General features: G+C 41.9%; 1 protein-coding gene across 2 annotated transcripts; it reads left to right on the top strand.

Moving 5' to 3' along the window:
* The first annotated feature begins 14,057 nt into the window (after positions 1 to 14,057).
* On the top strand, positions 14,058 to 49,504 carry HMGN3 (high mobility group nucleosomal binding domain 3). 2 transcript variants are annotated; one of them, XM_055433361.2, is made up of 6 exons: positions 14,058 to 14,325; positions 36,841 to 36,891; positions 42,877 to 42,906; positions 46,152 to 46,202; positions 48,367 to 48,483; positions 49,022 to 49,504. In XM_055433361.2, exons 1-6 carry the CDS (start codon positions 14,095 to 14,097, stop codon positions 49,058 to 49,060), a joined length of 519 nt encoding a protein of 172 aa, XP_055289336.2. In that variant the 5' UTR covers positions 14,058 to 14,094; the 3' UTR covers positions 49,061 to 49,504. The 2 variants fall into 2 exon arrangements, with proteins under 2 accessions (XP_055289336.2, XP_055289332.2); XM_055433357.2 differs by lacking the exon at positions 49,022 to 49,504 and adding an exon at positions 48,604 to 49,008.
* The last annotated feature ends 22,585 nt before the right edge of the window (positions 49,505 to 72,089 follow it).

The following is a 72,089-nucleotide window of genomic DNA, read 5'->3' as shown; positions in this document are numbered from 1 at the left end:
CTAGGATGTGGGTATCTTTGGGGGATAATTATTCTGCCTACCACAGGCATATTCCTCAATATCTATTTTCCACTTCTTCAGAAGTAAGACCTCCATGTTATTTACCAAAAGCAGGGAATATCATTGCCCAGAGCAGAGATCATGTTGCCCAGTTTCCTCTGATATGTTTGACATGACTGAATTCTACCATGTGATTGAAGTGGAAGTGATATGTGCAACTTCTGGAAGCTGCCTTAAAGAGAGAGGACTTGTCTTTCCTTTCTTTTTATCCTTTCTGCTGGCCAGAGCACACACATGAGGAATGAAGCTGGATCAGGCATTGTGGAATACGACAGAGAAGGTGCATAAAGAGGATGGCAGAGTCATGGGAGACTGCATCCCAGTGGATTGTGAGCTATCACATTGACCCTATGTCATTCATGCAAGTGGGGACGGGGGGAATTAACATCTGTCTTCTTAGCTTCTGTTATCAGGGGGTTTGGATGCTCAATCAAACCTGCTCCTATCAAATACACAGGCTGCAAAGATGCTTCCAATCCAAAGTATAGGAAACGAGATAAATGAAATGAGAAAAAGGGATTTGAAATTTCTCCAGGCTTCGGCCAGCTGAAGAAACAGTCATGAGTATGACAAAAACAAGACAAAACCTCAAGAGGAAAGTGTAACTGAAGCGACGCCACAGTAGAACAGGGTTCAAGTGAAGCTACACTGGGGGGACCTCTGATCAATGTCTCTCTCTGCAAACTTTGCAGGAGTTTTCATTTTAAAAGTTAAAACCTTACCAGTTTTCACTGGGGGAATAAGGACCCCAAGACCTTAGTGCCTTAAAACAACAAAGGCTTATTTCTTGTTCAGTGCACATGTTCAATGTGGGCCAGCATGGAGCACCACTCATTTTAATAATTCAGGGACTCAGGCTGAGAAACACTCATCTTAACATGTGCCTTTTTGCTTGTTACAGCAGAAAAAGGGGCTCTTAAAAATGGTGCTCGGCAAATCAGCACTATTCACAATAGTCAAGAGGTGGAAGCAACCCAAACACCCATTGATGGATAAATGAATAAACAAAATGCGAGATACACACATAGTGGAATACTATTCAGCCTTTACAAGGAAGGCTATCTTGTCACATGCAACGACGTGGATGAACTGTGAGGACACCATGCTAAGTAAAAGAAGCAGTCACAAAGGACAAATACTGTACACTTGATTCCAGTTACATGAGTTAGCTAGAGCAGTCACATTTATAGAGATGAAAACCAGAATGCTGGCTATATGGGGCTGGGGGCAGGGGAGGATGAAGAGTCGCTATTTAATGGGCATAGAGTTTCAGTTTTGCAAGATGGAAAAGTTCTGGAGACCTGTTTTACAGACATTCCCATGAGTATGCTTCACACCACAGAAGTGTACACTTCAAAACGGCTATGATGGTAAACTGTACACTACCAGGTTTTTAACCACAGCTTAAAAAATGTTGCTTAGGAAAGGTGTGGCTTCTGTTCATAGTTAATTAGCAAAGTAAGTTACAGTTAAAGCTTCTGCCTCCAATGCGGGAGACCCGGGTTCGATCCCTGGGTCGGGAAGATCCCCTGGAGAAGGAAACGGTAACCCACTCCAGTATTCTTGCCTGGAGAATCCCATGGACAGAGAAGCCTGGTAGGCTACAGTCCACGGGGTCGCATAGAGTCGGACATGACTGAGCGACGGAACGGAACGGAACGGAACGGAACGGAAGGGAAGTTACAGTAGCTGTGCCTGACTTTAACAGTAGGGGGAGGGGAAGTATAAACCTAGGATGGGCCCATTAGCAGTAACGCAAATCCATTTGGTGAACAGCTATTTTTTAAATAATTTTATTTATTTTCGGCTGGGCTGGGTCTTCGTTGCTTCACAGGCTCTTCTCTAGTTACAGCAAGCGGGGGCTATTCTGGTTGTGTGCACGGCTTCTCCTGTGGCACAGGCTCTAGGGTGCTGAGCCTTGGCAGCTGCCCCTCCAGTTTTCTACAGTACAGGCTCAATAGTTGTGGCACATGGGTTTAATTGCTCCGAAGCATGTGGGATCTTCCCAGATCAGGGATCGAACCTTTATCTCCTGCATGAGCAGGCAGATTGTTTACTACTGAGCCACCAGGGAAGCACTGGTGAACAGTATTAATTATTATCACAAGCTCTTCTTCTGGGTGTGAAATAATTCTTCTACCCTCCTTCCTGCATGTAAAATGCATTCATTCACTTGCTTTCCAGGAAGTCCCAGTGATGGCATCAAGCTCAAAGCCCAGGGTCTCTGGGTGATGCCTGGGAGTTTTTGTATCAGAGGGGAATGGGCAACCAGCCTCTCTCACAGGGCCAAGCGCAGCTCCTCTTGATCCACAGACCCAAGCCTCCCCTAACACACACACACACACACACACACACACACACTCCAGTGGTAGAGCAGGATCAGGATAACGTTAATAAACGTTACTGACACTCCCCTGGTGGTCCAGAGGCTAAGAGAACTAGATCCTATGTGCCACGACTAAGGCCTGGTCCAGCCAGGTAAACAAACAAGATTTCAAAAACTAAAAGTAAAAATAAGAAAGATGGAAAACACACGGCAGTCATTGGCCTATTACAATCCTGGTATTAGTCTGCACCGAAGGTGTAGGACCCCCCCGGCAGGGAGAACTTTCCCTGAATAGGCTTCGTTTGAGTTTCCTAGGAGCGAGTCCCCTGTCTGTTGATCTCCATGGGGCCTTGGATTTTCCTTTTGGGAAATTCTTCTTGGCCTTGTCTGAAGTAGGTATTGAAAAATACAGTCAGCCCTCCATACCTGGGGGTTCTGCATCCGAGGGCTACAGGTACCACACCATGTTATACAAGGGATTCGATCACCGTGGAATTTGGTATCCACGGGAATTGTGGAACCAGTCGCCCAGGGATACCCAGGGACGGCGATTTTATCTATTGTAGAGGTTGAGTTGTCTTGTCAGCATACTTCTTGCCCATTCTGATAGGAATAGAGGATCATTTTAAGTTTCAAGTAGCCCCAACTGTCTTTAATCCAAGTTGGTACCTCTTTTACCAGTAAAACTTTTTTCAGATTAAACCTTGTTTGACTTCTTGCTTAGCCCCATGTTTCCTTTCAGGACATATTTCTTTGCCACATTTCCCTGCTCTCTCTCCCTCTTTCTCCGCCTCCCTCCCTAATTGTGGGTTCCTTGAGCTCAGCAAAGTAATGTCTCTGGTTTTTAATATGCTATCAAGGTTGGTCCTAACTTTCCTTCCAAGGAGTAAGCGTCTTTTAATTTCATGGCTGCAATCAGCATCCACAGAGATTTTGGAGCCCAAAAAAATAAAGTCTGACACTGTTTCCACTGTTTCCCCATCTATTTCCCATGAAGTGATGGGACCAGATGCCATGATCTTTGTTTTCTCAATGTTGAGCTTCAAGCCAATCTTTTCACTCTCCTCTTTCACTTTCATCAAGAGGCTTTTTAGTTCCTCTTCACTTTCTACCATAAGGGTGGTGTCATCTGCATATCTGAGGTTATTGATATTTCTCCCGGCAATCTTGATTCTAGCTTGTGCTTCTTCCAGCCCAGTGTTCCTCATGATGTACTCTGCACATAAGTTAAATAAGCAGGGTGACAATATACAGCCTTGATGTACTCCTTTTCCTATTTGGAACCAGTCTGTTGTTCCTTGTACAGTTCTGACTGTTGCTTCCTGACCTGCATACAGGTTTCTCAAGAGGTAGGTCAGGTGGTCTGGTATTCCCATCTCTTTCAGAATGTTCCACAGTTTATTGTGATCCATACAGTCAAAGGCTTTGGCATAGTCAATGAAGCAGAAATAGATGTTTTTCTGGAACTCTCTTGCTTTCTCCATGATCCAGCAGATGTTGCCCATTTGATCTCTGGTGCCTCTGCCTTTTCTAAAACCTGCTTGAACATCTGGGAGCAGAGACATTACTTTGCCAACAAAGGTCCGTCTAGTCAAGGCTATGGTTTTTCCAGTGGTCATGTATGGATGTGAGAGTTGGACTGTGAAGAAGGCTGATTGCCGAAGAATTGATGCTTTTGAACTGTGGTGTTGGAGAAGACTCTTGAGAGTCCCTTGGACTGCAAGGAGATCCAACCAGTCCATTCTAAAGGAGATCAATCCTGGGTGTTCATTGGAAGGACTGATGCTAAAGCTGAAACTACAATACTTTGGCCACCTCATGAGACGAGTTGACACACTGGAAAAGATTCTGATGCTGGGAAAGGTTGGGGGCTGGAGGAGAAGGGGACGACAGAGAATGGGATGGCTGGATGGCATCACCGACTCTGTAGAGTCTGAGTGAACTCCGGGAGTTGGTGATGGACAGGGAGGCCTGGCGTGCTGTGATTCATGGGGTCGCGGAGAGTTGGACACGACTGAGCGACTGAACTGAACTGAACTGAGCTCAGCAGTGAGAGCAATATCTCTTCCCCTGACCCGTGTTTAAGTCATTTTGAGCTATTTGGTCCAACTGAAGGGGATATCAGCCACCACACCCTAATCCATGTTCACTTTTCTGATCCCACTGCACTGTTGGGTTTTAATAGACTTCATGGCTCAAAGTATCAGTTTTATCTTTTATTGTTTGGGTTGAGGAGCCGTTGCCTTTCCAACCTTTTAAGTCCTCCAATTTAAAAACTCTCGTCTCTTTTATGCATGTTACCAAAACTGACCAATCTTCTTCTCATATGTCTTTCTTGCAATATCTTGTCTAATGCAGTCAATAGCAGGCAAGTAAACAGTAATGATAATAATTTGCTTTCAGTCTCTTCCCTAAAGTTAGGTGTGCCTTTTACTTTCCAGTTTACCACTGGCAACACTTTCCTGACTGTTTTCCCACTAGAAAGCATGGATTTCCGGGGATTTCCATGGTGGTCCAGTGGTTAGGACTCCACATATTCACTGCAGGGAGGCATGGTTAAAAATTTATTTTAAAAAACACAACAAACATGGATAGATTTTCAGTCCTTCAGAAGTTTCCTTGATTCCTTTGACCAGCGGTTAAGCCTTATGCCACATATTTCAGGGTTTATTATTAAAGCAGTAGCTCACTCTTCCAAATTCTATATCATTTCAGGATAAGATAATCCCATGGTGACAAACTTCCCCACCAATAGCAACAGCTTAAAGAAGAGGTTTCTTTTCCATTGTGTCCCATGTCCACTGGAGGAGTCTTGAGATGATTCTGTTCAAGGTGGTCACTCAGGAAAACACATGGCCAGTTTCCGTCTCAACAACTGCTCCCTTAAGCAGAGCTCTGGGGGAAGAGAGGGTGCCTCTTAAAGCTGGAAATATTTGGTAAGCAGCAATCTGCCTGCCAGTGCAGGAGGTGCAAGTGACACAGGTTCAATTCCTGAGTCAGTAAGATCCCTTGGAGTGGGAAATGGCAACCCACTCCATTATTCTTGCCTGGGAAATCCCATGGACAGAGGAGCCTGGAGGGCTACAGTCCATGGAGTCACAAAAAAATCAGATGCGACTGAGCACACATACACAAGAATAGAAGCTCTATAGCTCTGAGTTCAGGTGCAGGGAACAGAACCCACTGTATCTAATTCAAGGAGGAAGAGAGAGATTCGAAGATTCAATGGTTCATGCACAATTGGAGGAATAGAGATTGTAGGCTGAGCTTTCAGAAAATTCTCCCAAAGACACACCCCAGAACCAGGTCATCAACGGAGCTGTGTCTCCCCTGCAATCAGGATCCACTAGCATCAGGACTCTTTGAGGATGAAAACTCTCTCTCCATCAGGAAACTAGCATTGCCACTAGTTCCAGACTACACCACACCTGGCACCGTCTAGGTCCACGGGCTGGGTGCCAGGAGGCCTGCCTCTCAGAACCCACAGAGCTGGTGCCTGGGATCTCTGCTAATACTGTCACAGGACAAGACAAAGCAGCAGACAGGACAGACAGACGCAAGTGTGGCCTTCTAGTCTCGACTTTCTAAATCCATGCCAGTGCATCTGATTGGCCAGATTCAAAGCACACCCAGAACCTGAGCTGCAGTGGGCTCTGGGATCTGGTTTTTAGACTCTAGCATATACACACATGGAGGCCCACCACAGCGAAGATGAGGTTGTTAGGCAACACAGCCATCCTTTACCACTCGGCAGCAGGCCACAGGTAGGGCAGCAGGTGCTATAGCAACAATAAAGCTTGTTTATAATTTTCACATACCCCAGGCCCCACCTACTTTAAGAGGTTTACACTGAACATCCAAAGTCAGGCCCTTAGGGAATCCGGAAAAATTAAAATTATTTTGTGTTATCTTTTAAAATCTATGGGGGAAGATATATATACTCAAAAAAAATATTTTGTTTTGACGTAATGTCTTTATTGAATTTGCTACAATATTGCTTCTATTTTTGTTCTGGCTTCTTGGGCATGTGGGATCTTATCTCTCCAACCGAAGATCAAACTGCTGCCTTCCCCTCACCATTGGAAGACGAAGTCCTAACCACTGGGCCAGAGAAGACCTGATAATACAGTTTCATCAAACACAATATGTTAAGGACTGTGCTTCAGGCTTTTATGCATTCTCATAGTTTAGTCTCCAATTCTGACACCAATTCTATGAGGTCGTGTATCAGTGAGGGATTGTGTTTCGCTGTATGTCACAGGCACCCAGCTACAGCAGCTTGAACAAGCAAAGTGTTAATTTTCCGTATGTAATAAGCAGTCTCCATGTGTGTATGCTCAGTCATGTCTGACTCTTTGCCACCCTGTGGACTATACAGCCCACCAGGCTCCTCTGTCCACGGGATTATCCCAGGCAAGAATACTGGAGTGGGTTGCCATTTCCTATCCAGGGGATCCTCCTGACGCAGAGATTGAACCCTCATCTCCCATGTCTCCTGAATTGGTGGATTCTTTATCACTGAACCACTTGGGAAGTCCCAGTAAGCAGTCAGGAGGGGAGCAAGCCAGGACTAATATACAGAGCTAGCTGCCTGTCTTTCTTTTCTTTAGTCCTAATCTTCTGGCCCTGATCCTCATGGACATAAGACCACCTCCAGACATTACTAGCAACTTCCAGAATGGAAAGGGGAGGTTCAGAGGCAGAAGGCAGCTGTGGGGCTAGGTCCGCCCAGTTACAGGTGGTGTTTACACTACAACCTCTTGACTTTCTCACACATCTCATTTCCAAAACACTGTTACATAGCAACCTCTCTCTTCTGGGGAACTGGGGGACTAAAGGTTTTGTTTTGGTGACAGCTATTACCAAAATCAGAATCCTGTTAGTAAGAAAGAAAACCAGTTTGAAGCCCCTCCAGTACTCTTGCCTAGAAAATCCCATGGATGGAGCAGCCTGGTAGGCTGCAGTCCATGGGGTCGCTAAGGGTCGGACACGACTGAGCGACTTCACTTTCACTTTCACACATTGGAGAAGGAAATGGCAAGCCACTCCAGTGTTCTTGCCTGGAGAATCCCAGGGACAGGGGAGCCTGGTGGGCTTTCATCTATGGGGTCACACAGAGTCGGACACGACTGAAGCGACTTAGCAGCAGCAGCAGCAACTGGTAGTGTCTGGCTCAGATAAACATTATTTTCATTCTACAACAAGGAAACCAGGGTTCAAAGAGGTTGAATAACGTGATCATAGCTCAATGACTTGGGAATTCAAGCTCTGTAAGTGCAAATTCAGGGCTTTCTGATAAGAATTTATTTATTTGGCAGGAGGGCTTTTTTTTTTTTTATTGAAGTATAGTAAATCTGATGGACAGAGAAGCCTGGTAGGCTACAGTCCATGGGATCGAAAAAGAGTTGGAGACGACTTAATGACTGAACAATTAACATAGTTAATTTACAATGTTGTGTTAGTTTCAAGTGTACAGCAAAGTGATTCAGTTGTACATATACATACATATTTTCTTTTTCAGATTATTTTCCATTATGCTTTATTACAAGATACTGAGAATAGTTCCCTGTGCTGTACAATGGGACCTTGTTTATTTATTTTATATTTAGTAGGATATATCTGTTAATCTCAAACTCCTGATTTATCTATCCCCTCCCCCACAATTTATTTGGTAACTATAGGTTTGTTTTCCATGTCTGTGAAAGTATTTACTTTTAAAATAGTTAAATCAAAAATATTTTGATCTATAAAAGGATAAACTGAATTATTCAGAAAACAAACAAAAAAGAAACCATTTGCTAAATATTCTGGAGAAGTGGAAGTAGGAATGAGAAAGGGAGAAAAGATGAGATTTTTGGTGGGAATAGCACAGTCTCATGCTTAAACAATAAAAACAACAACGATAAAAACCCTCCATGCTTAAAAGCAACCTTAAAGATTATGGCACATTTTCAGGCTAGTTTCCCACTATAGGTAAAAAATTCATTGCCTTGTGGCTAGAACTCATTCTGACCTGGCAAAGTCATTTTATTGCCTCTATTAACTCTAACCTAATGCCTGAGAATTAGAGCAGCTCTTAACCAAGCTAACGTGAAGACCATCTCCAGTTGCTATATGGTGTTTCCAGAATGATTCATTTGATTCTAATTTCCTTAAATCTAGATATTTTTATTTCTTGGTTTGTGTTTTTTGTTCTGTTTTTGCTACCATTGAGGAAAGGAAATGGTTTGATCTGCCGTGAAAGACAGGAGCCCAGTGAGTAGTGACGGGGGTGGAGCTATTGGATGTTTTGTACAAGCTTGAAAGGATATTGAGGTTTGAAGAAAATGCAGAAGACATCAGAAATGGGTACCAAGATCCCAGCTGGGACGGCAGGGGGGTCTGCTTGAGAGTGCATTGCCCTGGCCATAGTTGGCAAGAATGTGCAACTCAGGGGACTTCCCTGGCAGCCCAGGGGGTAAGACTGCAATCACAATGCAGGGGGACCCGGGCTAGATCCTTGGTCGGAAACCAAGATCCTGCACGCTTCACAATGAGGCCAAAACAGTAAATAAATAAAAATTTTAAAAAAAATAAAAAGGTACAACTCTGCCTGGGAGCCTGACAACAACCCCTAGCTGGCCTTGGACACCTGGCAGGCTGTGGCTTCTGCCTTAAAGGGATAGGATGTGTCCTTACTTGGCTGTGTCCTTGCCCTGAACCTTGGGGATTCCCCCACTTTCACCACCTTGAACTTGGCTGGCTCCTGGCACAGGACACGTGGACCATCAAAGCCGAAAGAGACGGCTGAAAAAATGCAGCCCAGTCCCTGGTTCTAGTTACAGAGCATGGCTAATTTCTGACCAAATAGTCTTTGGAGAACTATAAAAAGCAAATTAATTACACTCCTGTGAGTTTAAGCAGCAGCAAGAAGAAGAAGAAGAGGTAAATAACACAGAGATTGAACCTGAAAAGGACCGGTGGCGGGGGGGAGGGGCAGGTTGGAAAAACTGTGTAAACCACATTTGTTGAAGGTTGGGAAAACAAAAATGGGTTACTGTTGGAAGATCACAGAACACCCTGGGCCTCCTCGTAAATGTAATGCAGTTACAAGGTGTGCTTGTCCAATTGCTGAAATAATAGAGCCTTGGAGGCATGGCTTGAGGGGTTTTGCTCAGGTTGGATACCCTTTGAGGATGCAAGGTCACAGAATTTAACCTTGCCAGAGACTGAGGAGCTGCCTGGGAAGCTGGGATGAGACGCTTATCTAAGATCTCAAGGTGGGACATTTTTACTCTCCTTGCAACTAGAGAAGAAGGCAGGTAGTGCCTGGCAAAACTGGAACTGAGCAGGGATGAAGCCCAAGCACAAGATGAGGTCTGGGGGGGAAAGTTCCACCCACAGAATGGAGGTCCTACTTTGGAAGTGTGTTAATTTTAGAGGCTTTCACAGATACACAATCTAAGTACCAGCATTCAGGTCCAGACTAGAATTCTCAAATTCTAGTATAAAAAACACACGAGAAGCTTATTTGAAACGTACATTCCCAAATCCAGTCATAAAAGATACTGAGTCAGTAAACTGGGGTTAGAGTGATGGAACCCTACAAACAAACGTCACAAAGAACTCTGACTCTTTGTGACCCAGGAACTGTTGCCCACCAGGCTCCTCTGTCCATGGAATTTTCCAGGCAAGAATATTGGAGCTGGTTGCCCTTTCCTACTCCAGGGGATCCTCCTGACCGAGGGATCAAGTTTTACCTCCTGCACTGGCAGGCGGGTTCTTCACCACTCTGCCACCTGGGAAGCCATGAACTGTTCTAGTTACTTTGTAAAAACTATGGTCTCTTCAAAAAAAAGCACTCAGTCCAATTAGAGACTTGACTGATAACAATAGCAATGACAACAACAAAGGAGTATTTGCCACCTCCTGTTCATTTACTTCTGGAGTTCTTTGGCCTATTCACTGAAGAATAGTAAATTATCCAGGAATTACAGATCGATCAGGAGCAACAAAACGATTCTACTTCTGATTTCTCCACAGCTGCCATTACTTCGAGCAAAACCTGCCTGTGCCTGCCTGAAAGAGGGAAGGAGGGACAGAAAAAGGAGGTGACCCCTTCCTTTCAAATTTTCTTTCCAAAACTTGAAAACAAAGCATCTTTCCTCCAGAGGAAGAAATTGCTGGAGCCCCCAAATCCACAAGATTCATTAGGGCTATTATTGTTCAGTCGCTCAGCTGTGCCCAGCTCTTTGCGACCCCATGGACTGCAGCACACCAGGCTTTCCTGTCCTTCACCACCTCCCAGAGTTTGCTCAAACTCATGTCCATTGAGTCGGTGATGCCATCCAACCATCTCATCCTCTGTCGTCCCCTTCTCCTTCTCCCTTTAATCCTTCCCAGCATCAAGGTCTTTTCCAGTGAGTTGGCTCTTCACATCACATGGCCAAAGTATTGGAGCTTCAGCTTCAGAATCAGTCCTTCCAATGAATATTTATTAGGGCTGTGCAGTAGCTTTAAGGTTTTTCACCAAGACCCTTCCTAAAAATATATTTCAAGTCATAACCTAGAACACACACACACAGACACTCTCCACGTATGTGTATCTAAGTGTGGAATGTGTTTACGTGAAAACATATGGAAAATGGAAACACTTTCTAAAACATGACTTGCCTTTATCATGTGAAGTGCACTCTAGTATTTTCTGCCCTCTGCCCTTTTTTCTTTTCCCTTCTCCCTCCCCTACCTTCTTTAATGACAGTCATGGTACCACACATGGTTTCACCTTGGTGTTTGAAAAGTGCTGGGGTCCATAGAAGATTCCAACCATTATGGGAAGGAAAGAAGTGGAGAGGAGCTGGAATTGGAAAGGAGGTCTGTTCACTCATTTTTCCTTCTTCCTTCCTCAGGCAGTAACCCTCCTCATTTATCCTTTGTCTATCTTGGCTAAAACAGCATCCACAACCGACAGAGAAGACTTTACAGTCTTAGAGGTTGATCGGTCAAAGTAAGTGAAACACTCAGAGGAATTTACTGATAAACCAAGGAGTCTCTTCTTACCAGGTTAGCCTTCTCGCTGTCTTGCAGAGGGCACGCTCACTTCTGCTTGGCTGTCTTTACCTCCTAATCTGGAATCGCAGCTACCTGCAAAATCATCCTCCTTGCCTGCCTCCTCACCCCCAGGGCTGCCAGTGAAGGCTATTGAAGGCACAGGGCGAGCCCTCCCTTCCCTAACATCCTGCTCAGGCAGGTACAAGTGCCTTCAAAGTAAAAAGAATCAATGCTGTTATTTATTTTTACAACTAAAGCCATAATTCTCATCACTTGTAAATGAATTCTGGGGCTCAAAGGACCCAAGGTCCCCACAATCAACCCTCTTTATCCAATTAGCAATGCTCATTTTCATTGAATGGCTATCCACTCCAGTATTCGGGCTTGGAGAATTCCATAAACCAGTGCCACTATTTAATTGAATGCAGTAAAAACAGTCACAATTGTGTTTGCTCTTGTTGGTTGAGTGGTTAGTCTTGACAAACATCAGCTAAAGCAGCCAACTTCATGAATCATTTTTCATCACAGAGGGGAAAAAAATCACTCCAATCCCACCTTTGTTGTGACATCATTTTATCTCCATAAAGAAAAACAATTCAACACAGATTTCAAGTGCTACTCAGCATCCTTCTCACACATACCTTATTTTAAAAATGTTTTCATTGGTTTAAAAAGCACTTTGCAAGGATTTCCCTGACAGTACAGTGGTAAGACTCTGTGCTTCCAATGCAGAGTTTGATCCCTGGTCAGGGAACTGAGACCCTACATGCTGTGCGGTTCGGCCAAAACAAAATTTTTTAACTGAAAAAATAAAAAGCACTTTGCAAGTTGACTCTCTTTCAAAACAATTTCATTATAAATTAATTACCATGGTAAACTTATAAACAAATTCTATCCAGTGCTGAAGCAAAAAACTGGTTTTATCCCAGTTCTTTCGAGTGTATTGTGATCCACTGAACACCTGAAAATAAGGAGTCTATCAAAAACAATTGGGACCATGTCAAAAGTATACAAGGACTAATTTGAAAAATGTCTCTCCCATTGGAGCAATAGGAGTATCAAAAAAAGTAATAATGGCAACAGATTGAAGCATGCCAAAAAAAATCCATGCGTTCCTAAAGATATTACAAAAAAGAAAGTCATTGATCACTTCTGCAGTTTTCTAGGATACTAATTCATTATTGTGAAAATTAACAAAGAAAAATGTCAAGCATTAAAATTAAGTAATAATGTAAAATTAAGTAAATTAACTTGATAATGCTATTTAATACATATTTGTAGCCTTTGTGTAACTAAAGTGAATTTGGCCATATTTGTAGTGTAAGGTCTCATTAGTGTTTTCCTATAATGTGAACTTTTTGCCTTCCAACATGATTATAAAACTAACTGTGTGTAATTTTGCTTTAAAAATTTTCATGTAAGTGGAATTATTCAGTATGGTCTTTATACTTGCCTTCTTTCACAAAGCATCTTGTTTTTGACATTCATCCAGGTAGGAATATTTTGTTCCTCTTCATCGAGTTGAGTAGTATTCTACTGTATATAGTTGCTAAAGTTTGTTTAACCATTCACTAGTGCTTTTCCTTTATCTGTTGAAAAACTTTTTTTTTCCTTTATTCTATTAATATGTTGAATTACTTTGATTGACTTTCAGATGTTAAACCAATTTTGCATTCCCAGGATAAACTTCACTGGTCATGAAGTCTTATCCTCTTAAATGTTGCTGGATTTGACTTACTAAAAAGAACTTTTTTTTATTGAGGTAGAGCTGATGTAGAATATTATATAGATTCCAAGTATTCAACATAAAGGTGATTCACCATTTTTAAAATTTACATTTCACTTACAGTAATTTACTAAAATATTATTCAAGATTTCATGTCTGTGTTTATGAAGGAAATTGGTCTCTAGCTCTCTTTACTTTTGAGGTTGATCGCTGGTATGGTAACAGGGTAAGAATGATTTCATAAAATCCAGACTGTTTATTTTCTATTAAAATACTTTATCTTTTATTTTATATATTTTATATTTATATTTAATCCAGGCATCCAATGCCTATTGAATGCCTTGCAGAACTTTGAGAAGCATTAAATTGTGTATATTTGAATTGTCATTTAAATATGTTCCAAAAAATAAAATAATCTTCTCTGACCTTGTTCAGTCTTTTCTAATTTCCATAGTAAACACCCTATTCACCTTCAAGCCTAGTTTGCTGGTGACTGAATTAGTAAGCGATATGAAATCAGATTTTAGGAAATTATTCCTAAGCAGTTTGAGGGTTTACTGTCACTAGAAATCTAGAAGGGGGAAACTGAGGTCCTTAGAGACTGCCAGACTGTTTCAGAGCAGAGTTACCTTCCCACTTTCAAAGCTCTGCACTCATTACAAGCTTTTACAGGAAACATAAAATGCTTGCTGCGTATAAGGATAAAGTTAATGTGTCCATCCTTACTCTTTTTCCTTCTTACGAAGGCCCACACTTCCTACTGATAACAATCCAAATAGGGAGCAACAAAACAATGAAACTCTAGGATCCCGTGGCTTGTGGGGGCTACTAGTTGAACTGGGCATGCTCAGTCGCCAGGCAGATTTTTCGGTGAAGTGGAAACTACAACGGCGCGTACCGTGCGCTCGGAGGTGGGCGTACCCTCGTGGAATTTAGAACGTTGCCGCAGCCAATGGGGCCTCGCGGCCGGCTGCCGGGGCTCCTCATTGGAGGAGCGGGGAGACCAGCGAGTAGAGGGCCCCTGGAGGGAGCCGCCGAGGTTGAGGTCCCGGAGGCCGGGCTACGCCAAGACCTGCGCGTGAGCAGCGGCGGCGGCGGCAGCATCCAGCGGCGGTGCCAGCAGTTCCAGTCCGTTGCTTTACTTTTCAGCTGCACGAATACAGCCATTATGCCGAAGAGAAAGGTAAGTCTTACCCAAAAAGATTTCAAAGGCCTTCAGACTGTGAGAAGAGCAGATCTTGCCATTGCTGTGGATGGCGCGGAATGCACTCGGTAGTAACTCGGGGGCGGCGATTCTCTTTGCTCCTTCACGCTTGTTTTCAGGTGCCTGTTGCAGAGCTTGCTCCCTCCCTCTGTCCTTATCGATCTCTGGATGTTACTTTCTTTCCGGCGACGCGACTTCCCTTCTTTTCGAACTCATTCTAGCCGGAATGGTTTCTACCTCGAACAAGAAGCAAAAGCGCTTTGCACCTACCCCCCTACCCCGCTTCCAGAAGGGGAGTTTTCTCTTTCCAAAACTGCCAGATTGAGGTTAGTGTGCAGGAAAAAGCAGCAAGACGGGGGGGCGGAGGGGAGGGGTAACAAGTAACACGCACCGGGAGATCGAAAATGAATCCAGCAAGTTGGGCAGATGTCGGGGCTATTCCCTTGTGGGCCGTGCCCACGCCGGTGCGCCGCGGAGGCGCTCAGGCCACGGGAGAGGGAAAGCCATGTTTTAACACAGCGCTCGCCCGGCTGCCGCCCCCGCTGCAGACCCGTATGTTCCCACTCCAGCGTGGGGCAGGGCCGGGCGGCTGGACCTGCGTGCGGTTGGCGGCGGGGACTCGCGGAGTCGGACCTGCGCAGGAACCCGTCGCCGCCGGGGGCGCGCGCAACTGTGGTTGCAAAGGGCAGGGGTCACCGGGTCCGACTCGGCGACCCGAACCCACACTCGGTCTGGGAAGGCGGGCTCCGCGTGCTCTCGCGCCCCTGGGTGCGGAGGGGGGATCTGGGGTCCGTCCTGGAGGACTGTTCTGTGTCCCCTTCCGCACAGGCCCCGTACACCCAAGTGACTCGCAGCGGGGACGCACGTTTCCCTCGGAGTCCGGCTGCGACTTGTCATTGTCCCAGGGAGGGAAGGAAGGCTTTCTTCCACCCCGAGGAGAAACTGCAGTGTGGCGGCTGTTGCTGAGAAAATACTTTGCACCCTCTCACCGCCTGGCCTCGCATGTCTAACAGTGTTAAGCAGTGAGGGTATTAAATTGGAAGCAAAAGGGCAAATAGTGTGTTGCTGTATCAGTTAAAGATGGTGGAATGATTTGTGTTTGTAAGTGATCTCATTATTTTCAAAATCTTGCAGCTTTAAAAATACAGAGGCTTTTGCCTTTTTATTTGTATTTATTTAGAAGTTGGTGGAAACTTGTCTCCTCCATTTGGAAAAAGAAATATTATAATTAAAAGTTTTTTTTAAAAAAAATCTAAAAGTTTATTGTGCACATACTATATGCCTCATACTGTGGGCGGAGTTTGATTTAACGTGCATTTAATTCCCAGAACCCCTTGAGAGATGGTACTGCCATTGAACGGGGGCTTTAAGACAGGAATTACCTAAGGGTCTCCTACCCATAACTAGTACCAAAGGTTTAATTAGATGCTGTAGGTGAAGGCCTTACTTGCAGGCATTGTTTACTTATTCTCTTTACCCGTTCAGGGGTGGCGAAGAGGAATTTGAAATGCAAAGAAACGCCCAGCCTGAGAAGATGGATGGCATATTAAGAGTACTAATACTTCAGATTCATTAGTTAAACTTAATTATTATGAAAGTACGGTTTTTTCAGCACTACAATGAGGATATTAGAATGATGCCACCATTTTCAGCATTTTATCTTTGGTTTAATGATGAGGTTGGGAATTCTGGTAGAGTCACCAAGAACTGGATTCCAAAATGAGTTGATATCATCTCCATTCTGGGAATTATTAACAAATGTAGACAAATAGATTGTACAAATTCTTTATTATAAGAGACCCTGATGCGCTGGAATCCTGTTGTCCAGGAGTCAGAGGTGGTGAAACCATTATTCTTACTTTTTCTCACTGCCTTCCTCTCTTACGGGAACAGAAGGGAAGAACAGAAGAGCAGTAGGGAAACTAGCTTTTGGTTATTGTTTTATTTCCCTGGAAAGCAGAGAAGAAGCTAGCCAGGCATCCTGGGACTAAGGTCGGACCTGTGTGCAGGCACCTGTGTGTCAGTCCTCTTCGGAGATAGGAGACCTCTCCTTGATTAATAGAAATTCTTTTCATTTATACATACAGCTCAAAGACCTGGGCTGTTACTTGGATAGGAGCAACCACAAATTAAACGTGGCTCCCATGGCGATCCTGTTCACCAGGCAAACCTTAATGCTGCCTCATAGAACCCTGGAACTGCCTCATGGAACCCTGGGGTTCCCTGAAACTTACATAGGAAACTATAGGCATTAGATAAAGCCTGCCTACGTGCAAAGAAGAGAACTGGAGACAATCTGTGTGTTGCTCTTCGAGATCTGTAAAGCTGGGGTATCTGCCAAAGCATTTACATACTACTCCAAGATATTTTTCTTAGCTAAAGCACTGCCTGTTTTACATTGTAAGTTTTCAAAGTGCCCTCACAATACTTTTTTTTCACCTTCTTGGCCCCTTGTTTTCAACTTTTTCCAGAAATCAAGAAATGTTATTTAATGAGCGCTGTTGAGGCTGCCGAGGAAGAAATGGCACTAACAAAGTCAGTAGAAGCATCTGGAATCCTAGCACTGCTTGAATGCCATAGGAATACAAAGTTTGCCCTCATGGAGCTTATGTTTAATTTGATGAGTAATGGGCACAAATGGAGAAGGAAACGGCAGCCCACTCCAGTGTTCTTGCCTGGAGAATCCCAGGGACGGGGGAGCCTGGTGGGCTGCCGTCTATGGGGTCACACAGAGTCGGACACGACTGAAGTGACTTAGCAGCAATGGGCACAAAACAATTGAATAATATTAAATCTGTATATAGGTCCCAGAATATATAGTATAGATTCCAAAAACTGTAGGATAGATAAGGAAAGAGGTTGAATTGGGGCCAGTCTTGAAAGTGTACGTGTGTGGCGGGGGGAGAGACTCAAATATACAAAGAAAAAAATCAGTCATTTTCAGTTTTCAGGCATTTGAATACCTCTTCTGATTGTATCTAATGTGACCAGGCCTCTGGTATACGCCTTGAAGGCCATAGTGTCCACATTAATATAAAACGTTTTTATGGCATTTGTTTTTTTAAATACTTTATTATTAAAAAAAATTTTATCCAGTTATAAAGGTACGTTCCATTTACAGTTACTGCAAAACATTATCTGTAGTCCCTGTGTTGTACAATACATCCTTGAGCCTGTCTTACCTTTATGCGTTTTCTCTGTATCTTTGTGTGGTAGTCATAGCTACATGAAAGCAAGTGGTTTTTGGAACTGCAGTGGTATTTCTTGATGAGTATATCACTCAGTAGTGATGAATTCTTCAGTTAGTGTTACATCTCTTCTGAGTCGGTGAGATTTAAATAAAGTTGAGTTTCCTGTGTTCATTACCTAATGGGTAGTGAGAGACCACCCACTAATAGTGAATGGAGCAGCAGGGAAAATGATAATATTCCTGGACTCAGGTGGTGGTGGGACAGTGAGTGACTGAGTTCTAGACTGTTCCGGTCAGACATCCACGAATGCCTGATCACGTTGAATGCAGTGATCACGTTGTTATGGAATGACCTGATGGTCTACAAAGAGGCCTCAGCCAACGAGCCCTCGAGCCATGGTCCTGGCATGACTAGCAGCAGCGGGCACATTTTTACATCCTTCTTTTTATTTTTCCAATTCCTCATCACTGGAACTATTGGAAATGTCAAGTGTATCACATCAGAAGTTTTCTCTAATGAGACAATTTTCCAGGAATTTGGGATGTCAACACTAGTCCCTCTTTACCCGTAAAGGTTTAAGGCAGAAAAGTCCGTCTGCCTCCAGCTTTGAGATTTGAAATTATGTTTTATCTCTTTTCATAAAATGAAAAGGCCTAGTAACGCTGGACTTGGGACAGGGGATGCTTACCTAACAATACTCAAGGTTTCTGATTAATCTTTCAAAAGGAGATTGCATGTTATAACACCAGAGACAGACTCTGTAAATGAAAATACAGATAAATTTGACTACATGAAAATGAATATGTCAGTATGGCAAAGAAAAAGAAAACCCTGTTAACAAAATTTTAAAACTTATGAAAAACTGGGAAAAAGTATTTCTACCACATACCACTGAAAAAAGCGTGCTACTTTAAAAAAGATGTCCTTATGAAATAGATGTATATCCTTATAGGAAAATAACAGACCCAATAGATGAAAATGTTTAGTTTAACTAGAAGTCTATATAAATAGTGTATATTATTAAGAATAATGAGGTGTGAATTTTTAAAAGGTCTGATTTTAAAAAAGAAGATTGTGTCACTGTGCAGTGCTGAGTGACACTGACACTTCAACTCTCAAGCAATATGGATGGGGCTATAATTTCCTTAAAAAAAAAAAAGAAGCTTTATTGAAGTGTGATGTACTTACCGTAGAGTCCATTTATCTATACAAAGTATACAAATCAGTGGCTTTTAATACATTTATAGAGTTGTGTAACATTTCTGTAGTCCAGTTTTAAACCACTTCCATCACTCCAGAAAGATCTTCTCCATGGTTTGCAGACAGTCCCTACTCCCACCCCAGTCCTAGGCAACCACTGATTACTATCTCTATAGAGTTGCTTTTTCTGGAAATTTTATATAAAAGGAATCAAACAATATGTAGTCCAATTGTGTCTGGTTTCTCTCAGCACAATGATTTTGAGGTCCATCCACAGAGTAGCATGTATCCGTACTCCATTCTTCTTTATTTCTAATAGTAGTCCGTTGTATGAATTTTCGACTTTTTGTTTATCCTTTCACAGGTTGGTAGACAACTGAATTGTTTTAATTTTGAATTGTTATAAATCATGCTGTCATGAATATTTACATGTAAGTCTTTGCATGGACATATTTTCATTTTCTCTGGGGAAGTTTCCTAAGGGTGGAACTGACAGGTGTTATGAAAGTCTGTCCTTAATGTTTTAAGGACCTTCCAAACTGATTTTGATGGTAATTGTATCATCAGTGCATGAGGGTTGCAGCTTTCTCTGCATCTGTGCTCATAGCTAATATTGTTGGGGTTTTTTGCTTATAGCTTTCTAATTAGCCTAATTTACATTTCCATAATAAGTAATGATGATGAGCATCTTTTCATGTGTTTACTAGTATAATAGATACCTTAGGTGAAATGTCTATTCAAATGTTTTGCCCATTTTTAATTGGGTTTTCATCTTATTATTGATTTGCAAGAGTTCTTTATATATTCTGGATACAAGTCCTTTATCATAAGTGATTTATAGATCTTTCCTTCCAATCTGGCTTTTTAAAAAGTATTGTCTTGATGTCTTTTGAAGAGCAGGAGTTTTTTTAATTTTGATGAAATCCGTTTAACGTCCTATCTAATAAGTCTAAGGTCACAGATATTTACTTCTAGAAGTTTTATAATTTTAGCTCTGATATTTAGGTCTATGATCCACTCTGAGTTAATTTTGTAAATAGCGTGAGATAAGGGTTTCAGTTTTATATTATTTTTGTTTTGGTATATGTGGATATCTCCTTGTCACAGTGCCAATTGTTAAAAAGACCATCCTTTTTCACTGAATTGCCTAGGCACCTTTGTCGAAAATCAGTTCATCATAAATGTAAAGGTTGGATGTTTGTGCTCTGAATTGTGTTCATAATCTATATATTTATTCATATATTAATACCTCATTATCTTGATTACTATGGTATAGTATGATACTGGTAATGTCAGTCTCTCACTGTGTTCTTTTTCAAAATTGTTTTGGCTTTCATACACATTTTTGAATTAGGTTGTAAATTTCTACAGCATCCCTGCCATGATTTTGATAGGGCTTGAATTGAATCTGTAAATTGGTTTGGGCTTCCCCAGTGGCTCAGTGGTAAAGAATCTGCCTGCAATGCAGGAGATGCAGGAGACATGGGTTCTATCCCTGGGTTGGGAAGATATCCTGGAGGAGGAAATGGCAACCCACTCCAGTATTCTTGCCTGGAAAATCCCATGGACAGAGGAGACTGGTGGGTTACAGTCCATAGGGTCATGAAGAGTCAGACACAACTGAAGTGATTGAGCATGCACGCATTCCATTTTGAGCCAGTCTGAATGTGGAAGGGCCTGACATGTAGTATGCCATCCATAAATACTTGCTGAGTTCAATTGAGTTGATACTTACATGAAACGTATACTTGAGTAAAGGCTCCAAAACGTCAGGGTTATACAGTTTATTCAGCCCTTCACTCACTTCATGTGAAATAAACATTTATCAAGCATCACCTTCATGCAGAGTACCATCACCTTAGGAAAGTAAGTGAATTATTGACATTACAACTCTTTCTGAAATGAATGAGTAAAGGCCCTTGTTTTTAAGGATTTTTTAGTCTGAGAGGGTAAGTAATATAAATATGACAGTAATTATAATTCATGGCAAGAAATGATACTGAGCCACAAGAAAAACCATGAGCTCTCAACATGCAAAAGTTTGGCCAGACTGCATGTCCAAAGAAAAAACACTGACAAAAAGTTGTTTGGTTAAAAGGGTTGGGGGTTACTTTGTTTTTTTTAATCTCAAGGGGATCATTGCTAGTTTGTTAATAGAGGTGGTCTGTGAAGTCTTGCTTTCTTTGAAGTAGAAGAAAGTTAAACTCAAGGCCTGTTATATTAATAGCAGTTGAGGTTAGATTGTGCACAGTAGGTACCCTATCTCATTAGCGGAGATTCTGTGACTTCCTGGCACTATGCTTTTCTTGTAACCACCCTCTGATGTTTAAAAGGTGAGGACCGTGTTTCTAAATTGACATATATTATTTGATTGATTACCTAATTTTGAATTAATTTTGTAGTCCTTCTAATTTCACTTGACCATGAAGTGTTTGATGGCTCTGGTCTTTTTTTAAATTCCTGCCACAGCACCTAGCACAGGTACTATAACTGTTGAACAAATGCATGAATGAATCGTTTTCAGAAAAAGAAAGGACTAACTTGAATAACTTCATGTCTTTGTTGGGGAGTCCGTCCAGTTTGACCCGGCTTTACTGTTCACTAGCTGTATGATTTAGGGCAGGTTGCTTAACCCTGTAAGCCTCTCTGTTCTCAGGTCTCTAAGACTCAGATTCCTCATCTGCAAAACTGGGCTAAAGATATATTCTACCTTGTTGGGTTTTTGGAGACATTAAATGAGATGCTGAATGCAAAGTTCTTTGCACAGGGCCTCGCATGTGTGAAACAATCAGTAGATGTTCCATATTGTGAGATGGGTATTTTTTTAAATTGATGTATAGTTGATTTACAGTGTTCTGTTAATTTCTGCTACATAGCAAAGTGATTCAGTTTTATGTATATATATCTATCTTTACACATAGAAATATATATAGATTTTTTCCATTATGGTTTATCGTAGGATACCGAATGATAATTTTTAATTGTTAAGAGAATTGCAGTGAAATAATAGCCTTGTAATAATCCAAGCTTTCATTTTACAGAAGGACCAGTGGCACGTAGATCTCACCTGTATGTCCAATTAACTGCAATTATAGGAGTCAGTGTTCAACAACCAGATAACAAATGTAGTGTTTTTAAGAGAACACAAGCTTTCATCTGGTGCATTTTTACATGGTTGATTTTTCTCACAGAAAAAATTATGCTTAAAAATATTGCCATATAACATTAAAATTCCTTTGGCAAATCAGTTATCAAGTGATCCACTTCTCCTATATTTTTTTCCCCTAAACCACTGCCTTTGTTCACACCAAATTTAAATATATTCCACTTTCCTGCAGGTTACAGTTTGGAAATGGCTACTGACATAAACACCATTTAAGCTGTCTGCTTTCAGAGTACCTAGTGTGTTGAAATACGATGTTAATCTCCTGAGTAATTTAAAAATCAGTGTTGAAGATAACAAACAAAATAAAAATGTTGAATTTTCTTTCCCCCCACTGGCTGCATATTTATTGTGCATTTCACTGCCTTCTTAGAAGAGTTCAATCGAATCATGTATTGGCTGCTGGTCAAGGTGTTTATTGAGTCCAGTATTTTACATCTTGTGGGCATATCCAGAAAACAGGGCCATTTAGATCTGCCCAAAGCAAATGATGTGCATAATCAGAAGTAGGGAGGTAGAGAAAAAAGGTTTTAAATCTCAAAATTGGTTCCAAGATGTAATATTTTAAGAGAAACTTACCAGTAACAACATATGCATATATTTATTACCATGAAAGGTTAAATAGCTACCGTCTATTGAATGCCTGGCTGAACTTTGTGCTTTATAGTCATTAGACACCTTCTTTTAAGTAAAAATATGTGAAGTTGTTAGAAATAAACCTGGGTGGGAAGCATTATGGAGCAATTTCATATTATTTGATTTTATTCTCCTGCAGTTCTGCAAGGCTGGCCTTGTCTCACAGAGTATGAGATTGACAGCCACAATAAATAACATTTAGGTGGCTTTCTATGACTCAGGCACTGTTCCCAGCACTTTGCATTAATGACCTGAATCATCTAAGCACCCAGTCAAATGTGTTTTCCACAGTGACATCTTCAGAGGTAGGAGGTGGCCGAGACGGCTCTGCCTCCAGTCTGGGTTCTGAACTACGGAGCCTGCAGCTGGTCTCAGGCCCAGACACAGTGAGAAAACTGGGACTTGGTCAGATGAAGGCATTTCTCCTGGGTCACACAGCTGGGAAGTGACGGAACTAGGAATTCCACCCCAGCCCTCAAGCAATTTGCTCCTAACTGTGACAACACAGTACTCCCCATACATGTTCATTTCTGATAATCTCAGGTGGTGGTCGTTGTTCTCTTAAGTCATGTCCGACTCTTTGCGACCCCATGGACTGCAGCATGACAGGTTTCCCTGTCCTTTATTAGCTCCCGGAGTTTGCTTAAATTCATGTCCATTGAGTCAGTGATAGGTATTTGTATTTAAATAAAGGCGCCCAATGAATGAAACAAAGACTCGAGAGTTATGTAAATATGTGTGTCCATCTGTTTAAAATGTTGTCTTTATTAATGATTTAGGCTGATGTCATTGCTTCTAGGCACCAGTCAGAGGAAGTTACCCCACAAGTCATTATTATATGTGATCACACCCTAAGGCTGCCCTCAGGGTCCGGACCTCTGGCTTCTGACAGAGGCACATTATCATGCAGCCTTCTGGGTATTTCAGGAACTAATGGACTGTAGGCTCCTACACGAGGTATATATGTGAAGTTTCCATCCCTAAGCATTGGCATCTTCCAGTATTGAAAGTCTAAAACTTCGTATTTTCTCGAATTCCACCATGAACTGGTGGATTTACTATTTCTAAGATATATTGTCTTTGTTGTTATATTTCAGATAACAGGGATATTCGCCTGTCACCAGAAACATGTAAATACACTCGCATCAGTTTCGGTTCAGTCCCTCAGTCGTGTCCGACTCTTTGCAACCCCATGGACTGCAGTACGCCAGGCTTCCCTGTCCATCATCAACTCCCAGAGCTTGCTCAAACCCATGTCCATCGAGTCGGTCATGCCATCCAACTATCTCATCCTCTGTCCCCTACTCCTCCTGCCTTCAGTCTTTGCCGGCATCAGGGTCTTTTCCAAAATATAGTTTACAACTATACTATAGTTAAAAAAAAAAATACCGGCCTCATGATATGGAACATCCGTTGACTGTTTCACACATGTCAGGCCCTGTGCTAAGAGCTTTGTATTCACCATCTCATTTAATGTCTCCAGTAACCTAGCATGGTAGAATATATTTTTAGCCCAGTTTTGCAGATGACGAATCTGAGTCTCAGAGAGCTGAGAACCCGATGAACACTTGCATGTTATACAGTAATATTGACAGGTTGTAATACATGTTTGAAGGCCCCATTGCTTAGGCATTGGATTTTAAAAACAAGCAGGTGCTTTTGTGTTTGGAACTCAACAAATAAGAATAAAAACCTCACAGCTTGGAAAAGCTTTTGGACCTAGAACTGAATGGATATTTATTTCAGAGTTCTGGATTACCAGTTGATAAATGTTTAATTACAAAACTTATTTTTAAAAGGTATGAAGTGACATTATTTTAAAATTATACCTTTATTATTTTGATCCCATCCAAAGATAAATACAAAGTTTACCCCCAAAGGATTTTTTTTTTCTTTTCCTTCTCTTTTTTGGGTATAAACTGGCTTTTTACAGTACTGGACATAATTAGTTAAATTCTACTTTGTGGGAAGTTGCTGTGAGTCCTAAACCTGGCGTATGTGGGAGGTAAACACACCAAAGACTTGAGTGTGAAGCTTGAAAGACTTCTGACGTTCCATATATATGCCGTAGAATGCATTTTTGAACTGTATCTTTTATGTCTACTCTTCGTTGCTTTCCTTTATCTCTTCTTTTATTTACAGTTTTTAATTTTACTGTTCCCCCTTTTAATGGTTACATGTCCATCACATCAGAGCCGGCTTGATACATTTTGCAAAAATATAAGGAGCATCATAACTTGTTTACCATTTAGTAGAAGTAAATTCATAGCTGAGCAAATAGGAAAATAAAGGGATTTGATAACATCCCTCTAAAATCCCTGGTGTAAAAGTTGAAAGACTGGGGTCTAGGGTGGTCTCCCCCACTCTTTAATGGGGGAAAGTTGCTTGATTTCTTTGAGCCTCTATTCTTCATCTGTAAAATGGGCATACTGAGCCAGTCCCTGTGTATCTCAGTGCTGTTGAGATGATCAAATACAGCAACACAGAGGAACATAAAGTGCTACGAAAATGATAGACATGATTTGGTGTTTTGTCTTTACTTTTAATAGTAAGATGAAAGTACTTGTAGCCATGTGTATGAACATTGAAAAACCTACAAGTAAATTTATGCGCATCTCAACATGTAATATTTTTATTTTTTCTGAATTATCTTAAGTTTTACTTTATAATACGTTTAGTCTTTTTAAAATTTTTATTTTTTTATTTGCAGTATAGGTTATTTTGCAGTATAGTGATTTACAGTATTGTGTTAGTTTCAGGTATACAGCACGGTAATTCAGTTATACATACATCTGTTCTTTTTCAGGTTCTTTCCTCATATAGCTTATTACAAAGCATTGAGTAAAGTTCCCTGTGCTATACAGTAGGCCTTTGTTGATTATGTTTTATTAATGTATATAGTAGTGTGTATATGTTAATCCGAAACTCCTAATTCATCCCTTCCTCACCTTTCCCCTTTGTTTACTGTAAATTTGTTTTCTAAGACTGTGAGTCTGTTTCTGTTTTGTAAATAAGTTCATTTGTGTCATTTTTACAGATTCCACGTACAAATGATGTCATACTTTCTCTGCCTGACATTTTGCTTAGTGTAATAATCTCTAAGTCTATCGATGTTTGTGCAAATGTCTTGATTTCATTCTTTTCATGGTTGAGAAATATTCCATTGTATACATGTAATGCATCTTTTTTTTTTAAGTATTTTATTTGGCAATCACTTCATGGGAAATAGATGGGGAAGCAATGGAAACAGTGTCAGATTTTATTTTGGGGGGCTCTGAAATCACTGTGGATGCTGACTGCAGCCATGAAATTAAAAGACGCTTACTCTTTAGAAGGAAAGTTATGACTTCAGTCGTGTCCGACTCTGTGTGACCCCATAGATGGAAGCCCACCAGGCTCCCCCGTCCCTGGGATTCTCCAGGCAAGAACACTGGAGTGGGTTGCCATTTCCTTCTCCAGCAACCTAGATAGCATATTAAAAAGCAGACATTACTTTGCCAACCAAGGTCCGTTTAGTCAAGGCTACGGTTTTTCCCGTAGTCATGTATGGATGTGAGAGTTGGACTGTGAAGAAAGCTGATCGCCGAAGAATTGATGCTTTTGAACCTGTGGTGTTGGAGAAGACTCTTGAGAGTCCCTTGGACTGCATGGAGATACAACCAGTCCATTCTAAAGGAGATCAGTCCTTGGTGTTCCTTGGAAGGACTGATGCTAAAGCTGAAACTGCAGTACTTTGGCCACCTCATGCGAAGAGTTGACTCATGGAAAAGACTCTGATGCTGGGAGGTATTGGGGGCAGGAGGAGAAGGGGATGACAGAGAATGAGATGGCTGGATGGCATCACCGACTTGATGGACACGAGTGTGAGTGAACTCCGGGAGTTGGTGATGGACAGGGAGGCCTGGCGTGCTGTGATTCATGGGGTCTTAAAGAGTCGGCCACGACTGAGCGAATGAACTGAACTGAGGCGGGTCTTAGTTGTGACATGGAGGATTTATAGTTAGGGCGTGTGAACTCTTTGGTTGCAGCATTTGATATCTAGTTCCCAGTCCAGGGATCAAATCTGGGCCCCCTGCATTGGAGAGAGGAATCTTAGCTACTGGACCACTAGGGAAGTCTCCACATGTTTATCCATTCGAATGGACATTTAGTTCCTTAAAAAACTGAAAACAGACATCAGTCCCACTCTTGGTCATATATCCAGAGAAAACCATAATTTGGGAAGATAACATTCACCCCATTGTTCACTGCAAATAAGCAGAACTTGGAAGCCATTAACATGTCATATTTCTAATGGGAAATTGTTTCTTGTTATTCTGAGAGGCTCACAAATGAGGCAGAGGAGGAAACACTCCATTACATGTTATGTGCTGCTTGCTCAGGTCTACAGGTTAAAATACTTCTCAGACTGGAAGCCTCCTGCTGCTCTAACGTTCCAGCTCTGCACCCACTTTCGAATCTAGCAAAGCCAGAAGAAAGCACTTAGAGTCTCTAGTGGATGAGAGGTTGAACTCTGAGCCCGTCCCCACAGGTCTGAATTCCAGCTCTTACACTTACCAGCAAGATTACCAGCTGTGTTGTCTCGGGCAAGTTACCTAAACCTCTCTGGCTTCAGTTCCTCATTCATACAATGGATATGATTGTGGTGAAGCAAATTAACTCATTTAGATCACTGCCTTGCACGTGAGTGCAGTACAGAGTCCATGTTTGTTGAGCTGATGATGGTTGCTCTGGGTCTCGTATCTCTTTCCAAGGCTTCAGTATCTGACATCTCTGTGATATACACTCCATAGTGTGATTAGTATATATTCAAGTATCTCACTAAGGCAGGCTGAGATCTTTGGATCCAGCCTCTTAGTTTTCCTCATGAAGAAACTCAGGCCCAGGGACCTAAGATACAAGCCAGGTTGGGGTCAGGCTTCCAGCCTCAGCCAGGAGCTTCCTGCACCATCCCATTCACCCAACATATGGGAAGAGGTGACTCTCTTGAAAAAGGCAGCTCAGACCAAAGAGCTGTGTAAAATTTTTTAAGTTATTTCGTATTAATGATATATTTCCATTTTTAAATTATGTACATTTATACGAAGAAAATTTCGCTGAGCATAAGCACAGATTTTTCTTTGCTTTCAGTTATCTTTTGTAATGGAATCCATGAGATACTTTCCTTAAAAGTATCCCTCAGAAAAGAGAGAGTTGTTATTTATTTCAGTTCATTGAGAGTCTTTTTAAAGCACAGTCCTTACTCCGTTACTTTTATTGTGAACAACAAGATTTTATTTTGGGAAGACATACTAGCCTTGTGGCCTTAATAAGCTATTTGGGTTTATAGAAGTTGATGAAATTAATAGACATAAGCCAAGGAGGAAGTAAGAAAGAAATTTGACATTGGTTTCATTATTAATAAAGGTTATTTGCATGTGACCTTTCATTCCCAAATACTGGATTTTTTAAGGGTTATTTTAACAAGCAAGGCAGTATTGGACTTCCCTGGTGGCTCAGACAGTAAGTGTCTGCCTACAATGCGGGAGACCCAGGTTCAATCAATGTATTGGGAAGATCTCCTGGAGAAGGAAATGGCAGTATTGGAAGATCCCAAACATACACTTAGAGAATGAACGAAAAACTGCCATGCTAATGTTAAACAGTGGTCCTTATGGCTTTGAATAAAATTGTCAGAGTCTGTTTCATGTGTCAAATTCAAATATGTGCATATTTGAGTTTAAGGGAAATATGTGTTATTTGGAAAACTTCATGAGAATTTCATGGACAGTGCCCTCATTTGTGGAGGGAAATTAATGCTGCCTTAAGTAATTTAATTATGTGTCAATTTTATCAGAAGAGTGAAAACTTAGTTATAGACACATTTCAGTCTTTCTCTGGGTGGGTTATTTGGATTTTTGTCCTCAAATGGTTTCCTTCTGCTAACCAGCTCACTATTGGACTGCTTTATTTTCTCCAGATTTAGATTTGTAACAGAAAATGTAAATTAGTTTTAAAAGGAAATGTTTTAAAAATTAATTTTAAAAGAGAAATGATACTAATTTAAACATACTGACCAGCAAGTTAAATAAGAGTCCACTCAAAGTAATACATTCCCCAGATGAAAAGAAGAGATTGTTTATTTGCAGTGTTATATCTGCTCCCAGTTTTCTTGCATCAGCATAGATAATCCAGCAGTTGAGTCTGGATTTGTTCTATGGCAGCTGGCTAATGGTTACTTGAATTGTGTACATACTCTAAAATCTCAGTGAATTTACTTAAGTTAGAAAACAATAACCCTTGTCACTTAATGTCTTGGAAGGAAAACTCCGAGAGCCTGCACTTAGCAGTAAAGACTATTTGGAACTTTAACACAAGGTCCAGCACTCGTTGCTAAGGATCCTGAGCTCTTGTCTTTCTTCTGCAGCTGAAAAAGATGACACCAGGAGGTATTATACTTCCCAGCTTCCTGCCACACCCTCAGTGTTTTTCTCAGAAGTGACAAATTTGGAGGCTAGGACTCCAGTACTCTTGCCTGGAAAATCCCATGGGCGGAGGAGCCTGGTAGGCTACAGCCCATGGGGTCGTGAAGAGTGGGACATGACTGAGTGATTTCACTTTCACTTTTCACTTATATGCATTGGAGAAGGCAATGGCAACCCACTCCAATGTTCTTGCCTGGAGAATCCCAGGGACAGCAGAGCCTGGTGGGCTGCCCTCTATGGGGTCGCACAGAGTCGGACACGACTGAAGCGACTTAGCAGCAGCAGCCACAGCAGGACCATCCAGAGCTGTTTCCAAGCAACTGTTGAGGGGCATAATGATTCTCTCACCTTTGCAGACACCTTCCTGAGTTTGGAGAGAGAAAGCTGGACTAATAGTCCCCGTAAGAGCCCCTGAGTAAAGTGGTAGCTGCTGTTTATTCAACGAGAATCTCAATAAGTGGGCATTTGTTCTGTTGATTCCGGTGGATTGTCTGCAGAATGAAAATTCCAAATTTCATTTCCCAAGAAGAACTCATCCTGTTGCAGTCTTAAGGAAGTATGATTTTGTCCCCTTCGGTGCATTTTCGTGTCCTCAGATGGAGGACTCTGGCATCTTTGTAAGATGGGAGAGTGGAGACAGTGAAGTTGGTCAGCTGCTGAAGGAACCCCTGGCTTCCTTCACCAGCTCTCCTCCTACGCCCTCTCAAGAGGACAGTTCTGAATTCGTGTTTCTAATGATCTTGGCTTCCCATCTTGCTCAACTCCAGATTCCTTCATATCAGCACAAATGAAATTACTATGAATTATATGTTTTGGCCGGAAGAGGTGGCGTCTGCCCAGACTTGTAAGAAACACAAGAAACACTAACAGTTGTGGAATTTGTGTTGGCAGGAGATGTGGCACTGCCAACTGGGCTTTCCTTCCACCCCTCTTCCCCCTGAACATTGGTGATACTTTGGGGGTTTTAAATACAGAAAAATTCAGGAAATACTATAACATGCCTATTTACCCATCATTCAGAATTCCCGCATTTGACCATTTTTTATCCTCTTTGTTTCAGATCTTTCTAAGAATGAAATGTTACAAAGTTTAAGTCCAGAACACTCCCTTGGTTCCCTTACCTTGTGAACCTTCCTGAAGATAACCATGATCATGAATTGATTGTATATCCTTGCAGGTTGTGATTTTAGATGTTCATGATGTGTATGTTATATATAAATCTATAATATTGATTTGTTCATGTTTTGAAATTTACAAGTAATCACATATTACATTACATTTCTTTTGTTATTTGACATTATAATGAATGAGTGTAATTTGTTTAGGTATATTATGATAACTAATATATGTGGACTTTTTCTAATGACTTATTCTGTGGTTTCTATTTATCATGTTTTCCGTTTTTTTATTCTTTTCTTCCCTGCCTTTGATTTGTAAAATTTGCTTTGTTTCACTCCTCCTGATTTGTTAACTGTATAGATTCTTTTTATTTCCTTAAAAAACGTAATGCCTGTCTTTAACATTTTATTTTAGTATGCTCTAAAATGATTCTGTGTCTGTATAACCCTCCAGAACAAAACCAGGGCCCTCCCCTGCTGGAGGTGGGGATGCTCTGTCCCCTCCTGGCATCTTTTATGGTTGTTACTGTCGAGACCTGCGCCAACCAGTATGGCAGCCACTAACTGCATGAGGCTGTTAGCCACTGAGAAAGAATGAGCCAAGTTTTAAAAATTTTGATTTCATCAATTTAAATTTAAAAGCTGATATTTGATTCAGTTATTGGGAGGTTTTAAACATGTTCGCAACAACCTGGATATGTGAAAATACAGTAAAGTTTATGACCTCTGAATATGGTCAGGTATTCCTAGTGAAAACTTAGCATTTGAGTAGAAGTGTGCTGTAAATGTAAAATACATGCTAAGTTTTGAAGATTTAGTGTGAAGAATGTTTGTTGCATATCTGATTAATAGTTTGAATCTTGATAGCATGCTGGAATGATAAAATTTTACGTATCTTCAGCTAAATAAAATATATTGTCAAAATGAGTTTTACCTTGTCTTTTTACTTTCTTCATGTGACTATTAGAAAATCTAAAATTACATTTTATAATTCTATAGGGCAACACTAGTCTATGATTTCTATTGAAATATTTTAAACACAAAAAATAGATATTAGTATCTACAATTAATAGATTTGCCAATATATTTTATACTTTTTTCTTATACCTTTTTCTTTCATCTCAATTCTCTCTTCTTATTGCTGAATTTGATCCTTTAGTTTTAGATCCTTGTTGAAAGAAAGACTGTTGGCAGTAAACTCTTAGTATTTGTATTCTGACATGTCTTCACTTTACCTTTACTCTTCAGTGATAGCTGGGTGTAAAATTTTAGGCTGACAGTTTCCCTCAACTCCTTGAACATTTCTCTGGAGTTTCTTATAGTTTACAGATTCTGGTGAGAAGTTAATTCTTTGAACATAATCCATTTCTTAATTCTGGAAACTTATAACGACTTTCTTCATTTTCTTTGACCTTCTGTAGTTTTATTATGTCTCGTTGTATATGTTTGCTTTGTTTTGTTTCCAGTTTGTCTCTTGGTGTGAGTTTTTTATCTGGAGACTCATGATTTCAGTTTGGGAAAATTCTCACCCATTATGCCTTTGCCTTCCTACCGGTGTCTCTGTTCTCTGCTTCTGAATGTCTGTCAAACATATGTGGATCCTTGCAGTTAACCACCATATCTCCTAACCTCTCTTTCATACTGTTTATCTCCTTATTGCTCTTTGTTGCATTCTGGGCTAGTTCCTCAACTCCATGACAATTCATTGTTTCTTCTGCTGTACCTGGTCTAGAATTTATGTTTTGAGTTCTTTTTAATTTCAAGGAGCCTACTATCATTTTCAGAACTTGCAGTTTTAAAGAGTTCAACTACCTGTTGATTTTTGCCATACACAGTTCGTGCTCTTGGCTGATTCTCTTTTTCCATTGGGTCACCAGGTGTTCAGTGATCCAGCTGCCTGTTGACTTGCGCGATCTGCCACCCAGTGGTATTTCTGACTCCCCCAGAATTCCATCAGGCCACCACATGTGTCCCCTACCTCTTGTTGATTCTTAGTTCAGTCCCCATCCACTTGGATGCTGAAGAAGACTCAGTTGTGTGAATAAGATCTTTTTTGTTAGACCATGGTTCTCTGTCTTCTTGGCCGTTCTGCATTCAAACTAGATTAGCATGAGTCTGCCCTGTCTGGGGGAGTGGGCAAGAACCCCTCTGCCTTGGAACCCCCTGCATCCTATCTTAACTCACTTTATCCTTCCCTTGCTCACAAGGCGGTTGAAGTATATCTGAGATCATCTATGTACACCCCCAAGCCTTATTTCTCCCTTTTCTTCATTTTTATTCCTCAATATCTCGGACGAAAGCCTCGGGCTTCTCTTTTGATTCCTTCATAACTGTGACCTCCTGCTCTCTCCAGCCTTGTGGCTGTCAGCAGTGTGCGATAAGACAGCCTGAAAGGTGGCAGGTCTTTCTGAAATTGTATACCTGTTACTCTGTGTAACAGAAGCAGATGACAAGGTTGCAGGGAATCTGGATGCAAGGAATTGCGCTCAACCTCATGGCTCTATTGAATTTAATTTATCATATTTGATAATTTACAGACTCATTAAGACAAATATGGCTTGGTAGATATGGCTTAGTCATAAATATGAAGGTCTAGAATTTCAGGATTAAAAGGTGGTTATTTTACCTTTGAGTTCCGTCGCTCAATCGTGTCCGACTCTCCGCGACCCCATGAATCACAGCACGCCAGGCCTCCCTGTCCATCACCAACTCCCGGAGTTCACTCAAACTCATGTCCACAGAGTCGGTGATGCCATCCAGCCATCTCATTCTCTGTCGTCCCCTTCTCCTCCTGCCCCCAGTCCCTCCCAGCATCCGAGTCTTTTCCAGTGAGTCAACTCGTCACATGAGGTGGCCAAAGTATTGGAGTTTCAGCTTTAACATCAGTCCTTCCAATGAACACCCAGGATTGATCTCCTTTAGAATGGACTGGTTGGATCTCCTTGCAGTCCAAGGGACTCTCAAGAGTCTTCTCCAGCACCACAGTTCAAAAGCACCAATTCTTCGGCGATCAGCTTTCTTCACAGTCCAACTCTCACGTCCATGCATGACCACAGGAAAAACCATAGCCTTGACTAGACAGACCTTGGTTGGCAAAGTAATGTCTCTCCTTTTTAATATGCTATCTAGGTTGGTCATAACTTTCCTTCCAAGGAGTAAGCGTCTTTTAATTTCATGGCTGCAATCAGCATCTGCAGTGATTTTGGACCCCCCCACCAAAATAAAGTCTGTCACTGTTTCCACTGTTTCCCCATCTATTTCCCATGAAGTGATGGGACCAGATGCCATGATCTTAGTCTTCTGAATGTTGAGCTTCAAGCCAACCTTTTCACTCTCGTCTTTCACTTCCATCAAGAGGCTTTTTAATTCCTCTTCACTTTCTGCCATAAGGGTGGTGTCATCTGCATATCTGAGGTTATTGATATTCCTCCTGGCAATCTTGATTCCAGCTTGTGCTTCCTCCGGCCCAGCGTTCCTCATGATGTACTCTGCATATAAGTTAAATAAGCAGGGTGACAATATACAGCCTTGACGTACTCCTTTTCCTATTTGGAACCAGTCTGTTGTCCCATGTCCAGTTCTAACTGTTGCTTCCTGACCTGCGTATAGGTTTCTCAAGAGGCAGGTCAGGTGGTCACCCAAATAAAAATTGTTACTATAAAAAAAGACTCATTAAAGTCTTATATGTTTTGTTGTATAACATCTGTATAGCCATTCAGTCTATGAAATCCTCTCCACAGTATCTCGCTTGATCATAAACGTGACCCTGTGAGTTAGATGTCATTATCATCCATCAGAAGAAGAGACGGAGTCACGTGATCACACGGCTCTGAGCTAGAGAGCCAAGAATGAAGTGGTGTCTGGACCTGCATGTGTGCCGCAGAACCCCACTGATCCCAGGGTGAAGATCATTTGGGTTGTTCCTGCCTACAAGTTTGCTATGTGCTTGTTTATAGAGTGATCTTGTGGAGTGGCTGCCAGAGAAGCCAGCTTTGCTACAGGTGTCTCTCTTCCCGTCTCCAGTCTTAGGCTCATCATTCATCTGGAAGCATTACATACTCAGTTACACTTGCCTTTTTTGCCGTGTGTGGGTGGGTGGTTTCCAAGTTTCTCTTTTTCAATAATTTGCATCCAGTACAAACAATATTAGGTCAGTTTAGAGAGTGATCAGTCATATTGCTGTCACAAATCCATTGCCTGGAAGCATATTGAACATAATGTCATTAATATCAGTTTAAGGGGAAAAAAATTGTGGATAATATCAGTTTAAGAAAAAAAAATTTTAATGTCATTTAATGTCAGTAGAAGCTGTGTGGAGACTTCCCTGGAAGTCCAGGGGTTAAGACTCCGCGCTTACAATGCAGGGAGGGTGGATTCAATTCCTGATCAGGAAACTTAACATCCCACATGGCCAAAAAACGAATAAGTAGTAGCTGTGTGCTGCTGCTTTAAAAGCCTTTCACTTACAGATAGAGGGTAGCCCAGACCGGATCTACTGAGTGGGTGGATAAGTGAGAATAAGAGCCCAGCGCTTCAGACAACACAGCGTCTGGTTTGTGGCCAGAAGGGTCATTGGTAACTGGGGAAATGGGCAAAGCCAAATGGCTAACCTATTAGATTTTCTAAGATTTTTCTGTCCCTAACCCAGCCGGCTGATACAGCACAAGATCTATGAGCCAGACATTCCCGTGCCAGAGAGTGGGGAGAGAAGAGTAGCTCTGTTTTCCTTAACGATAGGATTCCATGGATGAGGGGAAAAATAGTTGATGTGGAAACAGGAGAGAACTCCATGGATCTGGGAGGTTTTGCAGAGAGAGAAATCCATAGACTGGGTAACAGGCAGCCCCAGGGAAGTAGAAGTTTACTGTTTTGTTTGCATTGAAGAGAAGCTTTTGTTTTCTCAAAGACTTGATCTACTTCTGACCTGACTTTTACATATTACTTTATAATCTAAACGTTTACTTATTAATATTTTTTTGGCCACACTGTACAGCTTACGTGATCTTAGTTCCCCTACCCGAGATTGAACCCAGGCCCTCAGCAGTGAAAGTGTGAAGTCCTAACCACTGGTTTGCCAAGGATTTTCCTGTAACCTAAGTGGTTAAGTTTAATCTTACTTTATGTGGACTTTCCATGTGTTCACATAGCTTAACTATTTTTAATCCCATTACATTAATAATTACATTGCTTATCTAAACATTTGTCTGTTATTTACTGATCCTGTGAGTTGTTTCCAGTTATTTTATATTAGAAAGAGTACAAACAAAACAGTATTTTTACAAAGCTTCTTGTTTCTTTCTCTGAGTCTTGGTTCCAAAGTCAGAATTACTCCATCATGACATGATTAGTCCTCTGTGTCTTTTTTATATTGCCAAATTGTTCTTTGAAAATATATTAATTTACAGTGTCACCAATCCCAGCAAACATTGGTTTTGAGGAGCTTTTAAATGTCTTTCTCATTTTATCAGACTAGGCATTACCACATAGCTGTTTTATTTTCCTGAGCTATGCATTGTGTCAAATGTCAGTTTGCTATTTGTATTTTTTTTGTCCTGGGAACTCTATTACTATGTGTGTGTGTTAGTCGCTCAGTTGTGTCCAGCTCTTTGTGACCCTATGGAGTGTAGCCCCACCAGGCTTCTCTGTCTATGAAATTCTCCAGACAAGAGTACTGAAGTGGGTTGCCCTTCCATTCTCCAGGAGATCTTCCTGACCCAAGGGTCAAACCTGGTTCTCCTGCATTACAAGCAGATTCTTTACTGTCTGAGCCACTCCTATTCCTGCGTGCTTGTCTGCTGAGTCACTTCAGTTGTGTCCAACTCTTCGCGACCCTATGGTCCGTAGCCTGCTAGGCTCCTCTGTCCACGGGATTCTCCAGGCAAGAATACTGGAGTTGGTAGCCGTTCCCATCTCCAGGGGAATGAACCCCACCAAGGGACGGAACCCACATCTCTTAAGTCTCCTGCACTGGGAAGCAGGTTCTTTACCACTAGCACCACTTGGGAAGCCCACTCTATTCCTGTGTTGTGTCAAATAGTTTTAGTTTTCTGATTATTTGAGTTGTTTTCATCTTATTTATTGTCTAGCCAATAAAAATATATTGACATAATTGATATATCTTATAAATATAAGTGTATTTATGGAGTCTGGAAAGAAGTCAGGTTTGAGTTATCATAAGAGTGGGCAGAGGCTGCCTGGGGGGTGGATCAAAGTCTGGAAAGAAATCAGCTAGGGTGGCTGGGTGCTGGGCCGTTCTGCTGGGGCTGGGAGTATGGGAGAGACCCTGGAGTTACTGATGGAAAAATGGGAATTTATGATAAATGTGTCAAGTCTTATCAGGAAATGGGCTAGAAATCAAAGCTAGGCAAGTATGTGGTGAAAATACAGTTTTGCGCTTGTCCTGGGCTTTTCCTGCTCTCTTAGGGAACAGAATGACTATTGGCTCCCTGTTCTTTCCCCTGGTGGCAAGAGAAATCAATGAAAATTGCTTCAAATGAACTTACATTGAGAACAGGGGCTCAGTTCTTGCAACAATAAATATCTGGTTTAATATTAGAGAAGTTATGCAGGTAAATGCAGTGTGTGTGTGTGTGTGTGTGTGTGTGTAAGACATATCGTCTTACAAACTTACTTTTTCCCAGGAGATTATCATGGGCTTATGTGGTCTTTTAATATGCATTTTTCAAACTTAAATACAATTCACCCAAATATTTTCTTTTTAGTCTCCGGAGAATACAGAGGGCAAGGATGGATCCAAAGTAACTAAACAGGAGGTAAGTGTATCTTTGACATCCTGTATTTAATTATTAACTGGAATTTCTAGTATTGTTATGATTGTCTGCATCTGAGTGACTCCTCTTCTAAACTGGATTGTTGAGACTAGGGAAACCAGATAAAACAGTGGCTGTGTCGCCGCCCTCGGCCTGGGTAGATCTCAGTTAGGGGCACTCAGGAGGGGTTTTCCACTTGCTATGTTATGTTTCTACTTGTCAGTACTGCTGTCTGTTAAAGCAGATACGGAGAATTCCTTCTGGGCAGAGTGAGATAATAGGTAAATTCATCAAGGAGAACAAAGTCCGCCTTTCACAGTAAGGAAATGAAAGACTGTTGATTTAATCAGTTCTCCACTCCAGTGAGTGAACTATAAATTACCTTTTGGGTTCTGAATATTTGCCTAAAAGCAGTCATCTTCTAAAGTCAAAAACTACAAAAGATTTGTAAAACATCAGAATTTTAAAGTTTTTTATTTTTAACCAGGAAAATTCTTAGGGTTTGGGATAATTCAATAGTAAGTCAAAGAAGCTCTGTATGAAAATACAGAAAACTCCAAAAGGCTAGGAACTTGGAAGAGATACTTGCATTTGACCTTCCATGGCAATATCATGAACTTCTAAATGAGATGGTAACTGTAATGACAGCCATTCCCTTTTGCACAGAACTTTACAGTGTGTGGAAACACTGCAGCTCTTAACCCTTGAACTTATAAACTAAAAGGGGTCGTGAGAGAGACAAAAACAATGTCTAGTTACAGATTCTTTGATTGGATGACTCATATTGTGTTAATAATTCAGAGGTTTCATGAGAGCAAAACCCTTACACATGACTTGTAAAAGGAAGTTCGTTCTGCCGAATGGAAAATCTTCAACAGAATCTGTAAAGAAATAATTCAAAAGCAGAACAAACAGAACTGCTTATAGCCAAGTCCCCGCCATGCATTTACCCAGTTTTCAGTGTCTAGCAGAGTTTGGGAGGTAAAACTGGCAATCCAAGGTCAAGTCACTAAACAAATGGTAGAACCAAACAAAAAAATGTTATCATATGAAAGTTCCAGGGCTTAAATTTTCTGGAAAATGGTGAAATATAATCTGTAGGACAATTGACTAAGTGTAATACACCTTAATGTTTTTAGGTTTGGGCACAAACACATTTGGGTTTCTCCTTGGGGACTCCTATTTAAATTGATCTGTCAGAAAACCTAGAAACCATCACATACAACAGATCATGGATCATGAAAAGGACTTTTCCCTCCTTTCAACACGAAAAGTCAGCAAGACTGTTAGAATAAATGAACAAGATTTTTGCTCATACAATTGTGTTATGCATATTCTTTTAGCCTCAGAATTTTTATTACTTATATTTTTACATTATTTTCAAAGTTTTATCTGATTGCATGTATTATCTTACTGCTATCAGAAATCTTTCCTGGAAAAGACTTCCTATCATTTAAATCAGGACCAGATTAAAACTTATGATTTGTCTTCAGGACACCAACACAATTGTTTAAAAAGTGAAAAGGTTGGTTAATTATCTTTGGGATAAGAACTGTTTGATCATATATTGATTGATTTTCCCCACTGAATTGATGGGGTTTTCTAGTTATGTCACTGAGCGTGCCCAGCCTAGTCTACAGTCAATAAATATCAGTTACAAAGGAAGATCCCCTTTTGAAAATGTTCTCCGCAGTATTTGAAGGGCATAGTGCAGTGTATAGTATCTGGACAACAAATGACCAAAGTGATAAGCTACTGTCATTACACTGGGCAGATTCCTAAGCCCTTTGACCTCCATTGTTTGAGCTGACCCTTAATTTAACCCTGGAATGAGGGCAGAGAGCCCTTCGGGATTTCCATAGAGACATTTGGCTATGCACAGAACCGACTCATTGGAAAAGACCCTGATGCTGGGGGCGGTTGAGGGCAGGCGGGGAAGGGGGCGACAGAGGATGAGATGGCTGAATGGCATCACTGACTCAGTGGACATGAGTTTGAGCAGACTCTGGGAGATGGTGAAAAATAGGGAAGCCTGATGTGCTGGAGTCCAGGGGGTTGTGAAGAGTCAGACACGACTGACTTAACGACTGAACGACAGCAACAGCATTCCGACCAAAGCAACCAAAAGACATTTGGAGCACTTGAATGCACCAGGCTGTGCAGATTGCGTAGTGAACAAAGGAGCAGAAATCTCTGCCTTCATGGAGCTTCTGCTGTAGGAGGGAGAAAGAGAGAGTGAGTAAAATGATCAGAAATCTGCTATGAAGAAAAAGCAAGCAAGCAGAGGGAGTAATTTATGTCAGAGAAGCACTGTTTTGGTCAATAGAGGCATGAGCTGTTATCCCCATTTAACAGGAGCAAAAAAGGTTCTCAGAAAAATAACATTCTTTACCCCCACTTGTCACACCTGGTCAGTTGCAGCACCAGGAAAGCTGTCTGAGTCTTCTGACTCAAAAATCCCCTGCCCTCATGCCCCTTTTGGGGTCATTGTAAATCTGGTCATCCTGGGACTTAATGGTGGTCCAGTGGTTAAGACTCTGCACTCCCAGTGCAGGGGGCCCGGGTTCAATCCCTGGTCAGGAAGCTATAAGATCCCACATGCCACATGTCACAGCCAAAAAAAAAAAGAATCTGGTCACCCAGTGTCTTTTCTCTGTCTTCTCCATCCTCCAGTCAAGACCCTGATACGCATCCTGTTCCACTTCTCAGTTCTGCAAAGAAGGGAAATTTGACCTAGCTCTTCATTTGTTTTTGAAAGTTAAAAGCAACTTGACTTGAGGGCTTTGCTTGGAAGTGCATGGTGAAGCACAGAAGCATTAAGAATTCTCATAAAAGTAAATATACTTCTGAATTCCACTGGAATGGCCCATATGTTTCGAGCAGTATTCAGCTAACTCCAGTGATTCTACTTGTCTCTAGCTCTCCCAGGGAGTTGTCATATTGAGATCAGACTTCTGTATTGCTTTTGCAACCAGGGCATTAAAGACTCCATATCTTTCATAGTAGCCTTCACTATAATTTTCTTCAGCCTAGGGAGTTTATCAGGTAATCAATAAATGCCTACTGAATAATTCCATTTTGTCCAGCACCTGTGTACCGCAGTAACAAACCCTCACGTTGTTTCTGTAACTCTTAGCGACCCATCATTCTAAAAGCCTTCCTTTTTCCCCTGAGAACTGCTCTTTCGGCCACTTTTCCTGTGGCCGAAATCAACAAGTGGAGCGACATTTTTAATTGATATATAGTTGATTTACAAGATTGTGTTTCAGGCACATAACAAAATGATTTGGTGATACACATACATGTATACATCTATATTCTTTTTTAAAATTCTTTTCCACTATAATTTATTACAAGATATTGAATATAGTTCCCTGTGCTATACAGTAAGGGAAGGGAAGTTGCTCAGTTGTGTCCGACTCTTTGCAATCCCATTCTACCAGGCTCCTTCGTCCATGGGATTCTCCAGGCAAGAGTACTGGAGTGGGTTGCCATTTCCTTCTCCAGGCTATCTTCCTGACCCAGGGATCGAACCCGGGTCTCCTGCACTGCAGGCAGACGTTTTACCCTCTGAGCCACCAGGGAAGCTATACAGTAAACCCTTGTTTATTGAGAGAAATTCTTATCTTTTTTTTATCTTATGTTTTTTTTAATAGTAGTTGTGCCCCCACAGTGTGAGTCTCAAATGAGTACTTTGAATTCTAGTGTTTGAAAGAAGGGAGAGGAGCAGCCTGGTCTAATTTATATCCGGTAAATACAGTCCAGTCATTTATAGGAAGATCTGTGAAATGTGATGAAACTTTCCAGGAAGGTATACACACCTGGTGCAAAGTCAGTACTACTGACTGAGCGAAAGTTTGTTTCGGCCTCCCCTCTCTGCAGTGAGAAAGAGCATTTCTTAGGATGGTTTAAGAGATGAATATTTAAGAGGGTTTTTTTTTCCCTCCCTAACATAGAAGAGCTGGTGAATTTTAGGTAGGAAGTCATAAAATCTTTTTACTGTAAAATATATACTTTTTAGATATGGCTCCATTTAGATAGTCTAGAAAGGCAGACTTTGTTTTGCGTGCATTTTGTAGGTTTTTATTTTGAAATTCTTGTACTGGACCTGAATTATGAAAAGGTAGTGAGTCATTTGGATCGGAACAGCTGGCAGGCCAGTGCTCTGTTGGAGTGTCTCTGGAAATCCCGGGATGGGGGTGTGGGTGTGACTCCACTCTGCCTCTTCATGAGTTCCCCTCTTGCCTGGAGACGGAGGGAGCAGAGAACCGTCGGAGTTGGGGAATTTTTCACAAGATCTGGCCTCCCTTCAATGAGCTCTTACTCAGGACAGCTCGTTGGTTGATAGGGAGGCAGTTGTAAATAATGGTTAACCTGTTGGCCCCTTTTCAGGCTCCAAACTGGATCCTAAGTAACTAGTGGCCTTGGCACTGCTCCCTGCGAGTTCACTCTTGCTGTGCGTGTCTGGTGTTCACCCAGTCCGGTCCCCTCCATGTTTGCTGAGGCTCCCCGCTAGGCATCAGAGCTGCAGAAGTGCTAGAGAAGATGATTCCATGCAGAAGGGGTACAGGCAAGGGGCAGGAGACATTGTGTGTCGCGCTGTGCACCCCCTGACCCTGTGCAGTGACGTGTCTGCACAGTCTCCTGACTCGACACTTCTGCCCGCCTGCCTGAAGTCCAGCTCTGAGCTGTGCACACGAACCCAGGGTTAAAGTTATTCCTGGAGGCTCTGGCCCTTCATTTTCTTCCGTAGTTTTAAAGAAAGACGACTTTAGCTTCCTCTGGCTATTTTCAGCAAGAAAATTCTTCGATGTGGAGATGGCAAGAAACACTCCAAGGCCCTTTGGCCTTGACCAGCTCACCCAGACTGACTTGAGAATTCCATGATTCCTTGAAATTGTGACCCAGGTTCCTGCTGACCATTTGCACTGACCGTCAAAAAGGTTATTTGAGACCTTTAAGCTATTGTCATGAGGCAGAGCCCACAAAAGGCAGCAAATTAGAGAAAAGCTTGAGTTCCTTTTTTTTAATGAGTATTCTTGCATATCTACTATATGTTAGGTGGTACGCTGTTCTAGTAGAAATAGAGCTATGAACTGAAGAGAATGGGAGGAGTTTTTGCTCCTGGAACACTTATAAAGAAAGGAAGTTGTACTTGTAGAAAATGAAATCCCTTGAGGCTCTGTCTTTGGCTGGTGAGGAGGAGGGTATCAGTTGTATGTGTGGTTTTCTGAAATATGTAGAGCATTTCTGCTCTTAGAAATTTTCTTTGCCATCTCCTTTGCTCTGAAGTTGCACCATCATTGAGGAAGAAGATTTCCTTGAAAAATTCTAATCTCAACAGGTTCTCTAAATTTGTAAACTTCCAAATGAAAAGAGCTTTTAACTCTATTTAAATCTTTCAGCGATGTGCATTTCATAGATCAATCATTGTGTTTATTTTGTTAGAGGTAGAAGGAAGCCGTGGTTGTTAACTGCCTAAGGTTTGTAGTCATTCTCTTTTCTAACATAGTAACCAGGGAGGGGACTCCTGCTATTTCAGTTTCTGCACAATTATGTAAGTCTCTTTTGTATAAATTTATAAGCTTCGCTTCCGTTTGTGAGGAGTGCGCGTCAGACTGGACTGGTTCTGAAATAGCGCCTCAATGCTCCTGCTGCCCATTTTATCACACAAGTAGATGATGGTTTGGGTTGGAGCCTAAATGCATCTTCCTTGCCTTGCTCATGACACCCTCCACTGTGAGAGGCCATTTCTTTGAACAATGCACCTGCACCTCTTTACAGACACTTCTTCTGGAATGTTCCAGTGCTCAGGGCACTTGGGGTGTGTCTAACTGTGCTCACAGGGGGTTGAGGTAGGGGATTAATGGGACTCATGTGGGGGATTAATGGTACTCTTCTTTCAACTAAGTAAAGAGTGAATTTGTAAAAAATAACTTGATTGTGCAAAATCACGAAGAATTATGTTTTGTGTCTTTTCCTTTGTAGCCCACCAGACGGTCTGCCAGGTTGTCAGCGGTGAGTACTTTGGGCCCCACTGTTGTTAGCTGTTAACGAACACACATTCCCTCTGTCCACGGCAGCAGAATGAAGACTAAGGTGGTGTTTCCCTTGAGCTTTGTTTAATTTCCTTTTTGGAAATTACCTGGGTCAGAATTTCGAGCAGGTTTGACAAGTGTTGCCAAGCAATTCACTTAATCAGATACTCTGGGGAAGAACAGTGGCCAGCCCAGCGAGCAAGCACATGAAGCCCAGGAAGTTGTTTGATACGGCTGGAGCCATGCGATGAAGAATGATGTTGATAGCAAAGCCCTCATCTCCTATCCTACCCCTGATGTACCAAAGGAGACATGGAAGTCTTGATTCTCTCTGCACGAGAAAGTCCATACCATAGTCAGAATGTTCTGAAAGTCCTCTGAATCCATAGGCTGTAGCCTCACTTCAGAACTACAGAATCTTTAAAAAAATAACCATTTCCAGTCTGCCACCTGTGGTCTCCCTCTCTGGGCCAAGCCCAGGGAAGGGTCGAGGGTTAAGAGCATTGAAGCTGGGATGGGCAGTGATCAAGCCTTGACAAGACTGTGCCCCAGCCCTCCTCACCCAGCCGTGCTCCTGGCTGAACCCTGTGCTTCTCCCGCCCACCCTGCTCGTGTTTCAGGCCTCCTTCTGCCAAGACCGCCAGCCTGGCTCTGGAGGGGGACATGCGCTGCCCACTGAGATGCAGGGGGAAAGGCATTGACATTTTGGCTCACAGCCCGTACTAGATGGCACTGTGACCTTCAGGGAAGCCTGGATTTCTTCCTCAGCCCACACCTGTGCCTGGCACAATGCAGGGAATCCAAGCCGAAATGGATATTGGAAACTTTCACAAATTGAAAAATATATATATCAGTTTTTGGCTTTTCTTCTCAATATATTTTTGCTAAACTTGTTTCACAGATTTAAAAGAAAAGGAAAGAAAGAGGTATTGGAACCATTCTCAAGTTTGGAAGTATAGCCAGGTTTAGGTTGGGTTGAGCCAGTGTTCCGTATGTGTGCATGCTGAGTCACTTCAGGCGTGTATGACTCTGCGACCCCATGGACTGCAGCTCACCAGGCTTCTCTGTCCATGGGGTGCTCCAGGCAAGAACACTGGAGTGGGTTGCCATTTTCTCCTCCAGGGGACCTTCTTGACCCAAGGATCATGTCTCCTATGTCTGCTGCATTGGCAGGCAGGTTCTTTGCCACTAGAGCCACAGAGTCCCAACCTAAGAAGCAACATCAGAGTCACCTGGAAGGTTAAGACCTGGGAGGTGTGTTTGTGTGTGTCCATAGTTAATCCAGATTCTGCTACAATACCAATACAGTATACCAACACAGAAGGTGTTATGCTTGTCTAGTGGTGTAATTTTCGGCGTGGTTGAAAAGCTGTCTTAACTCTTTCAGATGTCACTGTAGATTATGGTGAAAGCCATTGTATTGCATGGATATCTAGCCTATCAAGGGTAGGGGTAGACCTTTAAGTCAAAAACCAAAATATAAAACAGGGCCTTTCCTGAGCACCAGGGTCCAGCAATATAATACCTTCCACCGACATCATGGCCCGCGGAGCTGACGCAGAGCCTCAGAAACCAATGGGATTACAGACTACAGAAACATCACCATTTCCTGGCCCATTTAAACACCAATACTGAATTTTGGGGGGATAGGTCCGTCTTGCTGTAAATTGAGAAAACAAGGACATGTTAGTACAGTGTATCAAAGCCTGAAGTACAATGTTTTATATCCTGAAAATTTACGAGCTATGCAAGCTGATACATTTGGGGAGCAAATTTGTGGTAGTCAGAAGATTAAGGAAAGCAGCCCCTGCTTTTCAAGCTCAATTTCCTTTTCTTGAGAGTTTACGTCCAACGACCAATCTTCCGGAATTGAACTGATTATAATTTCAGTTTATGACCTTGATGGGAAGGGCCAGATTCTCTATGATCCTGAACACCTGGAGGCACTGGGGAGGAACATGTGTTTTTCTCCTTGGGGGATGGGGGGTGGGGGCTGGGGTGGTGGAGGAGGTACTCTGCGCAGTGTTTTCTATTTAAAAACCATGCTTCCTGGTGCCAGGAGAGAGGTATAATTTTTTCCTAGCTTAATGAGAGAGAGAAATATTTGCCCTAAGATAGCTTCAGAAAAACCACAGGTTTAAACTTTCCCCTGTGTCTCTTTGTACGCATCTCAGGTACTTAGGAAGCAGCCAGGCTGAAGCCTTGTGTGGAGGAGCCTGGGGCCACAGGGCAGGGGGGCACTGCTCCCAGGAGTGGGTAGAAACACACAAGGCAAGAAGAAAAAGAAGTCTCCTGGTGGGCCCTTTGGCTAGTAAGGTCTGTGAAAGATCTTGAACTTTGGGAGCTAACAGTATACGTTGTGGGCTTCCCAGGTGGTGCTAGTGGTAAAGAACCCGCCTGCCAGCGCAGGAGATAAAAGAGACACAGGTTCGATCCCTGAGTCGGGAAGATCCCCTGGAGGAGGGCGCAGCAACCCCCTCCAGTATTCTTGCCTGGTGAATTCCATGAACAGAGGAGTCTGGTGGGCTACAGTCCATAGGGTCACAAAGAGGCGGACACGGCTGAAGTGACTGAGCACACACACACACAGTGGCCATTGCATCATTATAATTGTATTCCTAATAATAGACTCTAGGGAGCCCAGGGTCTGGGTGGCCAGGAGATTCTGTTCACCTTGAACTGGCCTTGGAAGAGAAAAGTAGGAAGAAGCTCAAGCTCAGACAGGCATTTGAAACCCCCATCAGAGGTAGGAGAATTTGGAACTGGATTTGGAATACTTCACGGGCAGCTCTCTTCATTCCCAGATGGGCTTCGCCTGTAATGGTGCTAGGATTTCTAGACTGTTTGGAAGGCCGGTGTGAACCAAATTCACAGAGTCATTTGGCCGAGGGCCTGAGTCGTTCCTCTTGCTGCATTGCTGTGATAAAAGGAAATAAAGAGACATCAGACAGAAGCTTAAACGTGTTCCCAGAGAGTTGTTCTGACCCAGGGAATAGTGAATTGACTTCCAGATCTCACCTGTCGTTGACTTGAGGACCCAGGATGAAAATAGTCATGAAATGCAGAGGTCTTTTTGCTGGTGCTGAAAATAGGATGACATTTTTTTCTTTGGAAATGAACGTCATAGTCAAAATGGACTGTTGTCTTTGGCAGTCTTGTTGCTGTTTCTTTTGGTGTTGAGGGTTGTCTTTTTCAGTATTTGTATAACTTCATTTATCTTTGCAGAAACCTGCTCCCCCCAAACCTGAACCTAAACCAAGAAAAACATCTGCTAAGGTAAGAGGTGCTCCCTCCCCCGCTTTGGCTTTTTCAACAGTGAATAAATTATAATTCCATATCCCAGAGTCATCCGAGGAAAGATCACATTTAATGATTCAGGCTCAGTGCCTGGACTAGAAAACTCACCCGAGCTGGAGACAGGCTTTCTCAAAAAGCAGAGAGCACAGTTTTTACACTTTACTGGGAGTCTGTTTCCTGTTTGGTCCATACAGCAAAGGAAGTCAGAGCATATGCTGCTCTGAGAAGCCTCATGTCCAAGGTGGAGTTTGGTAGCTGCCTCATGAGACACACAGTTCATATGGTTCTCTGGATCAGTGAGCCTGGGCCTGCTGCCAACAGCTGGTGGAGGACTTGTGAGGGGCTTCTGCCTTCCTAGAACTGGTCTTAGGAGGCCAGTCTGCTGACTAATAATTAATCAATGCTACCAAATAATTAAGGCTTCTTTGATAGCTCAGACGGTAAAGAGTCTGCCTGCAATGCAGGTAAGTGTAGGTGAAAGGCGCTCATTCGTGTCTGACTCTTTGTGACCCCATGGACTACACAGTCCATGGAATTCTCCGTGCCAGAATACTGGAGTGGGTAGCCTTTCCCTTCTCCGGGGAATCTTCCCAACCCAGGGTTCAAACCCAGGCCTTTTGCATTGCAGGTGGATTCTTCTCCAGCTGAGCCACCAAGGAAGCAGGAGACCTGGGTTTGATCCCTGGGTCAGGAAGATCCCCTGGAGAAGGAAATGGCAGCCCACTCGAGTATTCTTGCCTGGAGAATCACATGGACAGAGGAGCCTGGCAGGCAACACCCCATGGGGTTGCAAAGAGTCGGAAATGACTGAGCGACTAACACACAGTAATAATAATAATGCACAGCAAATAATTAATACCAGCAAACAGTTACATAGCCCTTGCCCTATGTGCATGTGTGCTCAGCCGCTTCAGTCGTGTCCAACTCTTTGTGACCCTGTGGACTGTAGCCTGCCAGACTCCTCTGTCCATGGGGATTCTCCAGACCAGAATACAGGAGTGGGTTGCCATTTCCTTCTCCAGGGGATCCTTCCGACCCAGGGATCGAATCCACATTCTCCTCCAGCTCCTGCATTGCGCGCAGATTCTTCACCCACTGAGCCACCTGGAAAGCCTCTTATCCTGTGTCAGACCCTCGTCCTATGCATGGGCCTCCCTGGTCGCTCAGCGGGTAAAGAATCCGCCTGCAATGCAGGAGGCCTGGGTTCAATCCCTGGGTTGGGAAGATCCCCTGGAGAAGGGAAAGGCTACCCACTCCAGTATTCTGGCCTGGAGAATTCCATGGACTGTGTAGTCCATGGGGTCACAAAGAGTCAGACACGACTGAGCGCCTTTCACTTTTATCCTATGCACAGACAGTCATATCAATCCTACTAAGATAGGGACACATATTCTGTTTGGCAGATGAGGAAATTGCAGTGCAGAATTATTGGGGGTAGGGAGTTTACCCCCACACGGCTTTTCTTTACTCTGCCCTTCAGAGCGTCATCCCTTGTGTGTGCATTGTTTGAAATGATGTGTATTGAGGTGTGAAAAGGCGATTGTGAAGTGGAACTCATTTCTGTGGCTTTGGTCTTCTTTGGGGGGGGGCGGTGGTGTCACACCTCATGGCCTGTGGGATCTGGAATCTTAGTTCCCAAACCAGGGATGGAACCTGGGCCCTCTGCTTTGGGAGCGCATTAGAGTCTTAACCACTGGACCACCAGGGCTAGGGCAGTCCCAGCTTGGTCTTAAAATCAGGAATTTTTCTTCCTCTGGGCCTTCCTTCTCAAGGGCACTCCCAGCTTTGAGCCCCAGGTCCTCACGTGCAGCGTCTCCTCTCGCTGGGTCTGCCCCGACTTCACCATGTCCCCCTGCAGCTGCTCTCCCCACGGCAGGACCGCTTCTCACTGTATCAAGAGAGGAGCTCAACAGGCACACGCTTGAGGGGAAGTCGAAGTCCAGTGGATTTCCTGAGATTTTCACAGGCGCCTCCATGTAACCCACTCAAGGCTCAGCAGAACGGGGTTCCCGTTTTCCCCTGAGAGCCACCCCGTCACCCTTGTTTATGCTTCCCCTTGTGTTTGGATGGAGGCTGGCTGAGTTACACAACCTCCCACCCTGTGTCACGCACTCTGTCTCCCTGTGCTTTGATCCTCTGTTAGAAAGAACCGGCAACAAAGGTTAGCAAAGGTGTTAAAGGGAAGAAGGAGGAGAAGCAGGAAGCTGGAAAGGAAGGTACCGCAGCACCGTCTGAAAATGGTGACACTAAAGCTGAAGAGGTACTTTGCCCAAACACCTCCCGTTGATTGAATCAGTGTCTTGAAAGCAATTGCTGGATCCTTCAGCCGGCGACTGCACGTTCATAATGTGTCTCTTTATTGCCTGTAATGTGATTGCAGATCCACATCTCTCGCTCAACTGTTAATGTCTCAGCCTCCAGAGGTACCCCACCCAGCACACTGTCAGTAAAGGGGCAGATTGAAACAGTGAGAGTTAAGGGTACAGTAGACAATTCTGCACGTTTGCAGTGACTAGCATCAGATAGTAGTGTGGTGTTCTTTTTGTTTAATCATGAACTGCGGGAGCCCCGCAGGCAAAGCTTCTGTGGTCGTTTGCAAAGCAGAAAGCAACAAATACAGCCAAGTGTTTGTGTCATAGATCCCTGCCTTGTCTGTTTTTACACCCAGAGTTGAACTCGGTTTTGCAGTAGAGCCGCTAAAAACAGATGTTCCAGACTCTGCATGTTGCTCGGGTGGAGTCTTTGGCTTATGGTAGTTTTAATAGTAACTGTCTTTTTTGTCTTTCTTTTTTTCACAGGCACAGAAAACTGAATCTGTAGCTAACGAGGGAGAATGAATGGTCATGAAAATTGGGGTTGATTTTATGTACCTCTTGGGACAACTTTTAAAAGCTATTTTTACCGAGTATTTTGTAAATGCTAATTTTTTAGGACTCTACTAGTTGGCATACAAAAATATATAAGGATGGACATTTTACCTTCTCATAGTCGTGCTTTTTGGAAATTTCCATCATCCTTGAGTAAAATAAATACCAGTTTAATATTGGAAGCTGTCTGTAAAATTGATTCAGCATTCCATGCACTTGCTTTAAAAATTTAGTCCTGTGCGTACTGTGGTGCTTTTACTGTGCGTATTTGGATTTTTTCATGCCGTTTTTCTAGAGCAATAATCAGTGGTGCTTTTGTACCTAGGTTTTATGTGATTTTAATGAAACATGGATAGTTGTGGCCACCTGCTGATTATTCGTGGTTTAAAATAAAAGGTTTTCCTGCCTGCAAGATACCTGCCTCTTAGTAGTGTCTTTGCTAAATTTAGGCAGTGTTTCATTTTCTTGTTGTAGAAGATGGAAAGAATTTGTACAGTCTGTCCCATGATGGTCCCTCTAATAATTCGTTTAGTGTTGTTTCTTAATTTTCTGGCCTTTAAGAATGTTATTTTAATAAAATCATCTATGAGTGCCAGTGTAGAATTATTTCTAATATCCTTTATACCAGAAGTGGCCAGCAGTAGTCACCATATAGTAAAACTTAATGCAACATTATTTTGTTGAAATCCTTATAAACAGAATGGCATTCTGCTAAACCAGAACTAGTGAGAAACCATAAACTCAGCCTCATCCTTGAAAATGTTCCCACTTTCAAAATAATACTGTGTTGTGCTGAGTCGCTTCAGTTGTGTCCGACTCTATGACCCTATGGACAGTAGCCCACCAGGCTCCTCTGTCCATGTGGATTCTCCAGGCAAGAACACTGGAATGGGTTGTCATTTTCTGCTCCAGGGGATCTTCCTAACCCAGGAATGGAACCTGTGTCACTTAGCTATCCTGCATTGGCATGCAGGTTCTTTACCACTAGTGCCACCTGGGAAGCCAATACTAAGTTAGACTCATATTAAAATACTTTCCCATTCGTCGGGAATTTCACAGTTTCGAATGCTCTTTACCCAGTGACCACATTTGGAAAAGGAGTTGGCCTAGGTAGTATCAGAGCACTCTCTAAGCTAAGAAGTAGAAGAGTATGTGACTTACTCCACGCCCTCAGGAAAGAGAACAGTCCCGACATGAAGTAGAAGAGTATGTGACTTACTCCACGCCCTCAGGAAAGAGAACAATCCCGACATGAACCTGATCTTTTGAATAGCATCCGTCTTGGTCTGTTCAAGCTGCTGTATCAAAATACCACTGACTGGGTGGCTTATAAACAGCAGAAATTTCTTTCTCACAGTTCTGGAGGCTGGAAGTCTGGGATCAAGTGCCAGCAGGATTGAGTGAGGTCCCCCTCAGAACTGAGACTTCTCACTCTGTCCACACCTAGGGCAAGGGGCTGGGGATCTCTATTTTATAAGCACTGATGCCATTCATAGTGGCTCCAGCCTCATGAGTTGAGCCTTACCTCCTACTACCATCATCTTTGGAAGTTGGAATTTCAGCATAGGAACTTTGGGAGGATATAAGCATTCAGACCATAGCAATGTCTTTTTGTTTCTGGAAGGACAGAGGGGCAGAAGAGCTGTTTTCTAAATGCAAATTTGTTTGTTTGCATCCGTGGGAAGTTAGGTAACTGCATGAACACCCTAGAAAAGCTGAAATCTGTGGATTCCTCTTGGATGATAAAATGGAGAATAGTTATTGCTTGTGCTGCTCTGGGACTCTTGCACAAAGGCTGTCATTCCTAGGGCCTTCCATGCTTTTCTCTAATCAACAAAAACAAGCTCCCTCCTCCAAAGGTATAATTTCAGGACTCAGAATTTACACCTGTGTCATTGTCCCAAGTTTGGCATTAGTCTCCTGCAGATATGAACCGAATTATACAGAGGATAATCTCATGTATAGTTTTTTTGGTTTCTGATTATGAAATGTACCTTGACTGATGAGTGTTAGATATGCCAAGAACTTTTACCCCAAAGGAAAATAGCTGGTATCCTATGATCACTTGACAAAAATATTTTCATCATGCAGTTAATACACAGTTGAAGTACATTTCTGTCTAGCTTCCAGTTCCAAAGTGAAGTATAAACTTCATAGGTTTACATTTAATTTCGAAAGTGCTGCTGGTGATCTTTAAAAAAATAACATTACAAAGATATATAAAGTCAAACTCCTCCTTTTTCCCCTTCATATCTCCCAGAGATAACCACTGCCCATCATTTTCTGTTTTCCTCTGTGTATATGTGCATATATAAGCGCTTGTGCGCACATGTGTTATCTGTGCATATAATTTCAAAGGAAGGAATCATATTCTGCATTCTATTTTGAGTTTAATTCAACCAGTAAATTGTGTTGGATATAAAGCTTATCTCTAACAGTGCAGTATCGCTAGTAGTCCTGCAGTAAACATTCTTGTACACAGTTTTGCCTACTTACATATTTGAACTCAAATAATTTCCTACAAGTGGAATGTCTGAATCAAAGGGAATATATATTCGATGTTCTCACTGTTGCCGAAAAAGTAGTCCCTATCCACTTCCATCAACAGCATATACATGCCATTTCTTCCTGCGTTTGTCAGCACCCTTATTTTGGTTAGTCTCGTAAATGAAAAATATGCTGTAATGTTTTAATTTTTAAATTTATTACTAGTAAAACTGAGCTTTTCCCTTGTTTAGTGTCACTTTAATTTCTTCTATGAATTGTGATATTTTTCTCTTGGGAATCAGCGTGTTTTAAATCCTTATTTGCCATGGCCACTGCTGTCATTACTTTTAATTCAAACACACAAAGATCAGGGGTTCTGTAGGCCATTGGTATACTTCTCTTAAAGTTATGGGTATTATTAGTACCACATTGACAAAGCAAGGGCATACTGTAGAGCATACAGCTACCAAAATAACACAGGAAGCTTCCCAAGAACTTGAAGGCCTCAGGATATGCTGCCAAGGGTATGAGTGCGCTGCCTGAAAATGCAGTGAAGGTTTGGGAATCCCATCCACTGCCACATTGCTTACCCCTCAGTGTTCTCCAAAATACTTGTCTGCTGTGTTCTGCTGTGCTGTGCTCAGTTGTGTCCAACTCTTTGTGACCCCATGGACTCTCACCAGGCTCCCCTGTCCATGGGATTTCCCAGGAAAGAATACTGGAGTGGGTCACCAATTCCTACTCCAGGGAAAATGGCAACCCATTCTTCCAGGCAAGGATACTGGAGTGGGTTGCCATTTCGCGATCTAGGGATCGAACCTGTGTCTCTTGCATCTCCTGCGTTGGCAGGCGGATTCTTTACCACTGAACCACCTGGAAAGCCCACTTGTCTGCCTAACCTGCTGGAAAATCTTAACTCTGTATCTACAGTGACTGAGTCAAATGGCAGGGCCTTGTGGTTGAGCAGTGCATTGCTTGTCCAGTCGTAAATGGTAGTCCTAAAATTCTCCCTGAGGCCGGCCCATGGATTGTGGTGCTTTGAGTGGGCTTTGAGAAGCAAGCGGCTCTGTAATTCTCATTTTTATGTTCTGTGAAAAGATTGTGTGAACTGAAAAGATACATCAGATACATCAGCCTGACAGTACGTGAATTGTTTTATAACATCTTAGGTGGACATTAAAATGATTAAGGAGTTTGAAACAGGTTTATGAAACAAAAGTTTTTTTCCCTGTCCTCAAATTTTAGGAGATATTTTTCTCAGCTAGAGGTACAACCGCTGTCCTTCAGGTTTCCAATCCCAGCAGATATCAGGAGGCCATCTCAATTTTTAGCTGTCACCTATGCTAATGTATCTCTTTGAATGCCTCTCTTTTAATTGTGAGCTCTGAACTTTTATTATTTTCTATTATTTTATCCAGAACACTGATATAAAATATCTTGCAATAATTATAATGATTAAGATAATAATTATAAGTAGCTACAATTTATTTACTACCCTGTAATAAGCACTTTTCATAAATTAATTTTGGAGGAAATTTGTGAATTCTTTAAATAATTTGATGCTCCTTGGTTCAGTTCAATTCAGTCACTCAGTCGTGACTGACTCTTTGCAACCCCATGAATCCCAGCACGCCAGGCCTACCTGTCCATCACCAGCTCCCGGAGTTCACTCAAACTCACGTCCATCGAGTCGGTGATGCCATCTAGCTATCTCATTCTCTGTCATCCCCGTCTCCTCCTGCCCCCAATCCCTCCCAGCATCAGAGTCTTTTCCAGTGAGTCAACTCTTCGCATGAGGTGGCCAAAGTATTGGAGTTTCAGCTTTAGCATCAGTCCTTCCAATGAACACCCAGGACTAATCTTTAGAATGGACTGGTTGGATCTCCTTGCAGTCCAAGGGACTCTGAAGAGTCGTCTCTAACACCACAGTTTAAAAGCATCAATTCTTTGGCACTCAGCTTTCTTCACAGTCCAACTCACACCCATACATAACCACTGGAAAAACCATAGCCTTGACTAGACGGACCTTTCTTGGTAAAGTAATGTCTCTGCTTTTTAATATGCTCCTGTGCCTCAGTAAAAATGAGCCTTTTTTTCCAGTGCCAAGTAGAGGTTCAGGCTCTTAAAACTGCAAAGGGAATTTGGGATTATACATCTCTCTTTGTATGAAAAGAGAAAGTGAAAGCCGGTTTTAGGATTATATTTATGAGTAAGCTTCATGACCTTGATTAGGCAGCGGTTTCTTAGGTATGAGATCCAAAGCACAGCAACCAAATAAAAAACTAGATAAACTGAACATCAAAATTTGAAACTTCAAGAAAGTAAAGGTACAATCCACAGAATGGGTGAGCATTTTTACAAATAATATATCTGATAAGGACCTATTATCCAGAACATATAATAAAAATTTAAAACCCAACAATAAACAATTTTAAAATTTTAAATGGGCAAAGGATTTGAATAGACACTTCTCCAGAATTATGTATCAATAGCCAATATTCAAATGAAGGGATGCTCAAAATAATAAAGGAAATGCAAGTCAAACTCATAAGGAGACAATACAGTCACTAGGATAACTTTTAAAAAATTGAAAAAAACTGTTGGATAGCACCTGGTGAAATTGAAGCCTTCGTTTGTTGCTGGTGGGAATGTAAAATGGTGCAGCATCTTTGGGGAACAGTTTGGAAGCTCCTCAGAAAATGAAAGAGTTACCTAATGACCCAGGAGTTGTATATATACCCAAGAAACGTGAAAACATATTCACTCAGAAACTGATGCATGATATGTTTATAGCAGTACTTTTTATTTTCCCCAAAGTGGAAGGAACGTAGATGTCCATTCACTGATGAATGAATGAACAAAATGTGCCTCGTGGTGGAATATTATTCAGCCATATAAAAGGATGAGGCGCTGATAAACATCCTCTCAGAAGGATGAACCTTGAAAACGTTCTCAGTGAAAGAAGGCTGTCGCAAAAAACAATTATATGATTTCATGCATGCAAAATGTCCAAAACTGACATTTATAATGACAGAAAATAGACTTATGGTAGGTAGTGGGAGGTGAAAGTGGGAACTAACTGATAACGGAAACAGTTTCCTTTGGGGGAGATAATGAAAAGGTTCTGGAATTTAAAAATGGTTGTACATCCTTGTAACTATACTAAAAACCACTGACTGTACACCATTAAAAATGACATTTATGAGGCTACTAAAAGCACAGGACTCAGGAGGTCACCATTGCTCACCTATGTGAAGCCAGCCAGGTCATTTAACTTTTCCGCTCAGTTTCTCATCCCTAAAATAGAGATAATATCTGTTCGACAAAGCTGTTAGTGGTGAATGAGATAGTTACTATGAAATCACATAATGCAGTGCCTAAAATGCAGTCGGTTTTCCATAAATGCCAACTGAATGGAAATTGGAGAAATACGAATGGGCCTTGTAGGTGTGGGCTGGTGCATATGTCAGGCATGTCTGTCGTAGGTGGTCAGTCTTAGTGTGCAAAAGGAAAAATTATGCTTCATGTCAAAGGCAATATAATATAGTGGTTAAACTTGTAAACTGAAACCAGACTGCCTAGGTTCAAATCCTGTCTTTATTTCTTACTCTCCATATAACCATGGACAGGTTATTTAGTCTCTCTATACTCTGCATATCTTAGAGTTCCTGTCTATAAATGAGAATAAAAATAGCACTTACTTGATTGGGTGTTAGAAGTGTGAAATGATACAAGATAGGTGTTCAGGAAGTAGTATGAGTCAAACCGTGCAGCAGGTGAGATGCTAGTCCCTGGGGGGCAGAGACCATTGTCTCTTTCACCTTTGTGACATATGTTAAAGGCAGAGTAAACACTTGTTGAACTCAGTGTGGTCTTCAATAAACAGAGAAGAACCAAGTTCAGTATTTTATCATTGCTCTATGTGTCTCCAAATTAAGCTAATTGGACAGCATAACCCAAACATATAAACCACAATTCAGGCTCATATTCCTTGGAATTAGTGCAAAATTAAATCATCTTTATTTTGTATGAAAGTCGCTCAGTCGTGTCCGACTCTTTGTGACCCCATGGACTATACCGTCCATGGAATTCTCCAGGCCAGAATACTGGAGTGGGTAGCCTTTCCTTTCTCCAGGAGATCTTCCTAACCCAAGGATCAAACCCAGGTCTCCTGCATTGCAGGTGGATTCTTTACCAGCTGAGCCACCAGGGAAGCCCCAAAATACTGGAGTGGGTAGCCTATCCCTTCTCCAGCAGATCTTCCTGACCCAGGAATTGAACTGGGGTCTCCTGAGTTGAAGGGGGTTGTTTGTATTTAAACTAAAGCCTTTTAAAATCCAGTTTTGGACTTCCCAGATGACGCTAATGGTAAATAACCTGTCTGCCAATGCAGGAGACATAGGAGACGTTGGTTCAATCTCTGGGTTGGGGAGATCCCCTGGAGGAGGGCATGGCAACCCACTCCAGTGTTCTTGCCTGGAGAAGCCCATGGACAGAGGAGCCTGGCGGGCTACAGTCCATGGGGTTGCAAAGAGTTAGACACGACTGAAGCAACTTAGCATGCACTCAGGCACGTCATAACTTTAGGAACATATTTTTTGGTTGTGATACTGTTCTTGGGACAATACTAGTTTGAATCATGCGAAATTGCTGTTTTTGAAGGTCTGAAGTGAAAATAAGATAGGCATTTCATACAGTTAGGCCTAATGTGATTGTTTTAAAAGTTTTCTGCTCTCATTTCTCAATCAGTCTGAATTTATGAGACTAATTTAAGCACCTTATATTTTAAAAAGAGATCTTTCCTCCTATCTTTATAGAGGAGTTTGAGAAACAAAAAGTGTTTCCAAGGGGATGTAACACGTGTCTTCAGACACTTGAAGGGTCACTGGATGAAGAATGTTAGTTCTATATGTCCCTGATCCTAGGAGACCTGACATCAAAAGTTGCAGGTACAAGGATAGGGTACTCACATTTTCTTTTTTAATTTAGACCCAACTTCACTTTTCTACAAAAGTTACACCATGTACTGTGTAATACCTTTCTTTCTAGATTACAAATTGCTTAACAATTTAACGGGAAATATTCACATAGCGATAAATACACTTAAACCTAGGTTGATGGGTCTCATTGAGTTGCTTGAAGCCAGGTTATCAACTCTGAAGACAGGAAGAACCCCTGAAATCATCTTACTCCCTTCTAAGGAGGTTTAAATCCCCTTTACAACGGGACAAAGAGTTTCTTAGACTTATTGAGTTCCTTCAGTCTTGACATTATCACTCAAACAGCTCTGTTACAAAGTACTTTCTTATTGTTGAGCTAAGAACTGTATCCTTGTGGGTACCTGCTCAGTTGTTTTAGTTGTATTTGACTCTTTGCAATACTTTGGATTGTAGCCCGCCAGACTCCTCTATCTATGGGATTCTCTAGGCAGAAACACTGGAGTGAGTTGCCATGCCCTTCTCCAGGGGATCTTCCTGACCCAAAGATGGAACCAACCTCTCTTAAGTCTCCTGCATTGCAGGTGGATTCTTTACCATTGAGCCACCTGAGAAGCCCTATCCTTGTACCTGCCAACTTTTGATGTCAGGTCTCCTAGGATCAGGGACATATAGACCTAACATTCTTCATCCAGTGACCCTTCAAGTGTCTGAAGACACGTGTTACATCCCCTTGGAAACACTTTTCGTTTCTCAAACTCCTCTATAAAGATAGGAGGAAAGATCTCTTTTTAAAATATAAGGTACTTAAATTAGTCTCATAAATTCAGACTGATTGAGAAATGAGAGCAGAAAACTTTTAAAACAATCACATTAGGCCTAACTGTATGAAATGCCTATCTTATTTTCTCTTCAGACCTTCAAAAACAGCGATTTCGCATGATTCAACTGATCCTTTTCCTCAGTCTTTCTCCTTTGTGGAAATTTGATTTAGTGTGTCTTCTGTGAATTCACCCTAATTTGTAATAAGTATGTTTGCAGGACAAAGGGCATGTCAGGGTTGCACCAAAGTCTGTCTTCCAATTCATCTGTTCATCAAAAACATACTGAAGATCTAAATGCTGGGCATTTTGCAAGGTATTAGGGATGCAGTGTTGAGAAGGTCATTGTCCTGCTGTTACGGAGCTCAGAGTCTAGTGGCGAAGCTAACATTATTAGTTACTTAGTAACACAAATGTGTATTTATAAAAGCCATTACTGAATCCTAACCTTTTCCACCGTAAAACCTTCATATAATTACTCTAATGGATTTCATTTTGAGAACAGATTTTAGTCACAAACAAACATACATAAAACTAAGTAAGTTAATTTACTGGATAGCACTTTAAAATATTATTTACCTGGTTGCTGTAGAGCCTGTGAAAAATGACTCCTTGGACTTGGAATAAATGTTTAGCTGTATTTCCAGGAAATAGTTGATCTTGAATAATACTTCTTGTGGCTCTTCCACTGATGTCTTTTTGGGCTGGAAGACTCCAGCCCATCACCCAACGACCTGTGGGACTGGAGTGATTTGAAAGGCGGAATGAAATTTGGGGAGAATAGAGGATGGGAGGAAGGAAACTGAGGTGGAACTGACCTGTATGGGTACCTTTATTTTTAGAGCCAAGTCTCCTTTGAATTCCAAAAGAATTGCTTTTTTACCTGTGAAATTTTTAAGGTCTTTTCATAGTAGGATCTAAATCAGGATAAGGTAAATTTTTACAGTATTCATTCTTTTTGGTTGAATTCAGCTTGAATAATTGGTAATGAACAGTGCTCTTAAAAACTGATTTAGTCAACATTTACAAAGCCCCCAAGAACTACATTTAACCAGCAGTTGCTGAGCTGCTGCTGTGTTCTGAGCACTTTGCTAAAGAATTGATAGCAACCCAAGAAGAGATGTAATTTGGGGCTTCATTCTTACGAGTCCAGACAGACCTTTGGCCATATACACCTCTAGGTTTTTTGTTTTCTGTTTTTTACAGTGAGTTAAATAATGATTAATCAAATTGTGTAAAATCTTCAGTTGATCAGTAGCTGTTGAGTGGCTACAATGTCCCCATGATGGAAAGAAAGAATTGGACACTTGACTGATCTTTTCAGTCACAATGCGTTGCTTTGCGCTTTTGCATTCTTAGAGCGCCTTCTTGACCTATATTTTATACTGATTCCATTCTGTCTGATACTATAATACCATAAAAGACTCCAGGGTAACAAATCAATCATTACATATGTGTGCAACTCAGTCTAAAAAAGACTCTAGGAGACCAGAGCAGGGAACCATTTTGAGTAGCTGTGGAAGGATTATGGATTATGCACATAGGCTCCTGATGTTTGAAGGAGGTCTGAATGAGTCTTGAGAGTAGCAGGAGAACTTGTCAGATGGGGAACAACCTTTATAAGGCTGGAGGGAAGTACATGGAGTCACATCTGGAGTAGGTTCATCTCCTAAAACCATGTTTTAGGTACCCGAGCGAAAATAGATTCACTGTTTCCTGCTTCCATTTTTTCCTGCAGAATGATAGGTTGGGTTTGATTAATGGCTTTTTGAACCATTTTTCAAAGTGCATGCTGAGTTGCTTCAGGTGTGTCTGACTCTTTGCAACCTTTTGAACTGTAGCCTGCCAGGCTCCTTTGTTCATGGAATTTTGTAGGCACGAATGCTGGAGTGGGTTACCATGCTCTGAACTAGGGGATCTTCCCGACACAGGGGTCAAACCTGCATCTCCTGTGGATCCTGCATTGCAGGTGGATTCTTTACCTCTGAGCCACCAGGGAGCAGTAGGATACCAGTAATTCTTTGGGGATGGTGGTGAGGGAGGTGGACCCACCCTGAGGCTGTCACCTCACCTCTGTGGGCAGCTTCTAAGGCTCATTGGGTGAACCCGTGGGACATGATTTGAAGACTGATGAACCAGGGGAATCCTAAAGCCTGAGTGAGAGTTTGATTCCTCCCGGCTGTCAGTGTACACAGTTAATGCAGGAACATGGAAACATACCGTGACTGGAGGAGAGGGCTGCTGGTGGGAAGCAGAATTGGAGCTGGGCCTGGCACACAGTAGGCACGAAGGAAATGACATGTCAGTGTCCGTGGGAATGTACTTTTTTAGGCTGGGAATGTGCTGTCCACATGGTCAGAGAGGCCTTGAACTGTGGTCACCAGTAGCTTAGCTTTGAAACACGGAGCCACCCTAGATTCTTCCACGGAGGATTGACAAAATGAACACAGTATGCAGGGAAAAGGAGCCCGATAACGAACTGGATTCCTCACTTAACTAACCTGTTTTCCTTTAATTAGAATGTAGTCTGGATATTGCATATTAGGGAACTATAGTTAGTTTTCTAAGGTAAAATATGGTATTGTAGTTATTCTTAGGAAATGTGTGATGTGCTGCAGTTTTTTGTTTTTGTTTTCTAGGGACGAAAGCATGTGAGAGCTGCAACTTATTTTAAACAATTCAGATATAGAAATATACCTATATCTACATCTGAATTGGTTGAAAATAAGTAGTGTATATAGTATATATAGTGTATATAGTATATATATGGGGCTTCCCAGGTGGCACTAGTGGTAAAAAATCGGCCTGCCAATGCAGGAGACCTAAGAAACCATTTCGATCCCTGTGTCAGAAAGATCCCCTGGAGTGGAAAGTGGCAGAGGAGGACAGAGGAGCCCGGAAGACTGCAGTCCATGAGGCTGTGAAGAGTCAGACACAACTGAACACAGAGTATACATATGATGTATATATTATATATATAATGTTTATGCACATATATTAATGTATATAGTGTATATAATGTGTATATAATATATATGAATATATAATGCATGCATATACAATGTGTATTATATGTATTCACTTACACATGTGTTTATCTGCATGGATACTACAAATATGGCAAAATGTTCATTGTTGGATCCAGTGGTGGGAATACAGGTGCTCCTTACATTGTAATATAATCATACCTGTTAGGACAGTACTTAATCTCTGCCAGTGAAGAATCTGGCCTATGTCTCTAACTTCTGAGGGGTAACCTTTAAACCTTTGGAATTCTGCAGTTGATACTAGTGTCTTTGATATTTGGGGGTGAGCCTCTGGGCCACGTGGTTTCAGTCCAATTTGGGGGTGGGGAGAATGGAAACCAAGTTCAACCACAAGGGCAATCAATCATTAAACATGCCTCTATAATGAAACCCCAGTAAAACCTCTGCACATCAAAGCCCTGGTGAACACCCCAGGCTTCTGACACTCTCTGTGAATTGTCAAGCATCAGTACCTGGACTTGAACACTTCCTGAGGACAATGAAAGCTTTGTTTTTGGAACCCTCCTAGGCTCTTCCCTATGTGGCTCTTCCTTTGCTGCTAAGTCGCTTCAGTCGTGTCCGACTCTGTGCAATCCCACAGATGGCAGCCCACCAGGTTCCCCTGTCCCTGGGATTTTCCAGGCAAGAACACTGGAGTGGGTTGCCATTTCCTTCTCCAACGCATGAAAGTGAAGTCGCTCAGTCGTGTCCGACTCTTAGTGACCCCATGGACTGCAGCCTACCAGGCTCCTCTGTCCATGGGAGTTTCCAGGCAAGAATACTGGAGTGGGGTGCCATTTAGCAGGTCCTAATGTGTATCCCTTTGTCATAAACTGTAACCATGAGTGTAATTGCCTACATTGAGCTCTGTGAGTCCTTCCAGGTTTATCCCATTATCAAATCTGGGGGTGGCTATGAGAACCCCCAAACCTGTAGTTGTTCAGAGGTGAGGTTGGGGTCAGAAGTGAGGATTGTCTTGGGGACCATGTCCTTAGACTTTTCTGTTTGGCTCCTTAGGGCTCAGATCTTCTACTTTATACTTGTGTGTGAATATTTAATATTCTGAACATGAGCATAAATGAGTTGTGATGGGGCCTTCTATTTGCCTGTCTTACAGATTAGAAAAACCTAGAAACAGATAACTCCCTTGCCCAATGTTGTGCAGTGAGTAAATGGTGGAACTAGCATTTAACCCTTGCCTGGCTGCACCAGAGCTTGTACCTCTTGCTAATAAGGAAGCAAGCTCATCTCAGGGAAATAAGTGAATAGAATTCCAGAGTAGGTAGGTCCAAATTTGATCCTGTCTCCTCCATTCTCTAACTATAGTTCTGTACAATAATAATGGACCTTTAGGATTAAGACCCTAAGGCATAATAAGACAGCAAGCCCTGAAAGAAAGATTCAGTGATGTTTAATACTACATACTTTGTTTGCTAAGGTCATTAAGTGGACTAATTAATTTTGTAAAGAAGTCCAAGAGTTCTGACAGAATGGGCTTTCTCATAAACTTCTCCCTTGTCCAAGTAACGAGACCTCCACATTCTCTAACCATCCCGGTTAACAGGAGGCTTGCTATAAAATGTCAGTGGCATGGAAAAAATGCTTTAAAGAGAGAGCAGTCCCACACCTCTCTCTACTAATTGATAGTTGACAATAATCCAAATCAGAATGGCATGTTCTTCAGAATTCAAAAATAAGGGTGGTAAAAATTTCAATACCCTAAAGAAAGTATATGAGGGAAGAAGATTTAACAAGGGAAGCTCCCGAAGGCTATTCTTTTGCAGGAAAGGTTTAATTATAACAGGCCACAAATGTCACAGTTTTGCCAGCACGTTGGTAGTTTTGTAAACCCAACTAGCTGAATGTGCATTAAATTTTAATCAAATCGTCACAAAAGCTTCCAGATAGATGGTACTGTATAGATGCAAGCAAAAAAATGTGAATGACCCTCTGCAGTAGTCATGAAGTTGGGCATTTGCTCTTTGAATATGTGCATTGATGTGTGAGCAATGCCCTGACACAGGTTGTGAGGGTGCTATTCTTCCCTGACCACCCCCCAAAAAGCCTGGAGGTAAGCAATTCACTAGTCGGGAAAAATTCGGCAATGCCAAGAGCACAGTAAAACAAGAGAAATCCAAGAGATTAAATCTCTGGTGCTGCTTTATTCTGCTAACGTGAGCCTGATGGCCGAATGAATCTCTAAGAGGTTTTAGTTTGGGCTCTTCCGTGGAATTCCTAAAGTGGCTTATATTTCACCTAAGACAAAACGAAACAAAAAAACCCTGCCAACTTCAAACATTGTGGTTTGAGATAATGCTTTGCTCTGATCTCATTTTCCAGTTTTTTTCAATGATTAAAAAAAGTCATTTTCCAATTTGCTCAATGACTAAAAACTTGGTTTCAAATTTTCCGTTTTCCAAATTGTAGTCATTTTCCAATTTTTTTCAACGATTAAAAAAAAAAATTGGTTCCAAAGTGTTACTAGGTACAGTCCTAAAACCTTTTGTAGGAAAAAAAAAAAAGAGAAACAGAAACAAAAAAAGAAAAGGAAGAAAGAAAGGAACCACCACCAAAGGAAACAGGAAACAGTATTTACGTGCTTCCTCATCTATTAAATAAGAATGAAAATGCTGATCTCATGGGGCTGTTATGAGGATTAAATGAATTAATATTTTTAAAAGTGCCTAGAAAAAGTGCTGGTCATGTGGAAAACTATATAACTTCATTTAATAAAAATGTTTAAACACAAGTGAAAGAAACTGCAGGCACCAGTGGAATGAAGTGACCGTCAGAGAAGCTGCCTTTGTCTTCCGTAGAAGTGATTAAGTACCATGAGGCAGTTCTAGAGGCAGAGAGAATTGAGGTGCAGTGGGAGAAATGTGTTTCCAGCAATTCTTAGGTATGTGCGTTATTCCTGGGTTTATTTTCATAATATGAGTTTTTGATTCCTGCGTACTTTGAAGTTTGCCTCAAGGGAAAAAGTTGAATTGGGACTCTTTGTGACCAGAATCTTTTGGCCTGGCAGGTTGGCGCCTTCAACTGTTTCTCATGCCAAGCCTGGGAGATTCTGTTCCCATTCCAAAAGCTGACAGGAGCTTCCTTGCAAATTTTTCTGAAAGAAGTGAATGAGACTAAACTCCAACAGATTTCTGGCTTTATGGACCCTTAACTAGCCTAATTAGCTTGGTGAATTAGCAGTGTGAAGGCCAGAATACACAGTGCAGTGGGCCCAGCCCCCGGCGTGGAGACTCAGGAGGCTCCCGGATCATGAAGCAGGAACCTTCCCGCAGCTGGCCAGGGATGCTCACAAAAGGCTGCCCTGAAAAGACTGCAGAAAATCTGCTGCCATCTTTTGGCTGAGTCCACAGGAATGTGGATTTTGAACTTTGAGCCACGCAAAATCATATCCAGAAAAGACTTTGTAATGCCAAACCTGGTGAGTGTAAGATATTACATCATTTACACTTTGGGACATTAAAAAAGAAAGAGAATTTTAAGGTCGTTTTCAGTAGCTCTTTTCCATCTCCAAAGGGAGAGGGGGAAGACTGAAAATGGAAAATGGCATTAAACTGTGACAGGAGGGATCCAAGTCTAATACAAAGAAGAACCTTCAGGCCTTTAGTTGAATAGTTATGTTCAACTCTATTGGACCCACCCACTTTGTATAACAAACATTTGTTAACATTCCTTTTACTGTCCTGAGCTGAAGTTCACAGACAGTATACCTTGCCTACAGGCATTCAAAAGTTAACATCATTGGTGGGATTGTAAATTGGTGCAGCCACTATGAAAATAGCTTGGAGGTTCCTCAAGAAATTAGAACGTGAACTACCATATGATCCTGCAATTCTACTTCTGAGTATTTATGTGAAGGAAATGAAAACAGTATCTTGAACAGATATATGTTCATTGCAGCATTATTTACAATAGCCGAGATATGGAAGCAACCACTGATGGACGAATGGATAAAGAAGATGAAGAATATTAAAATGGCATACTATTGAGCCATAGAAAAGAACGAAAACTTGTCATTTGTGACATGGATGGATTTGGAGGGCATTATGCTAAGTGAAATAAGTCAGATGGAGAAAGACAAATACCACATGACCTCACTTATGTATGGAATCTAAAAAACAATACAAGTAAAAACAACAAGAAAAACCAAGATCATAGCTAGAACAGATTGGGGCTTCCAGGGTAAGGGCGATTTGGGAATAGGTCAAGGGGTCAAAAGGTACGGGCTACCAGCCAGCTGTAAAAAGAAAGTAAGTCTTGGGAATATAGAGTACAGCATTTGTGTTGCATATTTGAAAGAGAGTAGATCTTAAAGTCCTCATCACCAGAAAAATGTCTGTGATGTTATGGTGGAAGGACACCGACTAGACTTTTCGTGGTTGTCATATAACATCGGATACAAAAATAGAATCGTTATGTTGTGCACCTGAACCTAATATTGTATGTCAGTTAGACCTCAGTTTAAAAAAACAAAAAACAAAACCTTGGTAGACTGCTCTAACTGTAAAATAAAGAAGGATGTAAATCAAAGTCATTTATGATGACCTATGTATTTCAGTATGTAAATGTTTGGGTGTGACTTCACAAAAGATATAATAAAGTATAGATAGATGCATAAAATAAAGTCATATCTAAGAAAAGTAAGACATATTCAGTGAGTTATCAGCATATTTCCTTTACACTGGAGGCTTTAAAATAGGAGATAAGTATGTTTATTTCTAAGCTTAGTATCACAGCAATGCAACAGCTGCATTGGCATCAGAGATTCAGACGCTGCAAATGGTGTTGCCCTTGATGATGTGATTTCCTGAAATGGTGCACAATGCTTGTTAAAGTTTTCAAACTAAGTACAACGGTTGCTGCTGCTGCTGCTAAGTCACTTCAGTCGTGTCTGACTCTGTGTGACCCCATAGACGGCAGCCCACCAGGCTCCCCCGTCCCTGGGATTCTCCAGGCAAGAACCCTGGAGTTGGTTGCCATTTCCTTCTCCAATGCATGAAAGTCAAAACTGTGCAAAAAGTAGTCAGAATATCAGTGTGTAGATGTCAAAACAGAGTTAGATTCTAGGCTCAGAAACTTATAAACAGGACTTTTAAAAAAGGACACGTGAAATTCATGAGAGATGCAGAAACAGCGTGACGTTGTGCAGGACTGTTCCCACGTGGCAGAGTGTCTGGCATCCCTGGTTCCTGCCCAGGAAGTGCCAGTCCTCCTCTGGGGACCACCCTCACTCTCCTCCCAACTCTGGCCGTTGTGACAACTAATAATGTCTCCACACCCTCCGAAGCAGAGTATAGCCCATGGTAAGATGTACTGCCCTGAAACCCCAGTCACCTCCCCCGTGAAGTCAGGGTGAGTGGTCAGGCCCCAAGGGGTGAGGTCTGTGCTCTTCCTTGGGAGTAGGATGGAATGAGAGGTCTGAGATCACAGATAAACTTCCTTCTCTATGTTTTTCCATTCTGACTTAAAAATTTTAACTTACAGTAGGTCCCCTACATACGAACGAGTTCCATTCTGAGAGCTCATTCGTAAGTCCAGTTTGTTCAGAAGTCCAACAAAGACAGCCTAGATACCCAACTAACACAATTGGTTATATAGTGCTGTACTGTAGTAGGCTTATAATACTTCTCACACAAATAAGACCTCAAAAACAAACACACAAAAAAAGAAAACATTTTTAATATTGCAGGACAGTAGCACCTTGAAAAGTACAGTAGTACAGAACAACAGCTGGTATCCAGGGGCTGGCAGGAAGAGTTACTGGCTGGAGAAGAGGAGGTAGGAGACGGCAGAGCTGAAGGGTCATCAGGGGCAAACTACAGTCTCACTCACACCTGACGTTGATAGCACAGGTTCTGGTTCCTTGCTGGATTCAGTTCTATCTACCCTCTCAAAAAAAAAAAAAAGAAACTCTCCAGTGATTCTGGGTACTAGCACATTCACATCTTTGAAAGTTCACAACTTTAAGATTCCTGTGTAGGGGACTTACTGTACATTGTTGTTTTTAATCAGATGCTTAAAAAGTCAAGAAGTCATCTATTTTAAATAATAGATTTTTTTATTGAAGTATAGTTAATTTACCAGTGTTGTGTTAGTTTCAGATGCACAGCAAAGGGATTCAGTTATACACACATACATACAGATATTCTGTTTCAGAGGCTTGTCCATTATAAGTTATTACAAGATATTGAATGCAGTTCCCTGTGCTACACAGTAGGTCTTGGCTGTTGCTCTGTTTAATTTACAATAGTGTGTATGTGTGAAGTCAAAGTCCTAATTTATCACCCCTCCCACACCCCAACCCCACTTTCCCCCTTTGTTTTCTATGTCTGTGAGTCTATTTCTGTTTTGAAAATAACTTCATTTGTATCATTTTTTAGATTCCTCTTAGAAGTGATATCATATATTTGTCTTTGTCTGAAAAGTCAAGTAGTCTTAACCGCTACACACTACGCCAACCCCTCTCCCCAAAGACATATATACTCAGATATTTTCTCTCATATTTGCTTTCATAATTCTAAATAATGTGCTTTCCTCCCCCTAAAGTGTGATTTTTAAAATCATAATCATTTTAATTACACAATATATGTAATAGTATGTTGTAGGTTATTCAAATAATTTGTAATCATAAATATTATCTGCTGCTGCTGCTGCTGCTAAGTCACTTCAGTCGTGTCCGACTCTGTGTGACCCCATAGACGGCAGCCCACCAGGCTCCCCCATCCCTGGGATTCTCCAGGCAAGAACACTGGAGTGGGTTGCCATTTCCTTCTCCAATGTGTGAAAGTGAAAATTGAAAGTGAAGTCGCTCAGTCGTGTCTGACTCTTAGCGACCCCGCGGACTGCAGCCTACCAGGCTCCTCTGGATCTATTGACTTTCAAATAGGGAACATTTTCAGAACATGCATATAGCAGATATTACACTTAAGCTATTCTCATATAGTGTTTTAGAATTTACAGGTGAGTTTACACAGACATTGGATCATGTGACTCTTGCAAAAGTTTTGAGAGGGATATCGTGAGTGTCATTCTCATGTAAAAGATAGGAAATGAGAACCAGATAACTGACAGCCCAAGACCACACGATTGTAAAATAGCAAAGACAGGACTAGAGCCCAGGATGTTTGCTTTCTTAGGCTGTCTTTAACCTTGCTTTGATAGCTGAAGTGTCATGGGACTTTTCTGCTTAGATGCCCTTCTAACAGAAACTTCTTTGAGGTCCCCATTCCCATGGCACCTTCTTCCTGAAACCTTTGGTGATACTCCGCAGGCAGGTCTTTTCTCTGAGCTTCAGTGTGTCCATCTTGGCACTCATCACAATAACTCATTAGGTGTGTTTTTCACACTGCCCTAGGACTTTTTCACACTCCCTCCTCTTTCTGTCCGCAGACCCCAGCAGGTCATCAGTTGGAAGTTGTGGCATCGTCTGTGCCCGGCTACACAGACCCGGACAGGACACCTTCTTCCCTCCTTCCAAGCCCTCAACTGGTAAACCTGTGAATGTGTGATCTACTCTCTGAAATGGAGACAGGAGCAATGACTTCAGTAGGACAGCTACACAGAGACCAATGGCTTCTCAGATTTGGCTGCTTTGCACTTCAAACTTGCAAGAATAGACAAATCAGACCAAAAGAGACACACATACAGACAAACCCGATTCACAAAATCATGAAAATCCTGCTAGGGGACTGAAGTTAAGAGGAGGCCAGTAACAGTCTTTTCTTACAAGAACAAGGATGGAACATGACTTTTGGTGAATGGAAGTGATTTATAACTAAGGCTAAGTGGACAAGTTTACCTTAATCGAGGTGGGAGATGGTAACTGTATGAATGGACATTTTTTCTGGAACAATATTGAGTAGTTTTATTTACTTATTATTATTTTATTTTGGCTGCACTGGGTCTTTGTGGTGGTGTGCAGGCAATGGCAAGCCACTCCAGTACTCTTGCCTGGAAAATCCCATGGATGGAGGAGCCTGGTGGGCTGCAGTCCATGGGGTCGCTAGGGGTCGGACACGACTGAGCGACCACTTTCACTTTTCACTTTCACACACTGGAGAAGGAAATGGCAACCCACTCCAGTGTTCTTGCCTGGAGAATCCCTGGGACAGGGGAGCCTGGTGGGCTTCCGTCTATGGGGTCACACAGAGTCGGACACGACTGAAGTGACTTAGCAGCAGCAGCAGCAGGCTCTCTAGTTGCAGCACGTGGGCTTAGTTGTCCCATGGCATGTGGGAATCTTAGTTCCCTGACCAGGGATCAAACCCATGTCCTGTACATTGGGAGGCAGATTCTTAACCACTGGACCACCAGGGAAGTCCCCTTTAGTAGTTTTCATAATGGAGAAAATATCATTGACTTTCTAGGTGGTCAAGGAGAAAGAGCGGAACAATGAAATTGATCAGGTTAGCAGCAATATGGTGAGAAAAAGGAGTGGGATTTAGCACTAAATTAGTAATGGACATGGACTTAAAGGGGGTTGATAAAGTTATCAAGTGCTGTTGAGAAATTATGAAGGAAAAGAAAAGAGTTTTATAAGGGGTGAGTGATTCTTTCATTGCCCAGTTGGGTAAGAAGTAATGTGCTAAAAACCTAGTATTCACAGTGCATACTACAGTATAGTGCCTAGTGCAGTGCACAGTGCAATATTTATAGTGCATAATATATACCATATACATAACATATAACATGTTATACCCATGAAAGACAGGTTACACCATAAATGCCGTTGAAAAGTATTTGAATTGCCAGCCTTTCTTTTTCAACCTAAGAAGGAAAACATCCTCTTTAACTTTGATAAATAACCACAGTTATAAATAAATAACTGTGAAGGGGTAGCTTATTCCTGAAACCGAAGAATAGTCTTTTGATTTTTATCATTTGCCATACACCAGACATGACTAAGTGACTGAGCACGAACACACATACCCTCTGAAGGTTTGTATGAGCCAAGATCAATACCTCTTACAAGCACCTCCTTCCCATGAAAAGACCAGATTTGATGTATATGATTGGATTAAAAATTGGGGAAAAAGTAAAACTGTCTTTATTCACAAACAACAGGATCCTGTATATAGAAAATCCTAAGGGAAACACACACACACACACACACACACACACAAACTGTTAGAACTAAGGAGAAAAAAATAAACTCAACAAGATCTCAGGATGCAAGATCAATATACAAAAATCAATTGTATCTGTATGTACTAACAATGAACAATCCACTATGTTTTAAAACTGGGACTTTTGCAATAGTTGCAAAACTTGGTAAACTAACTCCCTAAAAATCATTTTTCACTTAAAATGAATATATTTTATGGTATGTAAATTATTCCTCAATAATTATTTTTAAATTGGGAGATGTCAAAAATCAATAAAAGGTTGTTTTATTTTTCCATAAAAAGAGGATTTCAGTTCAGTTCAGTTCTGTTCAGTTGCTCAGTCGTGTCCGACTCTCCGCGACCCCATGAATCACAGCACGCCAGTCCTCCCTGTCCATCACCAACTCCCGGAATTCACTCAAACTCATGTCCACAGAGTCGGTGATGCCATCCAGCCATCTCATCCTCGGTCGTCCCCTTCTCCTCCCACCCCCAACCTTTCCTAGCATCAGAGTCTTTTCCAGTGAGTCAACTCGTCGCATGAGGTGGCCAAAGCATTGCAGTTTCAGCTTTAGCATCAGTCCTTCCAATGAACACCCAGGATTGATCTCCTTTAGAATGGACTGGTTGGTTCACCTTGCAGTCCAAGGGACTCTCAAGAGTGTTCTCCAACACCACAGTTCAAAAGCATCAATTCTTCGGAGATCAGCTTTCTTCACAGTCCAACTCTCACATCCATACATGACCACAGGAAAAACCATAGCCTTGACTAGACGGACCTTGGTTGACAAAGTAATGTCTCTGCTTTTTAATATACTATCAAGGTTGGTCATAACTTTCCTTCCAAGGAGTAAGCGTCTTTTAATTTCAAGGCTGCAATCAGCATCTGCAGTGATTTTGGAGCCCCCCAAAATAAAGTCTGACACTGTTTCCACTGTTTTTCCATCTATTTCCCATGAAATGATGGGACCAGATGCCATGATCTTCGTTTTCTGAATGTTGAGCTTCAAGCCAACTTTTTCACTCTCCTCTTTCACTTTCATCAAGAGGCTTTTTAGTTCCTCTTCACTTTCTGCCATAAGGGTGGTGTCATCTGCATATCTGAGGTTATTGATATTTTTCCCGGCAATCTTGATTTCAGCTTGTGCTTCTTCCAGCCCAGCATTCCTCATGATGTACTCTGCATATAAGTTAAATAAGCAGGGTGACAATATACAGCCTTGACGTACTCCTTTTCCTATTTGGAACCAGTCTGTTGTTCCATGTACAGTCATTAACTATTCCTGATATCTATGTTGTAGTCTCTTGTGTCAAATACTCTAGTCTTGAGGGGTGGGACCTGGCCTGGGGTATTTGTAGGTCATACCTGGAGTGGAAGTTGAGAGTTGCAAGCATCATAAATCTCAGCACTGACACCAGTGGGCAGGACTTGTTTGTTTGGCAAGGCACTTATGAGCCTGATCACAAAAAAAAAAAAAAATCAAGGACAGTTCTGAGGGGTTAGGATCAGTATATCCTGGGGTTGGATTGCACCCTAATGGGACAAGAAGTTGTTTGGAAGGAAATCATATCCTCAACTTCTAAGATACAGTCACCTGTTTGTACCGGAAGAAAAGCTATAACAAACCTAGATAGCATATTAAAAACCAGAGACATCACTTTACTGACAAAGGTCTGTATAGCCAAAGCTATGGTTTTTCCAGCAGTCATATACAGATGTGAGAGTTGGACCATAAAGAAGGCTGAGCGCCAAAGAATTGACACTTGCAGATTGTGGTGCTGGAGAAGACTCTTGAGAGTCTCTTGGACAGCAAGGAGATCAAATGAGTCAATCCTAAACCTGGGTGTTCATTGGAAGAACTGATGCTAAAGCTGAAACTGCAATACTTTGGCCACCTCATGCGACGAGTTGACTCAATGGAAAAGACTCTGATGCTGGGAAAGGTTGGGGGCGGGAGGAGAAGGGGACGACAGAGAATGAGATGGCTGGATGGCATCACCAACTCTGTGGACATGAGTTTGAGTGAACTCTGGGAGTTGGTGATGGACAGGGAGGCCTGGCGTGCTGTGATTCATGGGGTCGCAGAGAGTCGGATACGACTGAGCGACTGAACTGAACTGAACTGAACTGAAAGGAAATCAACCCTGAATGTTCATTGCAAGGACTGATACTGTAGCTGAAGCTCCAATACTTTGGCCATTTAATGCAAAGAGCCAGCTCACTGGAAAAGACCTTGAGGGCAGGAAGAGAAGAGGGTGACAGAGGCCAAGATGGTTGGATGGCATCACTGACTCAGTGGACATGAGTTTGAGCAAACTTCAGTGAAGGACAGGGAAGCCTGGCGTGCTGCAGTCCATGGGCTCGCAGGGTCGGACATGACTGAGCGACTGAACACAAACAAGGAGTCCTGACTTTGACAATCAAAGTGAATAGAACGCACAACTCTCAACATTTGACTCTTCACAACTCCGAACATCTTTGCACACCAAGTTGAAAACATTGCAGAAAGTGTAAATGGCACCATTCCTACTAATGGCCCTCTGCCTTAGGCTTTTCAAAGCCGTTCAGTTCAGTTCAGTTCAGTCGCTCAGTCGACTTATAATTCAAA

This window comes from Moschus berezovskii, chromosome 10 (assembly GCF_049115385.1).
Source record: "Moschus berezovskii isolate FMDL1 chromosome 10, NW_MosBer_1.0, whole genome shotgun sequence".
Lineage (NCBI taxonomy): Eukaryota > Metazoa > Chordata > Mammalia > Artiodactyla > Moschidae > Moschus > Moschus berezovskii.
The sequence above is the reverse complement of the archived record's forward strand: the minus strand, read 5'-3'. Positions and strand labels throughout refer to the sequence as shown.

What these genes read in the sequence shown, in the direction of transcription:
- HMGN3 (XM_055433357.2), top strand. Translation starts at nt 14,095, where the DNA reads ATGGGGCCTCGCGGCCGGCTGCCGGGGCTCCTCATTGGAGGAGCGGGG. An exon ending in CCATTATGCCGAAGAGAAAG is followed by an intron (nt 14,326 to 36,840) that starts GTAAGTCTTACC and finishes TTTTCTTTTTAG; the next exon opens with TCTCCGGAGAATACAGAGGG. An exon ending in CCAAAGTAACTAAACAGGAG is followed by an intron (nt 36,892 to 42,876) that starts GTAAGTGTATCT and finishes TTTCCTTTGTAG; the next exon opens with CCCACCAGACGGTCTGCCAG.